Raw genomic sequence first — 70,986 nt, 5'->3', positions numbered from 1 at the left:
AGATTCAATCGCTTATAGAAAGACACATCGAAAGCCACAATGATTGCATTTCTTTAACAATTGCACGTGATTTATAGTGTCCAAACCCTTCGAGTAACCTCCGAAGATACCTAATATGTCTAGTTCACCTTCAAAAGCATCCAGTATAAATTCCTTTTGCTCTAAGAAGGCAGACCGTACTGCAAGCCGGAGATGCCGCCCGAGTTAAAGGACATCGAGCCACCACCTGAGGCCAGAACAACAAAAACCGCCGGATGATTTTTTTCATTAGAGTTTATTTTCTTCTTCTTTTAAGAGAGCATTGTCAGTTGAGCGACTTTTCAAGAACTGTAATGGCGAAGTGATGAGAAAGGGAGCCATGGCTTTGTGAACCAGTTTTCTGATCCTTTCATTATTACGGGTAATTAGATATATGCCTGTTAAGGGTATTTTTCTCTCTTCCCCCCTTTTTCTGCGCAACAGTAGTATTTGCGCAAATTTCAGTTCTTGTGGGAAGATTCCAACCAAAAAAAAAGTACGGTTAAAGCATATTTCAGAACATCAGCAATAATGTTGACCACATCTTTATTGGTTCTAATCTGCAGGGCATATGCGTCGCAACAGGTGGTGTTTTTTAAGGACGAGAAAGAATTGACAACTTCACTTGCAGTTTTCAGCACCAAAATGCTTTTCTCATTTTCCTAGACAACAGTTCCATGCGAAAAGTGAACAATGATGCGGTAAACCTGCGTTCATCACTGATAGAAATGTGCGCTTTGCCGTTGTCCTATGGTAAGTACTTTACAATGACGTCTCGAAAAAAGAAGAAAGGTATGATTAGGAGCGCTGCCAAGGGCTCGGAAAAAGCCTTTTTTAAAAGAACTTGTTTTTTTTATTCGCTCATCAAAGGTCAGGCAAAATATGACAAAATAATAATTGCAGCAAAAGTATAGGACCCCGCTACCTCTCTAATCTTTGAAGCAACGTTGCTTAGCACGTCTAAGGGCTGAATGATTTACGATACCGCACACGTTGCCGCAGTAATCCCAAAAACATGCCGGTTAGACTGGCGCACTATACTCTTCTAACGCACTGCATCGTACATTTCGTTTATCCGCAGGCCACCAATGGCGCTGTTTCGGCTTTCTTCGTTCTGGAGCTGCCTCATCAGTACTTGTGCTACAGTTATATTGGGTGTTGTGATAAGTGTGACAACAGGTAAAGACAATATTGGAGGTTCTTCATGTGTGATATTATTAGTGTGGTTACGAACTCGCCCTTACAAAATATTCTATTCAACATGTTGCGCGCATTTTTAAAACTATGCTGCTCGTGCCTTGATGAAGTACCCTGCAACGTATTCATAATTTTGACTCGTATTCCTGAATCGGGAGCGTCGAGTGCAGGTGTCGATACAGTCGGCTTTGATCAAGCTAGGTTACGACAGCAGCGCAAACTTCAAAACGCAGAAGAAAATGAGTAAACATTCCGAAAGAAAGAAATTGCCCCGGGAATTAACTACCAGGAATTTGTGAAATTTACTCGCTGAACTGAAAGTTACCTCCAGTGAAGCGTGCTTCACTGTTTACAAACGTAGGCCCTGAGTGGCTCTCGGCTTTCCTCATTGAGACGTCCCGCTGTATTTAGCGGTGGAGAAAGACATCAGCGAGTAGCAGGAGTGCGTTAAAACAGAATACCGCATATCTTTTACTTTCAACAGTCTGTCTTTGCGTGACCTTCAGTGACCGGCCCTACCGTGTGTGATCTGTACTGGATGTTCTATTTTATTCTTTAGATTTGCGCTGTTGCTTTTCCTTTTCTCTTTCGTGCCCTCCTTCCTATTTTCCATTTCTGTGTTGCTGTCATTTCCTTTCTCTACAGTAAGCAGGCGTTGTGCCCCTTCAGGTGGCAGTTGCCAGCCTGCTCCTCCCTTTCCCTTTTCTGCTAAGTGTATATATGTGTTCAACCAAGATATTATTATTCTCCTTTTTAATTTAATTTATTACTCCTTCTTATTAAAGTAGGTGCTTTTTCTAACTGTCAAAGAAAAGATGTACACTGACAACGTTCAAGCTGCAAGATGGAATCCTCTCGTGATGAACAAAACAAAAGTTTTGGGTCAGCTGAACTACGTTAAATTGACTACGAATAGGACTTTATATGTCCTATTCGTAGTCGCTCCAATAGTTACATTATTTGAATTTTTGCTCGCTGTCCGATCACTGACGACAGTAAGTTATGCTTAATTTTAAGGATGCCATTTTGATGAATGTTCGCAGAAGCCTACTGTGTAAAACTATGAAAACCTTATGTTGGCGCTCATGCTTACAATTATTGCTCTGCCGTAGTTTATGTGTGGTACCGAAAGCAAATCTACGAGCCCAAAACCACGCGTGCGAAAGGAAAGCGGTCACACAGAGCCATGCACACCAGGACGTAATGCACACGAGGAAGCAATGAGCCATTGAAATGGCAGGTAGTAGATGTCACCTCAACGCCTTGTTACGGAAAACCATAGAAAATCTTGCGTCACTAAGAAGCTAAAATCAAGCTATACTGTCACAGAACAGAAGACTTAACCTGCCATGCGATTGACGCAGAAGTGACACATGGAAAAGAGGCAAATTCAAAACTTTCACAATAAGACCGTGCTGTTAAAAGGGTATGTGGAGTCTAAGCTTTTCAGACCTTTCACTTGAGTTGCCGAGGGCCTAGATCTCCTCCAGTTTTGGTTTTATTTCTTTTTTTTGTGTATGTTCTTGCTAGAGATGTAATGAAGTCCGTAATTGTTGTTTCTCGAAATTTAACCCATGAATAATTTAAAGCCGTCATGTAGTGGTTGATTTTTCGTGTTCATTCATGGTCTTCTGAAACGAAGCTTTTTCAGGCACCTCAAGAACCAACGCAGAAAATAAGAGCTCACGGTAATGCAATAGCGTTAGAGGGCCCAACCCCCTTTGTGGGTATCTTTCTCACAGAGAATAAGGTCCGATCCCCGCAGTAATGTAGTCTAACACACCGTCCCGAAGCGCTGGCTGACACGAGGGCACAATGCGCTAGCACGTGACTCACGCGCCAGACATTTCAAAGAGCTACTTGGGCACGAGAGTAACATGTGGGCAATTGTGGCCTTTTGGCGACAGCACTGGGATGGTGGAGTGGAAGACCGAGTTTAGATCACGTATTTCACGCATCGGTTAGGCATCCCTTTATTCCACCCATAAGTGAGCTTGCACTTTGGATTTGGCGTGCAAAAAACTTTAGGTGTGTCGTTGGTACGCGAGTGCGTTACATTATGCAGAAAATCATAAATTTGTAACAGGAAGGACGAATAGAAAAGTCACTGTGATCGATGAGAATGTTCAAGGGGCCCCGTCAAGTGCGCTGCTGTTGATACTTCACAATCATGACATTCTAAGTACACTGTCCCATAGTTATGACATCAGCATATTGTCACGAGAGGAAAAGCCAGTAAGTCAGTCCTAAGCGAATGTCCGTTTGCAGCTCGTTTTTGCAGCAGCTACCACGCACACACTTCTTCCTCCTCGACTTCCAGCGTAACTAGTGCGTGCCATTACCCCTCCCTCCAAAAAAAATTAAATAAATAAATAAATAAAGTTGGGGAGATGTTAAATGCCACAAGGAAAAAATAGAAGAAATGAGAAAGACAACGGACGTGACGACAGGGGCCGCATCACAAAGCGTGTGGATGAGAGTCAGCGCGAATGGTAGGGCTTCATCCTGGTAACGTGAACAATGTCAGAGGAACGTGGTCTACGGGAGTGGTGCGAAGTGTCGGCTGGAATAACTTCGTAGTTGACAGGACTTAGACGACGCAAAACTATGTAGGGTCCAAAGTATCGGCGCAATAATTTTTCTGACCGGCCTCGTTGACGTATAGGGGTCCAAACCCATACAAGATCTCCCGGGTTGTATGTGACGTCTCGATGGCATCTGTTATATCGACGAGCATCTTGACTTTGTCGGGATAGAATTCGTTGCCGCGCAAGGTGCCGCGCTGCTTCGGCACGCTGAACAAAGGCGTCTGTATCTGGCGCGGTACGTTGAGACGAAGTTGGTAGGAGCATCACGTCGAGCATAGTGGTGACGTTGCGTCCGTAAACCAGACTAAAAGGAGGAAACCCGGTGGTTTCTTCTAGGGCAGTGTTGTACGCGAATGTCACATACGGGAGCAGTTCGTCCCAATTTTTATGATCCGTGGCAACATACATGGAAAGCATATCCGCAATCGTTTTGTTGAGACGCTCAGTTAAACCGTTAGTCTGCGGGTGATACGCAGTTGCCGTACGGTGCGTTGTTCCGCTCAGCTGCAGAATATCTCGGACCAACTGGGCAGTGAAGGCCGTACCACGGTCTGTGATGACGACAGCGGGAGCACCATGTCGAAGGACGACATTTTTGATAAAGAAGTTAGCAACATCTGAAGCAGTAGCTCGCTGAACGGCTTGTGTTTCGCAGTATCGAGTAAGGTAATCGGTGGCGACAACGATCCAGCGGTTATCAGCCGAAGACTTGGGAAATGGGCCGAGTAAATCCATCCCGACTTGTTCAAAAGGTGAACAAGCAGGTCGGACAGGCTGAAGCAGACCGGCTGGTTTCAGTGGTGGAACTTTGCGACGCTGGCAATCTCGACAACTTCGGACGTACTGCTTCACGGTTTTTGTGAGTTTTCGCCAATAGTACTTCTGCTTGATCCTCGCGAGAGTACGCGTGAAACCGAGATGCCCGGACGTTGGTTCGTCGTGGCATGCACGTAGAACGTCGTCGCGGAGAGTAGCGGGAACAACGAGCAGGAAAACGGCTGCCGTAGGGTGAAAGTTCCGCTTGTATAGGATGTCGCCACGTAGGCAGAAAGAGGACAAGTGACGCGCGAACTGCCGTGGGGGTTGTGGTCGGCTTCCTTCAAGGTATTCAATCAAGGGCTGGAGCTCGGAATCTTGGCGTTGCTGTTGAGCAAGGTTTAAAGACGGAAGAGTACAAAGAAAACCAGAATCGTCGTCAGTATCTAGTGGTGCGGGTTCGACGGGGGCGCGGGAGAGACAGTCGGCGTCCGTGTGTTTCTGGCCAGACCTATAAACGATGGTCACATCAAATTCCTGTAACCGAAGGCTCCATCTTGCGAGACGGCCTGAAGGATCTTTGAGATTCGCCAGCCAGTAGAGAGAGTGGTGGTCGCTGACGACACGGAAGGGGCGTCCGTACAGGTATGGGCGGAACTTCTGGATAGCCCATATGACTGCCAGACATTCCTTTTCAGTTGCTGAGTAGTTTTTTTCAGCAGCAGACAAGGTTCGGCTGGCATACGCAATAACGCGCTCAACACCAGCTTGAAACTGTACGAGTGTGGCTCCGAGACCAACGTTACTAGCATCAGTATGCACTTCTGTGTCAGCCTCGGTGTCAAAGTGACCAAGGATCGGTGGTGTCTGTAGACGTCGCTGAAGGTCGTAGAAGGCGTCGGATTGTGCCGGGCCCCAAACAAATGTGACGTCGTTCTTGATGAGTCGTTGCAATGGTTCGGCAATTTGACAAAAATTGGGTACAAAACGGCGGTAATACGCGCAAAGCCCTAAAAATCGGCGGACATCGTGTTTTGTCTTCGGTATCGGAAACAGAGCAACTGCCATGGCTTTGTCAGGGTCAGGGCGCACACCGGTGCTGCTGACAATATGACCTAGAAATTTGAGGTCCTCGTAGCCAAAGTGACATTTTTCGGGCTTCAGGGAGAGGCCGGCGGTGCGGATAGCTTGAAGAACCGCCTCAAGCCGCTGGATGTGTTGTTCAAACGTGGTGGAAAAAACAACTACATCGTCTAAGTAGACTAAAGACGAGTTCCACTTGAGGTCAGATAAAACTGTGTCCATCATGCGTTGAAATGTGGCCGGAGCGGAACACAATCCAAAAGGGAGGACCTTAAATTGATAGAGACCGTCGGGTGTTATAAACGCCGTTTTTTCCTGGTCCCGTTCGTCAACTTCAATTTGCCAGTACCCACTACGCAGATCCATTGAAGAAAAGTAACGGGCATGTCGCAGGCGATCCAAGGAGTCATCAATTCGAGGAAGTGGGTAAACGTCTTTTTTCGTGACCTTGTTCAGTTTGCGATAATCGACACAGAATCGTAGTGAACCGTCTTTCTTTTTAACTAATACAACAGGTGAAGCCCAAGGACTTGTCGATGGTTGAATGACATCATCGTCGAGCATTTGTTTAACTTGATGACGAATAGCATCCTGTTCTCTCTGCGACACGCGATATGCGTGTTGGCGAACAGGTTGGACGGCCGGTTCAGTGATGATTCTGTGTTTGATTAAAGGAGTCTGTTTGACCTTCGACGTGGTGGCGAAACAGTCGCTAAATGTCGATAGCAGAGTGAGGAGCCTCTCCTTCTCGTTTTGGTCCAGCTGAGGGTTGACGTTGATGTGCCTAGTCAAGTCCACATCGCTGGGTTCCGGAATCGAGATTGTCGTTACCGAAGCACAGGCGTTGGACTCGGGCACCGTTTCGAAGTAGGCCAAGGTGGTATGCCTCGCAAAGTGCTTGTATTCGCCACTGAAGTTGGTGACTAGAATCGTGGTTTGCCTATGTTGGAGCTCTACGAGACCTCGTGCGACGCCGACTCCACGATCCAGCAATATGGTGAGGTTACCTTCGGCGATGCCTATTCCTAGTTGGTCTTGGGGGCATTCAACGAGGACGAAGATGCTACTTCGAGGCGGTAACGTCACGCAGTCATCAACCACGCGTAAATCCGCGCGGTGATGTTCATCGTCCACACTCGAATCCGAAGAAACATGGTTAGAAAAAGTCACGGACAAGTCACGAAGGTTAATGAGCGCCCCATATTCCTGGAGAAAATCCATGCCCAGTATAACTAGCCGAGAACACTTGGGCAGCACAAGAAAAGACGCTACGAAAGTCGAAGTAGAAATGGCAAGTCTGGCGGTGCATCGTCCAATGGGTGACACGAGGTGTCCTCCGGCTGTAATCAGATGTGGGCCGTCCCACGCTGTCAGCACTTTGCGTAGCCGAGTGGCCAGTGAGGCACTCATAACCGAGTAGTCAGCTCCCGTATCTATAAGTGCAGTTACCGGATAACCGTCGATTGAAGCAGTAATAGCAGCAGAAGTTCTTTTTGCAGTTTCGAATGAAGGCGTCAGCGGTACGTCGCGAGGGGATGGCGTCGGCGGAGGATATTTGACGGTTCGCATGACAGCGGCCTCACCCCCGGAGGTCGCCGTTTTCAGTTTCCCCGGCGCGGGCTTCCACCGTTGACTCCAGCGGAATCAAAGGCAGGTCGAGCACGGTTTGGTGACGCGTACCGACGAGGTGAAGGCGACCGTGACTGTCTTCGCTGTTGGGCAAGAGGAAGCCGGTTACTTTCTAAGTATTGCTCGATCTCGTGCGGGCGTTCGCCATAGCGCGGGCAACGGGCGTCCGGATGGTATCCCCGCAGACCAATCCGTCGGTACTGGCAGCCGCGATACATGTGACCAGCCTCCCCGCAGTGATAGCACAACGGACTGTTGTCGGGGGCGCGCCATACTGCAGATTTGCGCGGACCAGGATGAAAGGGTGCTGGCGGATTCATGCGGTGGATTGGACTTTGGGAGCGTCGGGAAAGCCCAGCAGGCGGCTGCGAAAAACGGCCCGTCGACGGCGCGCAAGCCCGAAGAGCATCCGCGTACGAGAACGTGGGAGGTTCGAGTCGTGTTGGTGGCGAGGGATGAACCACTTTGCCGATTTCTTCCCGAATGACATCCGTAAGAACCGCGGCACTGGGAGGTGCCGGAGCCGATGCATAGGACTTCTGCAGTTCTCGAACAATTTGTCGTATTAGCTCGGTAAGGGACTCCCTGTCATCATTTGCAGGTACGAGAGAGCATGCAGCAGTCATGGTGGTCTGGCGTTCATACTGCGAGAGCCGCTGCCGAAGCATACGTTCCATGACTGTTGCCTCACGAACGAACTGAGAGACTGTTGTAGGAGGATTGCGCACGAGGCCCGCGAAAAGCTGTTCCTTTACGCCTCGCATTAACAGACGCACCTTCTTGTCTTCTGGCATTAGCGGATCGGCCCGACGGAACAATCGCGTCATGTCTTCGACGAACATGGCGACGGTTTCGTTTGGCATTTGGAACCTCGAAGACAGTGCTTGTTCAGCTCTTTCTTTCCTCTCGGGAGTGCAGAAGGCTTCGCAAAGCAGTCGGTAAAACTCCTGCCAGCTGGTAAATGAGGCTTCGTGGTTCTCATACCATACTCTCGCCGCGTCTAAAAGGGAAAAGTAGACGTTCTTCAACTTACGGCGATCGTCCCAGTCGTTAAAGGCGGCGACCCGGTCGAAATGGTCCAACCAGTCTTCGACGTCCTCAAAGGCGTCGCCATGGAACGAATTAGGCGTGCGAGGCGCGTTGAGAATGCATGGTACGGCAGCATTTGGGATCTCCTCGGTTTGGCTTGCGGTAGTTGTTGACATTTTCCTCACGGAGCTTGCCAGGGGACTGTATTGCGGTGGAAGACCTTGGAGGCGACGGCCGCTTCGATAGATTTCTGCCGTCCCCGAGGTACTGGCGCCGGTAGCTTCTGTTTCAGGACCCGTAGGCATACGATGGATGCGTACCCAGCACTTCCACCAGTTTGTCACGAGAGGAAAAGCCAGTAAGTCAGTCCTAAGCGAATGTCCGTTTGCAGCTCGTTTTTGCAGCAGCTACCACGCACACACTTCTTCCTCCTCGACTTCCAGCGTAACTAGTGCGTGCCAATATGGTTGTTTTCGAACGCTGTAAAGTGTTCTCAGAAAACCGATCTTGTTCTCATGGTCGAAAAGGCGAGCTCTGGCTACATTCGCGTGCTTCTCTCCGATCACCCGAACCCAGGCCAGAGCGCCAATACACGCTCCCCTTGTTGCGCTCGGAGCTTTTGAGAAATGTCTGGTCGCTTTCAGTTCGCATGACTTCACCTCCTACCGTGGTTACGCTGGCGAATAGGGACTCTGACTATGTTCGTATAGCGATCAGTATTGGCATCGGTGACGGTTATTACCGGTAACAACGCTGTCAGCGTTACCAAAATTTTCCTTCCGCTTTCCCTTCCTTCCCATTCACTGCTGCGTAATGTAGTTGGCTGCTAGGGTGTACCTAGATAGATTTTACTTAGATACAGAGCTACTCCGGAATGGTGCTGCTGGGACTTGGAGGATCAGAGCGACCATGTCAATATGCCATTACCGAGTTCAGTGCTATATTCTGGCCTAGGCGTTTTTTTTAGTCGTGTACACGTTGTAAAAGCCTACGCTGTCGAAATTAATCCTATGCCCCCCACTACTACGATACTCATAGCCGGTGTGCCTGGGGGCGCGCTAAAGACCGTAACCTAATTGGGTTTCAATTCCTTTTGAAAAGGAAGCTATGGTTCTCGGATAAGACCAAAGATGGTCGCGCTTACACACAAGACATTCAGGAATTAGCTGTCCCCTCTTCCTGTTAAACGCAAAGGTTTCGATAATAATGTCGGATGAGTTCTGTATGACTACATGCTTAATAAAGTCAAGAAAACTTCCCTTTTAAATTTGCTGGCTTGATGCTGCTCTCTCTCTTTAAATAGACTTCATTATTTCTTCTTCCTGATTACCACAAATGATTATTTCACGGTGTGTACGATTTGCAGGAGAACACAGGAAGCGGAGCGCTGACGCGAAGCACTTGAACCAGTGGTTTCTTCACTTTTGGCAAAGGCTAGGTCTTGCTGCACAGGACAACTTGATTGTGGTAAGTTTACAGTACATTATTGCGCTTTTACATGGTGAAATACTTGACTGTCCTCCGTTGAAGTAACGATATTCGGTTTTTCGGTTATCAATATGTCAGATAAATTCAGCTTGGATAGCGGGCCAGACATAATTGCGCCACATCGTTTAGGGAATTAGCTAAAAAACGATGGCGCGGTAATTCATGATGTTACATGTGTAACACATTCATGTAATATTCACGATGCATGGCTTGCTTGTGTGATATATACATATATATATATATATATATATATATATATATATATATATATATATATATATATATATATATATATATATATATATATATATATATATACAGCGACACGTATACGTATTTATTTAGCGTTTCCCGTGGAGAGTCTGCACTGTTGTTATCATTAATATGAATTTCCACGAGGGCTTGGCGTCTTTCGTGGTGCCAGCTGCTCCACGTCGCAGGTACAGCAAAAATGAAAGCAAGAAAAGCAGTGACAAATACTGAACACACTCAAACAGCACAAACAGAAACGAAGTTGCACACGTGAGTGAGGGAAAGCACAGGAGTGCATTCCCCCCAAAAGCTGGCATTGCCACCGTACTATAGTATAAAATAAACACGGCTGCGTACTATGCAATGTTGCGTTATCCGACACAGGTTCTCTTGTTAGCAGCTGAGTCAGTTCATTAATACAGAAATTAAAAAATAAATTTCGTTCCCAGGGCCTAATTGTTCTCTACCCGCTTCAGCGGTGACTCACTGGCAGTGCCACGCCGCTGCTGAACCTCGCATCGTATCGCGAACAAAATTGAAGTCACTACGTGGTTTGGAAAGTAAATATAATCAACTGTTTTATTATCACTTTGTCATGCGCGTGTTCAATCTCCTTCACTGCACCATATGGCACAAAATTTATGCCCGTGATCGACATCAAGCATTCGAGAAGAAACTGCCGCAAGGCCACGTCTCACGGGATCGCTACGGCTTATTTGCCGTGGTGAGACAATGGTCAAGGATACACACATACGCGTGGACTAATATAGGCAGAACACTGCGAAGGCTATGAAAGATACCACTGAAGCACCCGCGGAGTGAAACTGGTAGTGCTAAAGAAAACAGCCCAACAATCCATCTGGACCAACCGCAAGTTGTGTTGTAATCTCTAGCCACTCTGCAAATTGTTAAGTGCAACGCGGCAAAGCCTAACCAACGCCTTGCTCATTTTCATTGTCACCTAGTTTGAACGGTTATTTCGTAAAAGCTTTTTGCGAAAGACAAAGATTGTCATCCACCAGACAATTGCCGGTGCTACTTAAAACGGAAAACCATTAGGGTTTTCTTGTCAGCTAGATGACAAATTTTTCATTTCAATATGCTTTCTCCTCATTGTGGGCTTCTGAAGAACTGATGTGCGGTAATGCAAATATTAGATAGAGTACAAGATGGCGCATGTTGGACACTCTATTTATGCTCTTGCTTTAATGACCTTTCTTTCCAGAATGCAGACATGCAAAACAACGCCGACGAGACTTCCTCAGGCCTTCTGGACAGCAAAGGCACTTCTAAGCATGAAACATCAATATGAAAAATTGTTATTGAATGCGACTGAAGAAAATGAATTTATACACCCAGCAAGCGGCAAATTATTGAGTGTCTTGAACATGCCAGCCTGTGCTTCGTTGACGCTATGCTTTTGTCTCTCTACGACGGCTGTCTGATGCTTTCCCAAATCTTACTGCTACTATCGGGGGATGTAGAACTAAATCCAGGGCCCATGAATACAGTTGAACGTGACCAAATGACAAACATTGAAAGGATTCTCTTAGAAATGAAAACAGGCCAGGAAACTGTACTTGCAAAGTTAACGAAAATTACAACAAGACACTGTGAATTAGAATCCAAAATTACGGGCTTAATAGAGAAAACAAACAATGTAGAAAGTCGTATTGCTAGGGTGCAAAAAATGGAAGATAAATTTATGGCTAAACTAGACGACTTGGAAAATAGAAGCCGCTGACAAAATCTGGTCTTTTTCAGTTTGCCTGACAGGGAGCATAACGAGACGTGGGAGGCGTCTGAAAAACTAATTAGTGGAATATGCAAAGATGTGATGAAACTTGATGATATTTCGATTGAACGGGCTCATCGCGTAGGCGTTTTCAGAGAAGGCAAAAACCGGCCCATAGTAGCATGCTTTTCAAGGTGGAAGGCTAGAGTATATGTCTTTAAAAACGCTTACAGACTAAAAGGCACTTCGTACAGCATCTCTGAAGATTTCAGCCGAGCCGTGCAAGAAAAAAGACGTCAGCTTTGGAATTACGCGAAAGGAAAAAGAGAAAACAAAGAAAATCGTGTTCGCTTGAGTTATGATAAATTGATCATCAATGGGCAAACGTTTGTCTGGGATAGCGATATCCGGATGCCAGTTCCACCTCAGGCGCATGCGCGACTGGACAGAGGCAAATGACGCATTCCGAATTCCGTTCCTCTGAAAAATAACTCAGCACGCTGCTCGCGGCCTGAATGGCTCTCTGTCCTGCTTGTAAATTGTCGCAGCATAAAGAACAAAGTCGATGACTTCATGTCTTTAGTAGCCACTGTTAAACCTCAGATTGTGGTGGGAATGGAATCATGGTTAGACAAGACTTTACCTAATGTAGAAATCTTTTCGCCTGGTTTTACTGTCTATCGGAAAGATAGGCATGGACATGGCGGGGGAGTATTCATTTTGATATCAAATGCATTGTCAAGTACACAAATTTTATTTGAAAACAATTCTGAGTCTGTCTGGTGCCTTGTGAAATTCCCTAACGGAAACAATGTAGTGTACGGGACATTCTACCGCCCACCCGGCACCAGCGACTCATTCGGATTGCTGTCTCAGATGCTATCTCTTCTGCCTAATAGCGTATTTCTAGGGGGGGATTTCAATTTGTCAGACTTCAACTGGAATGCCGAATGTGTGGCTGGTAATAGGTCCCGTATTTACACAGAGTTCGAAGAACTGCTCGGGTTAAATGGATTGCAGCAGTACGTACTGGAACCTACGCGAGAAAATGCAATTCTAGACTTAGTACTTTGCAGTGAGCCGAACATAATATCAAAAGTTGCTGTTTACCCAGGTATTAGTGACCACAGGGCAGTTGTCATAGAACTTAACATACAGCGAGTACGGATGGCGCAAATTCCGCAAAGAAAAGTGTGCAGCTACGACAGAGGAGACTATGCTGCTATCAGGACCGAACTTGAAAATTTCTTTCCTACTTTCCAATATATGTCAAACACACGCTGTCCGTTAACTTTGTGGTCAGCATTTCGGGACAAAATACTTGAGCTAGTCCAAATTCATGTTCCATGCAGGTACCTGCGGCAACGAAAAAAACAAAAACCTTGGTTTAACGTAGAAATACGTAAACTTATAAGGAAATCAAGACAAACGTATAAAACGTTTTCTGCCGACAACAGTCTGGCAAATCAGAAGCGCTTGCAAGAGATAGATAAGCTATTGAAAGCAACAATTAAATCTGCCAAAGATACCTTCTTGGTAAATTAAGCAAGGACTTGAGAAAAACCCAAAATCTTTTTGGAAATATGTAAAACAAAATCGGAAAGAAGACATATCAATACCATCTTTAACTGTTGACGGCAAAACCGTGACGGCGGACTATCAGAGGGCGGAATGCTTCAACCAGTACTTCCAATCTGTGTTTTCGCTATTACCTGCTGGGGAGACTTCGCTTTTGAACAACGCCAATCAAGGAGATATCATGCCAGACATTGAATTTGATGTTAGTGGCTTCGACTCTTTATTATGGCATTTAGATGATACAAAAGCAATTGGACCTGATGGAATATCCCCAGTGGTCTTTAAAGAGTGTCATAGCATCATTTCTCATTTCCGTATTTAACGATCATTTATAAGCTTTCCCTTGAAACAGGCCTCATTCCCCAAGATTGGAAAACGGCAAGCGTGACACCCGTTTTTAAATCGGGCGATAGAAAACTCAGAGAAAACTATAGGCCGATTTCACTAACGTCAATATGTTGCAAAATATCCGAACACATTTTATATAGTAACTTATCCGCATTCCTTGACTCAAATGCTTTCTTTACACCTTCCCAGCACGGATTCCGAAAAGGTTATTCCTGCAACACACAACTAATAGAATTCCAGCACTTCTTATCTAAAACCATTGATAACAATAGTCTGGTAGACGATGGTTTTTATTGATTTTCAAAAAGCTTCCGATATTGTGTCCCATAAGTTCCTAGATGTAAAGCTTGCTGCATTAAATATAAACGAAAACGTTCAAAATTGGATACGAAACTACCTAAACGGAAGAACCCAGTCTGTCGTCCTAAACAACGCTACAACTTCACCAATAATTGTTTCTTCGGGCATTCCTCAGGGAAGCGTACTGGGCTCCTTGTTATTTTTAATCTACATAAATGACATTGTCGAACTAATTACATCACCCATAAAACTATTTGCTGATGACTGTGTTATTCACAGAGAAATTACCACTGAAGATGACATAGATACATTGCAAACAGATTTATATAAGGTAGCGATCTGGTGTAAAAATGCAACATGAATTTAAATATAAAAAAGTGCAGTAGCGTAAGTTCTTACAGAAAATTATCCAAATTTCAGCACCGATATAACATCAATGGCACACTTATCGACATACAGTCGGAATATAAGTATCTAGGAGTCTATTTTACCGAATCAAACACTTGGCATAAACAGATTGACACTGTCATAGCAAAAGCTAGTAGGATGTTACATTTTATTCGCAGGAATTTTAAACAGGCAACACGAGAAGTTAAAGAAACTTTATACTTCTTACATGTTAGAAGAATACTTGATTATGCTTGTGTAATATGGGATCCCTATCAAGATTACCTCGTTAATAGACTGCAAAAACTACAGAACCAAGCAGTAAGGTTTGTTTGCAATAATTACAGCCCGTACTCTAGCGTTTCCGAAATGAGGGCCACCTTAAGATGGGATCTACTACATATGCGCAGGAAGAAGTTAAGACTTAAAGTATTGCACCGAATATATAATAATGAGACAGGTATTAATCGCTATAACTATCTTCTCGAACCAGATTATATATCGACTCGCTGTGATAACAACAAAAAGATCTCACCCTATACCTGCAGAACAAACACTTTTACTACTCTTTTTTCCCCAAATCAATTAGACAATGGAACAGATTATCAAATGATATAGTAAATGTGTCAAATAACGAACTATTCTATTTAATGCTGTGACGGCGCTCTTGTAAAACAAATGTATGTGTTATATGTCTTGGAACCTGTTTGTTTAACATTACTTGTATGCCTTTCTCTAACAGCTATTGTAGTGCTTCTGTTCGTGAGTATATCTGTCCAAAAGCTTTTCTGTATTACTGGTTATATTTTGTCCCCCCCCCCCCCTACGTTAAGCATTTATGACGATGTAGGTACTCTGTAAATGAATAAAGAAATAATTGTTTTATCGTCTTTCATAGACTAAAGAAAAAATGCTGAATTGTCAAGTACCGCAAACCACCGTCACCTCTCCTCTTCGCCCTCCCCAGAAAAACAGAACCTATTGTGACGTGCAATCTACAGCGTCCGTAAAGTGCACCATACTAACCGATATTGAGTCTACGTATGCGCTTGCAGGTATGCGAGTACTTCCCCAAAAAGTTGTGTGAGACGCCTTTCTTTACCATTCTTGCTAATTAACTGTGACAGTGCGGGAAGTTTGGATAATGGAAAGCCCGCCCTCCCAGAATCCTAGATCGATATCTATAGAACTATAGAAAAATCAGTCAAAATAGAAGAAGCGATATCAATAGAAGAAATTTGAAATAATCAAAACCTTTCACAACCTCTTAGAGTGAAAGAAACACGCTACATACTAAGAACATGCCATGAAGACGCAAATGTGCACCAGAAAACACGTCGACAAACCCCACGCCCTGTGGGAATCGATGTCATGCGAAGCAGTGTGCGGGGAGTCCACCAAGTCAACAAAACGACCACGAGAGCACCAAGACCTTGCCGGCTGCTTCATGACCTACACGATCATGACATTCATGTAATAACTTATCATTTATCTTCATCTGATAACCTTGTCACAGTATGCGAATTTCGGTACATACTAAGTTAACGAAACGACCATAACAGCACCAAGACGTAGGCGGCTGTTTCATGACCTACATTACACGTATGTCATGACGTTCATGTGACGACCTATAATTGATGTTTGTCATACATTTTAGAGCGCAGCTCTTTGGCGTCCGTTCCTGGGTTTCGCGTCGTCGTCGGCCTCGTAACCAGCTCCGCCCCCCTTTCATCCCCCCAGCGCTAGCAGCGACCGGCTGATACCGCTGGATGCCGCTGACGCCGCTAGAGAGTCAAGATAACGTGACTGCATAGAACACCGCCGCCGCCATGCAGAAAGAGGAGGAAAGGGTCCCCCCCCCTGTATCGGCGTCAGCGGCATCAGTCAGTCGCTGCTATCTCTTCCCTCCTCCCTTTATCGTGTTGTCCGCTTGCTGCGCGCGCTTCTGCCCCCATCGTTTGCCGCTGGGTGTACACGCCGCCCCCCCCCCTCTTCCTGCGAGTCTCCGGTTGTCAAAGCGCCGGCTCGAACTTAATTCCTTTCTTCGCTCCTCCTCCAATGCAACCCCTGTGCGGTGGCAATCAGAGAGCCAGATCGGTGGCGGCGGATCTGTATATGTGCACCGCCCGAGCCGAAATTGCCCCTGCCGTTCGCCCTGTGCGGTGGCAATCAGAGAGCCAGATCGGTGGCGGCGGATCTGTATATGTGCACCGCCCGAGCCGAAATTGCCGCTGCCGTTCGCCACTGCGAAATTATCTGCCAGTTCTTTCTGAGCCATGAGCGAGACGACCGATGGAAGTCCTCCGTCTGCTGCTGCTGCTGCTGCTGCTAAACGAGCTGCCAGAGCAGAGGCCCAGCGCCGTCGCCGTCAGAATCCAGAGGTGCGTGCCGCCGAAGCAGAAGCTTACCGTCGCCGCCGTCGAGATGATCCAGGAGTACGGGAAATATAAAAAAAAAATTCTGTGATAGCGCATACATGTGTTGCTCAATTTCTTTGCCTCAATCTATCGAAAAGGTGAAACAGCTTATTTGCTGCGCTCAAATTTCGCATTAGGAAGTAACGTAATCGTCGGTAATTTTTTTGTCATACAATGGCTGTTTTTGGTACATACCAAGTTAACGAAACGACCATGAGAGAACCAAGACGTAGGCAGCTGTTTCATGACCTACATGACACACATGTCTTTATAGTCATATCTTGGCCCATCATTTATGTTCGTCATACCCTCTTGTCATACTATGCCAAGTTTGGTACATACCAAGACGTAGGCGGCTGTTACATGACCTACTTGACACGCATATCATGACATTCATGTCACGACCTATCATTTATGTTCTTGATCCATTCTTGTCATGCTGTGCCAATTGTGGTAGATACCAAGTTAAAGAAACGGCCATTAGAGCACCAAAACATAAGCGGCTATTTCATGGCGTCCATAACACACACGTCACAATGTTCATGTCATGATGGATCATTTCTGTTCGTCATACCCTCTTGTCATACTATGTCAATGTTATACCAAGACATCGGCGGCTGTTTCATAACCTACATGATACACATGCCATGATATTCATGTCATGACCGATCATTTAAGTTCGTCATACACTGTTGTCATACTATGCCGATTTATACATACCAAGTTTACGAAACGACCATGAGAGGACCAAGACGTAGCCGGCTAGATAGGTAGATAGATACTGTCAAAGTGGGAAATGTTTGCAAAAAATGCTTCGCATTTAGAACTTCGGCAGAATCCATCTCACGACGAATGTCAACATTATTGCGATTATGATTGAAGCAATGTAGTAACATCGTATCGTAAAATATTACAATGATGTGTACCCCATTTCTTTCATTACTGACATAACCTTCATTTTTCTGTACCTCAAACCTCGTCGCTGATGCAAGCCCTGGTCTAATTCTGTTCATTTAATATTTTTGCTCACAATAGGCTGATTTGGTGCCAGCTTTTAATACGGTCAGCCTTGTTATGGTTCTTCACACGATTTCAGGAGGCTGCCTGTGTGATGATGTCTCTGACTATTTTCCAGCTAACTTCGGTTCCTGTGCAGTCGATGGTCTAGTGGTTAGAACATCGTGCTGCTATGAAGAGGCAACCGAGTTAAAAACCAATCACAGGCACAACTGTGGCGACGAGTATGTGACACTGCATATGTGCTGATTACCACTTAAGCCGTCTTACGCCAACGTGTCCCTGGGTGTGGATAACCCATGGTCTAATGGGTAGCACATTGACAGCCGTGGTTAACAAACAGGGTTCTAAACCGACTGACGGAACAAATTCGTTAACAAGGTACGAGGCAGTGGGTACGTTGGGCCACGTCATACCCAGTGACCCACATTTGCGTGAAAGGGGTTAGATACGGGTGGACATATCGAAAAGCGCGTGAAGCTTCCCAAGAATGCTGATCGCAGTTTTGTGTTATGCAAATTCAACGCAGCACATTTGACAAGCGTAAATACCCTCTAATCATGCTGGAACAGTTGAGTTCACTGCAAAGCATGTAAAAAGTCATAAACAGAGAAAAGCCACCATAAGAGCAAATGTATATAAAAAAGAACTTAAGGTGCACAAAAAGGCAGTGACATAAGACATAGGACTTGAGTATGTGTTAAAATCACGTCAAACAGCTTCATGCACAAGGAGCTAATATTTCACTGCGTGCGCGGAAATTGCACAAGGCTATTACAACTACTCTTGATTTTTAGCAGTAGGGCCACGGTCCTAGCAAAATCCCTGCAATCAGGTACGCCAGCCTAAGACATCAAGACAATCGCCATCTGTTTCCCAATGTTGGGCAAATTGTGGGAATGTTCTACTAAAACACACAGGCTGCCACAATGCATTGTTCGGATTTACCGTTTACCCCGCGGCAATCGCCGGTCACAGATAACGCTATAATGGGGAACCGGCTGACGGCCTCATTTAAGCTTCGTCCTACTACGATGATTAATGGCCTATAGTTTGGGCAAATAGCGAGGCGACAGTCCTTCACCTGTCCTCTACTCAAACTGACATGTCCATGCCGTAGACGGAGTCAGTGTGCTATCCCCCCTCCCTTGTTTCTTGCAGAGTGATCTGCGTGTGTTTTGGACAAACCTGCCTTCAGAGAGAAAGGGCAGCATACCACCGGATTGGTGGAACCTGATGTCATCTGTCCCCTGACGCCAGATTGGGAGAAGGTGACTGCACAACCAGAACGAAGGCGCTAAAACTATGCAGATACCACGCACTGTGGGAATTGATGTAAGCGAAGCTTTCCGTGCTGGATGTTTTGATTGACGATATTTAGCGGTGATGTTGATGGCTGAAGCTTAAATTCTTCAATGTTTAGGCTAACACGAGAGTTCCGAGCCGATGTTAAACGTTTCTTTGAGTGCACGACTGCTGTGTGTCTGCTTAGTACACAGAACACACAGGGAGAGGTGTTTGCTTGAGTTGTTATCACGCGCCATATTTTACAACCTATGAGACGGCTGACCATTGTCATTTCCTCACAAGGCACACCGCATTGCGGCAGAAGTATTAAACGTGAATTGGATGAAGGGGCTGTATGTTCCAAAACCACACTTGTTTAAGAGGCAAGCTGTAGTGGCGGACTCAGGATTCATTTTGATACCGTGATGTTCTTTAACGTGTCCGAAAATCTAAGTGCACGTGCGTTTTCTCTTTCACCCCCGTCGAAATGCGGCTGCCGCGATTGGAATCAAATCCGCGACCTCTAGCAATGCTATAGCCACAAAGCTAACGCGGCAGGCATAGAAGTGTTGATTTGACGGTCGACCGCTTCCGTAGCACCTCCCGGAGCCTGCAGTGCGTTTTAATTAATGCAGCTCTGCTTCTGCACGCCCTGCGTAAGTTGCCCGCTTGGCATATTTGCATGGCGCCTATTTTTCTGAAGCAACGTACGGTACCGTACCTTGAACTTAAGGTTATCCTGTTTCCCCGCAGTCTCTGTCTTTTAGTAGTGGGGTTTCCTTGCCTTGTCATGTCACCTCCCCCCCCTCTATTGTATGGGAACTGCCTCTTCTCCACCCTCTCCTTTTCCTCTCTACAGTTCTATCTGCGTCCACTCTGGCTTCGCGCGTTAGTAAAGAGGGCAGCGCTGCAGTTTCTGCAATGCTTCTGAGGGGAGTCACGGAGAATTACAGCTGTCAAGCGGCTAATGTGACGACGGCCATGGAGCTCCAGGGGGCATTGTGCACATTCCACGCAGTGGGGTGAAAATGAGTTTCTCCCGTCGCCTTTCCTCATTTACTCGCGCCTCTCATCTATATACACGCTCTGAACCACCGCCCGACATGGTGTGCGCGACCGCAGCAGCCACAGCAGCCCACAGCAGCAGCAGTGGGAAAGTCGAAGGAAGAGGCAAATAAAGCGACGAACGCCTGGAACCATCGGCTACTACAGCCTCTTCAAGAACTTACTTTGTTCTACTTCTTTGAAAGTTTTTTTTAAATATGTAATATAAGCTTGTGTGTAAAACGTCTTGGATATGGGGCCCAGCCCCACTTTTTCTTACTCCTCCACTATGAAAGGATATACCCCATTTTCCAAACTCGAGTCACAACAGTATGCAGTATGCCCAGGGTATTTTGCACGTCCGATATAGAAAGCAGTCTATGTTCGCCTCTTCAAGACCTAGGCGATGTAAGTCTGTATAAAGACCGTTATATATTGAAATTTGGTGAGAAGCGCAGCAAAGGGACTAATTCCTTAACAAAAACATTTTTGACCGTTCATCAAACCACATTGTCAATGATAATTGGCGCCTCGCTTCCTGAACTGCCGCAGCAATTCTGTCCGTTATTTTGTTACCCGTTATTACAGTCTAGCTTCGAATTGACTGCGGATGGATCTGATAACAGGAGAGATCGGCGAGGGTACATATTTCTTTGGCGCTCAGTTTATCTATATGCATGCAATTTGCCAGTGACCGTAAATGCATACTTCCAAGTGTCATGCGTCAGGTGAATCTGATCATTTGCGATGCCGTAGACATCCATGTCGTTCTTGTTACGAGCCTGTCATGAAAAGCCGACAGACACCAAGGAAAACATAGGGTCTTTGTTGGCTTATCAAGACATGATTAATAAAAATCGGGCCCCTCAGTTAATGCCATTCCTTCTCGTTGTTACAAGCTTGTGCTCCAAGTGATTTGCTCTCTCTGTACACTGTCTCATTGGTGTTTCTACAACTGTAAAGGGCGTTAAAGCGTCTACAGCATTTTCCGAGGATTTTGGCTGATATTCAAATTCGTAGCGCTTCGAAATGTTTTTCTAAAGCGTTAGCAATCTTGGGGTATATCTTGAGCTTTACGGAGCCTATATGTATGTATGTATGTATGTATGTATGTATGTATGTATGTATGTATGTATGTATGTATGTATGTATGTATGTATGTATGTATGTATGTATGTATGTATGTATGTATGTATGTATGTATGTATGTATGTATGTATGTATGTATGTATGTATGTATGTATGTATGTATGTATGTATGTATGTATGTGTTAGAGTTATTCACTCACGCCAGTTTCAAAACTCCGTTGTGAAACCAGGGCATGTTGATAGGAAACTCGGCGTCACCTATGAGCAGCAATACGAAGCCGCATCGTTGCAGCCTCCTCTGTCATTGGACCATCGCGCGTTCGCAGCTCCCTAGGTGACGGCTGAACCGCTGTCGTATGCCAGCCACGCGTGTACCACGCTGACACTGCCTCCGTGGCGCAAACGACGCCACTGTTACGTTCCATAACATGGCAGACAGAACATGTGAAACATGACTGCGTCAGGCAGTGTTGTCTTAAAGCGAAGTTTTTAACTACAAATCCCGTGGTTTCGACTGGGTTGGATAATTAGTCTGGCTTTCGCCAAGTAGATTCCGTATCACTTAAAATCAAAAGAAATAAAGCGCCCCCATCGACGGCGTTCAAACCTCGTCGCCCCAAGGGCCGCAGCCCGATCTTGTGGCCATTGGACCACAACGTATTTTACAAAGTATTTATTCCGCCATGTATTATAATAAATGCAAGAGCCGCATATGTCACACCTACATTGCTGTCGTGCCAACATCAGCTAGCTCTTTCACATGGTTGCCGCGTATTCATTGTGATGATGATCTGTGTACCATGGCACATATCCACAGCTGAGGATTGGTCAAGAAGTGGTGGTTAGGTATCGTGTTAATGCCAACAAGTCCTTTGAAATGATCGCCGCATAATGATGATTATAATTTTCATAGAACCCAACATACCCTCAACGGGACATCGCCAAGGAAGCGCGTCCTCGTGTTGATTATGGTGATGACTGATTTCCACGCAGCCACATCATGGGGTCGGCCAAGAAGCCGATGGCACAATGGCCCGAGCCCGTTACGCAGCATTCGCGAAAAGCGGGTGGTACATACATCGTGCCAACGTCAACTAGCTTATTTAGATTTTCGCCAGTGCTGGTGATGAGTATGAATTCCATGCTATGACAAAAAGCCACATTGGGGGATCAGCGAAGAAGATGCCGGTACATTTAACACATGTAAAAAGAAAGGAATAAAGGCAAGCCGTTATAATAGTTGCAAGCTCTGTAGCATGGGCGCGCGAGAGCACAAGCACACCCCAGTTTTCATAACACCAAGAACTTGGGAGTGTAGTGCGCTAATTTATTGCATTTTCTTAGTTTCTTCACGAACGCTTCGTTTCACATAGATTCCGAGCTGTGCATTTGATCTGCATGATGTTTTATATACTTGTATCTAGGTGCGTATGTGGTAGAGTGCAAAACGAAGCACATCGCGACATGCAACAACGACATGCAACAACGCGTCTGTTGGTCCCTAGCAGTACCGTGAAGCACAGACCGTAGACACAGCTTCTACAGCAGGGATCAGGACTGTGTTAATATCCTCAATACAAGGCTCCAACTGTTCGAACAAGCGTTGTACATTGCAGTCATCCAGCAGGTAATGTCCAACTGATTTCGCAAGCACTGTTGTCTTCTTTTGTCCTACTATGTCGTAGAATTTCCCTGCAGACACTAGCGCATTTCACTTGCCGACGTTAGAGCCTGACGCTCTGCGCTGAAAACGTTCTGCTGCGTTGGCAGACTGAGATGCATACGTCATATTCATTCTGCAAAAAAATTTTAAACTTTCAGTGCACACATCCTAGTGCTGAAGTTAAACATTTACAACCAAATAAAGTGAAGTTCAAGTGTAGTAGAGAACGGGAAGGATGCCAACATTATACTAGTCCACAAGGATGGAGACTGTAAAAAATTAAAAAATTATAGGCCCATTGGCAAGCTTTCATTATCGTATAAAATATACACCAAGGTAACTTACAATAAGATTAGGGCAAAGCTTGACTTGAATCGAACCAGCGGCGGTCTTCAGCAATGAATATTCCACTATGGGTCACATAAATGTCATCACTGAGGCAGTCGAGAAATTTGCGGAGTGCAATGAACCTCTCTACATGGCTTTTATAGATTATAAGAAGGCATTTGATTCAGTAGAAATAACTGCACTGATAGAGACGTTACGCAATCAATGAGTGCAGGAGGAATACGTGAATATCTTGAGAAATATCTACAAAGATTGGACAGCTACCTTGGTTCTCCACAAGAAAAGTAGAACGTTACCTACCAAGAAAGTGGTCATGAAAGGAGACACAATCTCTCCACTGCTATTCACTGCTTGCTTGGACGAAGTATTCAAGCTAATAAACTGGGAAAGCTTAGGAGTAAGCATCAACGGGGAATATCTGTGCAACCTTCGGCTTGCAGGTGACATGGTCCTATTCAGCAACACTGAGGACGAATTACAACAAATGATTGAGGACCTTAACAAACGAAATGTAGGAGGGAGGTCGAAGATTGTTATGCAGAAGACAGTGTCCAATAGCCTTGCCTGGGAACAAGAGTTCAGGATCACCAGCCAGCTTCTAGAGTCTGTAAATGAGTACGTCTATCTAGGTCAGTTACTCACAGGGGACGCTTATCATGAGAAGGAAATTAACAGAACAATAAGCATGGGTTGGAGTGCATACGGCAGGCATTCTCAGATCTTGACAAGGAGCTTACCACTATCATTGAAAAAAAAGGTGTACAATCACTGCATTCTACCGGTGCTAACATATGGGGCAGAAACTTGGAGCTTGACAAAGAAGCATGAGAACAAGTTGAGGACCCCGCAAAGTGCGATGGAACAAAACATGTAAGGCGTAATCTTAAGAGACAAGAAGAGATCGGTGTGGATCAGAAAGGAAACGGGTATAGCCGATATTCTGATTGGCATTAAGAGGAAAAAATATGGAGCTTGGCAGGCCACGTAATGTGTGGGATGGATAACCGGCGGACCATTAAAGTTACAGAATGGGCACCAAGAGAAGGAAAGTGCGGTCGAGGACGGTCGTAAACTAGGTGGGGTGATGAAATTAGGAAATTTGCAGGCGGAAGTAGTAACCAGGGGCACTATAACGTAAATCTATTCCAATATGTTTTTATACCAATCTCCTGACGTCAAATTTGCGTAACCGCCGACGGAAGCACCGGGCGGTCACCCGCAGGGCTGTCTGAGCAGACCAATCAAACGCTCTCCTCGTTCATAGGAGGTCACTTTCGTTTGCTTAAAAAACGAATAACATTGCCTACACTGAGTGGCTTGTCTTATCTAATTGGCTGACAAGAAGTGATGAGCACGCTCAAGTGGACAGGGATTCGATGGGGCCGAGCCACTGCACTTAAAATCGATAACCGTATGGAGACGGGAGTGCCGCCGTCTGTGATTGGTCCGCTCTTCCTTACTAGCTTGCGGTGGCTGGTCAAAAATTGCGGCGGCATGGAACGGAAGTTTAAGAATGACGCCAAAACGGATCATCAGCAAAGAAGAGTAGGCGGAATGAGGTCGTAAACCTGCCGAAAGTGCTCGAAAACGTTACACGGCCTCAGAAAAAGTTTCATAATAGGCAAATAAATCCTTGGCTCTCCGGCAGGTGCGAGTAACCAGCGCCTGAGCGATCGGCGACAGCCTTCTTTTATTCCTTTCGGAACGGGGCAGCCTGCGGCTATTCAGAAGAAAATTCAGTTTTGTTCGGCATATTAATGCATCTTTAATGTGTACACGTCACTTTGACGCGGTGAGCTTTTGCGGTTTTGTGACGTCGCGTGACAGGCAGCTGAAGTTGCTGCAGCCCGAAAACTTTTGAAAAATGGGCGGGGACTAATGGTGAAAAGGCGTCAATCAAAAATGAGTATTTTTCTTTTGTTCGGTCAAATCATGCATAATCAGTGTGTACACGTCATATGAGATGGGTAACTATCGCGGTTTTCGTGACGTCGCGTGACAGACAGGTGAAGTGGGGGTGGTCCAAAAAAATTTTTGGCCAATCGCGGAGGGCTGATTACGGAAATGGAATAGAAAAGTTTGGAATAGCTTTACGTTATCGCGCCCCAGTTGGGGCTGGACAGGGATAAGTTGCCTTCGTCCTGCAGCGGACATAAAAATAGGCTGGTGATGATGAAAGTGAAATTCTTATTAGTCAGTGTACATCGTCTGCATTTCGAGTGTTTTTTTTTTCACTGGTAACCTCTACATTTGAGCAAACTCCCTGCCATTTCTTCACATTTCACACGCATCAACCATGAGTAAGTATGGCCGGAAAGTGTAGTTTGGTTGTATGTCCCGCAGCGAAAAACGCAACGACGAGACAAGATGAGCGCATTTCATTTAATTGTCAAAGACGCCAGAACTGCAGCGAGAAGAGGAACCACTCATTTTGAGAACATAATCAGTGTTGCATGGCCACAACATGCTCTATGAAATGTAAACGCGATACTTCTTCCTCAGTTCCGCAACTACAGGGCTACATTGCGACAAGCATTACACTATGCACTCGACAACTTTCAGCAGAGATTTAGAGCCGGGACGGCTGCTACACCACGAAAAACCTTTAGCCCACCGACATCTTTGGTGGGAAAACTGCGGTGGTGCTTACGGCCCTGCGCAATAGAAAACAAAGACAAAAGGCCGATAAGTAGTTTATTTTTTCGCCAGCAGGTAATGCTACAAAGAACAGACCTTAACAATATTGGCCCACGAGGACGTGGCCTTCGGAAACATGCGGCCTATGGGAAGTTTCGCAACTGAAATGATTGAAGAAATATATGTATGTATGTATGTATGTACGTACGTACGTACGTACGTACGTATGTATGTATGTATGTATGTATGTATGTATGTATGTATGTATGTATGTATGTATGTATGTATGTATGTATGTATGTATGTATGTATGTATGTGTGCATGTATGTATGTATGTATGTATGTATGTATGTATGTATGTATGAAGCGAAAAATACATTCTGGGGTATTGCTTGTTCGAACCACAATTGCTTATGAGGCACGCCGTATGGCGATCTATGGATTAATTTCGACCACTTGGGGTTGTCACTGGCGGAAATCCTGCAGTAAATAGAAACTATGCACGTTCGCAGAGTCACTGCCTTCTGCATTTAGAAAAGCACAAATTGCATTGAAAGTTAGGCCAATAAATGCAGATGAAGAGTTAAGTCTACAATAAAGTCTGAAGCTGCAAGCATGAAGATCAGACAAATTTATGTACTAACCATCATTCTCACGGTGGCCGAACGATCGCAAGCGTCAACGTTCCCTCCAAGTGGCCTTGAAAAAAAAAGTTCAGTTGTCAAAACGTTGACTCCTGCTTTCATGTTCTAGTTTAACCCCTCAACGTTCCCTCTAGTAATTTCTCTAGGAAACTCCATGGCTGAAACAATCAAAGACTCGTTCGCACAACAAAAAGACTCGTTTCGTTTCACGTTGCACAATAGCAGCTCGCCGCCGAAACTTGAGTACAAAAAGTGTCACATGCTTTAGCGCATAATGTTCATTCTTTTCCAAAGAGAAAAAGAAAACAGAACTCAGAATAGAGCTCTCACCTGCCCTTCTCGCACCTGCAAAGTTCATACTTCAATTCACGATCGCTGTGATCTCTGAAGTTTAAGGAACGATACAGCGGTGATGGATCACATATGTAACCAAGGTAAGCTACCGTAGCGTGCGAGACTTGCATACTTCTGGCTAGTAGTGATAGATGGTACTTATACACTTTTAATCAGCTGGGCGTCGATAACGTCCTTCTATCTTCGAGCCACCAAGATAAACGCTTACTTCCAAGCTTTTCCATGAGCTTAGCCACACCCGACGTCAGTGATAGAGGACGATACGAGGCTAAGTCTGTCACTTCTTTACCGGGCTTTCGCACGGTCAGAGCACGGGTTTCCCACTGATTCCTTATGTCTTAGCTCCCCACGCTCGGTGCACAATCTCCATATCAAAGGCTTGTCCATACGTTTCGAGTGCCCTCGCACATAGGTATCATAGGCAACGACATGGCAGAAAGCCTCGCCCATAGAGCGCTGTCAGGGAAACCATGGAGAAAAGTGCCTCAAGAGGACAAGAGACTCTTCAGAGAAGGGGTGTTGTGACCCTTTAGTTCTTTGTGGAGCTCACCTCACAAGCCACGTGTGACCAAGGGTCTCAAAAAAACCAAGCCACTTTAATGCTCCGCATTCGCACGGTCTCTGCTCGTACCCCGGCGTGGATGTATAAGACTGGCCTGCCGTTGTCTCCATTATGTTCAACGTGTGGTGTGTGCGCTGATATAGAACATTACCTTATGTGCTGTACTCTGTATAACGCGGAAAGGAGTGTGTTATTCAGGTCATGGTTTTCCCGCGCGGGAACCAGTTGTGTAGGAAGGAGGTTTCTCGCCTTCTTTTAAATTACATGCAGGACACGGATTTGGACTGTACATGGTGACCTTAGGAGTGACTATGTGTAGTTGTGAGGTCTGTGTCTGATTTATGTTATTTATATATCTTAAGTGTCGCTACGGTGGAGCAATTGCCGGCAGCAACTGCAGAGCTAATCCCACCAGCAGCCTACAACCACTCAACAACTGAACTCGATAACGTCCGAAAGACGGAGTTTGGCTTGGAAGGAGACTGTAAAGAAGGGATTATCCTTTTAACGCGGCACTTTAAGGTCCATTGCTGGTCGGCCCATGTGGTTTAACGACGTAAAGCAAACCTGTGGCAATGAGACACTACGTAGTGGAGGGCTCCGAGTTATTTTGGACTACCAGGGGTTCTTTAACGCGCCCCTAAATTTAAATGCACATGTGTTTCTGCCTTTTATGCTCATACGAATACATTCGCCATGGCCGCGTAGCGAACCTGGGTTCCCGTGCTTAGTCCCAGAATGTCCCATTACTGCAGTGAAATTTTACTACGACGGCTGTTTTCCATTCACCCTCCACCCCAATGAGAACAACCCAACGACATATAAAACCACTGGCTTAATTCTGGCTCGTATTCAAGTATTTTGGACTTTGACTTTTCGGTCAACCACTGCCGCACATCCGCCCTTTCGCTTTGCTAGGGAACATGGTTCACCTCCACAATTAACATGCCCACAGCAAATTGTGGTAGTGAGAGCTGCCGAAACAATACAGCCTGCCGTGATGACGGTGCCCTTTAACCGGGCTACTCGGTTAAGCTCAATTTCAATTGTTTCGCTCAAGTGATATTGCTCACAGGTAATTATTAGGTTCGCGGCTTTAGGATCAGCTGCGCCGTTGCACACTAATTTCTTTCGAAGAAGGCTGCAAAAATAAATGACAGCTTAATTTTTGTTCACGGTTTTTTTTTCTCTATGATGCCTAGGACGAAAACTTCGAGTCACTCCAAAGTGTGCCTTCCTCCTGGAAAGCACTTAAATTAGTCCTGGTGGTATTCGCCAACACTTGCATGCTAGCGTGAGAATCAGTTACGATCCTTCTGGCATAGTGCGCGGTGTTCAACGCCTTGATGACGCTCCACCCGGAACTGGGCCTATACTTTTCTCCGCCATGAAAGTAAGCAAGCAGTGCGAACAACCAGGCCGGGGTTTTTCTGCAGAGTCGAAACCTTCGCGTCCTCCCTCTGGCAGCGCCCGTGGCGTCCATCCTCGTCTCTTCCACGAGCACGGTGGACCTGAGAGAGCACATTTATGGTTACGGTTCTCGCTTGATGCGGACCTCGCTCACCACTATGTCAGTCGCGCCAGCGGCTGGCGCGCTCTTCTTGCGTGTCCTTCATGAACTGCGTGTCACGTCCACCGTCATAGTGAGACAGACAGGTTCTGTTTGTTTTTATTGCAACCACTGCCTCTCCATGAATCATCCACCAAAAGAGTGGTGATACCAGAACTAAAGAGACGGAGATGGTAAACGCCACGCGAACGCAGAATCATGTCGCGACGGCTCCCTGAGGCCGGCTCCAACATTCCTGCAGGACGTCATTTAATACCAAGACATTAAAAAAACAGGGTTCTGCTGTACTTTGCCGTGGCCCTCAACAACGCTCATTTATTCTCTTTTTATTATCCTTTGTTTGCTCTACAGGAACACCATTCACATATCTGAAGCAGTGTAACTAAATCGCAAAGTTTCCACATGTGAATTGAATTTGTGGTGTCTTCAGCTCACACAGAAAATCGTGATTTCCCGGGCATTTCTTTGTGGCTACGGGAAGCAAAATTGCTGGGATATGACGGATTCTTATTCGCTTACTCGCACTGGAAAGCTAGCATGAATATGTCAACCGATGAACCGGGCTCGTTCCCCACAAGTTGTCCCGATAAACCGTGCCACACGCTTTGTGAGCTGCGAAACGGAGGCAATATATCGCAATGCGCTATTCTGTAAGAAACGCTACATTGGCAAAATGGGAAAGATAGCTACGACCGCTTCAGCGTGCTTCGTACAATAGTACAGACGCAGGTAGAAGGCGGACCTTTCGCTAATCACTCCAAGAGGTGTGTACGTTCTTCGGCTTTTGCTGACGCACGCATACTTCATACCTTTAAGAGGAAGTAGCTGTGCAAATTCTGCGAGGCCAATTCAATGGAAAAAGAAGGTTTATCCTTTTCAGCTATTAGTTGTGAGCAGGGGTGTAGCCAGAGGGGGGGGGGGCTTATGGAGCTTTAGCTCCCCCCCCCCCGAACTTTTTTCATGCTGTCCATGTACCGCTGACCAAAGCAACCCGCGGCGCTGGCAATCATTCTGGATTTTGTCTAAAATGTCTTTTTTCACGCTCGAAAAAACCTTTGACCGCGAACATTGCGAACTCGGGCTGGATTTCACGGCAACGCCCATGCACCGGGAGTCACATAACGCAAGCAGCCCCATCCGAGCACAATGTTTCAAGGGCGTTTTCATGGCTAACTGGGTCGCCGCGGCATCTCGCGGAGTCCGCGGAACTACGGAGCGCATGGATGTCAATTCTGAAACTTTATGGTTATAAAGTTCTGATAAATTTTTGATGTGAAAGGTGCATTGGCATTTCCAAAGTTGTGCTTTAGATTTTTAATTCCGGAACTTTGGGGGTTTATTGTTGTTATAAACATTTTACGCCAAAGGTGATTGACTTTTCTAATGTCGTACATGGGAACATATGAGGCAAGCCAAGTCAACACACTATCAGACAAGTTGCCAAAGCACGGAGCGAGGTCACTTTATTCTATGGCGAGGTCCGATGAGACGAAGCGTTACGGTGGTTCATTTGCGCCGTGATGTCACACAAAAAATTATCAACATTTTTTTTTACCTACGCCAGAGCATCCATGTAAATACAATAAAGCCAGCATGGGTAATTATGCTCTTGTTTATTTTTTCTACGTTCACTTTTAATCGCAAGGACACATTGAGCCTCTTCATTTTTTGTCTTTTTTCTACTTTTTTTTTGTTCTCGCTACCCTACCCACGGGCTGCCAGAGCCAACCAGAGTACATGCGTTTTTCTCGTGTTGCGCCGACCACCGCACGGCGTACTTTGGTGAGCGTTCGGTTTTCTCTGGCAGAGTGGATTTTCGCCTGGCAGAGTTTCGGATGCTTTCTGACTAGCAGACGAGAAAAAGAAACAATGGTCGCTCACCGCCATCACTGTCGGGACTCGAGGGATTGCACCGTGTTCGCTGGAGCGCAACCTCTCCGGAAAGTCTTGTCTTGCCGGTGCAGGATACTGAGCAGTATGCGTAAGGTTTTCGGTGTACCAAGCGCCTCACGTTTTCTTCGATATACCCATGGAATTATCATGCACCGGATACACCCCACTAAATTATAATACCCATGCCGATATTGTGATGTACCAGACCCCCTCCAACACATGGTGTTCGTGTGCCCACACCGTGAGAAAAAATGTCAACATGATGCCTCATAACCACTACAAGCGATCGAAGAAACGTGGGAGGCAATGTTAAAGGCACAGAGCCTGGAAAATCAGCGAAGTCTGGTGGTACGGGCCCGGGCAGCGGCATTAGCCAACGGGTTTCTCGACTAAGAGAGCCGCTCCCCTAGAGGGCGAAGAAAGTACACTTTCTCTCTGTTTCTCACAATAAACGTTCATTCCTCCTCATTCCTCCTTCCGTAGCCACATTAGGTGCGCAAAGTTGGCAATCGATTGTGGCCAAGATACTTCCCTTTGCGTTTTTTTTTTTATTTCTGTGCCCCCGCTCCACAAAAGTAAATAAAAAGCATGTTGCGGCGCAGCGAATTGTCGCATGGTGAAAGTTCGATTTTGTTACTCCTTTTGCGGAAAGTAGTAGGCCACGGGACACTTCAGTTGCCGGATACTCTTATTATATTATTGCCATAGCAACTATAAGGACACTCCAGGCGCACTCCTGTCGTCGCGCTCATGTTCTGTATAAAGTCCGAGGGCGATAACGTCGTGACCGCGCGCTGAATGCTGTATGTGCGGCTGTCGACAATGGTGGCTCAGTCTTGTTTGCGCAAAGGAGAGAAGCGGGAAGAAAATGCGCCGCCTTCCGTCGCACGCGATAGATCGGGGGGAGTCGATGGAATGGGGGCTAGATTCTGTGAATTTGGGATAGAGCACCATGCTTATTTACCTTGTTTGGCGCATCATATACAGTGACTTTTTCTTAGATACGTAGATTTATTGGCTACTTATACGTATATTTAAATATCTTCTTGCGAGGTTTTGTGTATACGTGCAGTGAACTTTGTTTCCAGTGACAATGTTTTGCCCTTTATCAAGCTGTATCTTCGCAATTGTATATTTCATTGTATCTTCGCATTTATAATGTACGAGGACGAGTCAAATGAAAGTTAGCCTACGCACCCCGCGCAATAATGGTTCGGTTCATTATATGCGAGACATGCGCGTAGCACACAGGCATCTTTCATTTAAAAAGTGACGCGAAGGTGTGAGGATAAATGTTCTTTAATGCTCTCATACACTGGGTTTAGCATTATTGCGTCATGTAATGCACGACCCAAAAGTTGAGCAGCGTGATGCGGTGAAGTTTTTGACAGCTGAAGGTGTTTTCTAAAAAGAAATTACTCGCCGTATGGCTGCCACGTACGTTGAACATTGCATTTCATTGGCCACTGTGAAGCGTTGTAGCAAACGATTCGAAGAAGGACGTGAAAGTTGCAAAGGCGGTGTCTAAGACCGGGCCAAAGCCGCCGGCCAATCACACTCAACAAAATTGCAAATGTTGATGAGCTGATGAGATGAGACAAGAACGGAGGATAAGAATTGATGAACTGGCAGAGCGTGTGAACATCAGTCACGGTTCGATTCACCCCATAATTTACGAACATCTTGGTTATCGACTCTCACGTGCGCAATGGATTCCCAAGATTTTGAACCACTGCCAGAAGAATGAGAAGTTCGCCGCTGCCTTGACTCATCCGATCCAATTTGAGAATGAGGGCGACGATTTGTTGTCCCCAATTGTGGTCGGAGACGAACCATGGTGCCACTTTTACGAGCCTGAAACACGACGGCAAAGCTTACAGTGGAAACATTCGAATTCACCACCCCCAAGAAAGCAAAGGCCGTCATTGCCGCAGGAAAGGTGTTGTTGGCTTTTTTTTCGATCGTCAGGGGCCATTACTGATAGAATTTGTTAAATCTTGAGAGACTATCAATTGTTTCCGATATTGTGAAACGCCGGATCGGCTGCGTGTCGCAATCAAGAACAAAAGCCGTGGAAAATTTACGAAGAGTGTCACCTTGCTCCACTACAATGCTCGTCCCCGTATCGCTGATGTGGGTAATACAAAACTGGCAAAGTTTAAGTGGGAAACGCTGAAACATCCGCCTTACACCTCAGACCTGTCTCCTTGCGGCTTCCACATTTTGGGGCACCTGAAGAAACAGCTCAAGGGATCCAGATTCGCGCCACACGATGGCGTGAAAGAGTCAGTGGGAGACTTTTTAAAGCAGCAACCCAAGCAGTTTTGTGAGATTGGAATCACGGGACTCGTTACTCAGTGGGACAAATGTTCAAATGCTCATGAAGACTACTTTTAAATAAAATACCCCGTTCGTATTATCTCCGCATTGGCTCACTTTCATTTGACTCTCCCTCCTATATAATGCAGAACTCATGCTTTTTATATGTGCTCTCTGTTTCTACTATAATTTCGGTTAAACGGAACCTCGCGATACTCACGATACGCGACTGGTGACAGCTGCTCCTGCGTAATACATTGCAACAAATGACAGCGTCATTGAGATTTTTCACTGGCCGTTGCATGTGTACAGAAATGTAAACAACGTTCTTCAATGACAGTTTCATTAACATATTTGTCCTCAACTGGGCTTTACATTTTTCGTATCAGCGGCATGCACTGCTTAGCTGGTTTCAAACTGATATAGTTCTAAAGTTCGTGTGATATTTTCTTTAGATATTAAATAGAGAAAACCATCGAAACATTGATATCAGTTATTTTGGACACAATTATCGGCACATGCGGGTATATTCTTATATGAAAAAAATGCATATCTTACTTGCTTTGACAGTGCCTAGCGTTCAACAATTCGGTTGCAGCATCTTTGGCAATGGCAATGCAGTTATTATTCATGTATTTGGTCCCTCGACGAATTGCTTATGAGGAAGCTTTAGCTCGGGCCCAACTCCGACGCGGCCTATTCAAGTACATGTAAAACGCAGAAACGCTGTTCTGAGATAACCTCTAGATCACTTTTAATAAAATTTGTTGCATTTGAGAGAGAAACTTGAATTATAGTGTCTGTTGAAAGCGTAATTTTTATTAAGGGCCTGAATTTTGAATATTTTGAAAAATTCGAAAGTTCAGAAAATATGGAACCACGGCATTTACAAACTAAAAGCTCTGCACCAAGAACACATATCGTGCTTCTGTAAACGCCATCTACTATAACAGTCAAAGCGCACAAATTTAGGGTGTCAATTTGCGTCTTACGGGAATTGGTTACGTTGTGAGCAAGGGTTCTGCAAACGCCGTATTTCCATTATACTAATTCTTTTTAGATTCAGGTGTAACATATCATTTTTTTTCCGCTTGAGATGTACTATTACATACAGTTCGCAGAATTGTGATATCGTCTTTCCTTGCTGAGCTACGATGTTTCAAACTTGATAGTATCGTTTGCTGAAAATTGGTGATTTTTGACATATTTTAATAAATAATTGACAACCTAAATAAAATATTCCAAGCAAATAGCCCCTAGAATTTAAGTTTTTTTTTTAAATGCAACGAACTTTGTCAAATTTCGTGCAGTGGTTGCCAACAAAAACGAATTCTCCTTCTACATGTATTTAGATAGGAGCACCCGAGCTAAAGTTTCCCCTTTAGGAGGAGGCCGAGCTGCAACATCAGCCCCCCCCCCCACCCCCCGAACGAAGTTTCTGGCTACGCCACTGGTTGTGAGGGACTAATGGCTGTGTCCAGATTACACGCTATTATTCCGAGGCTCTGTAGACTCCCTTCAAAAGGTCTTCATGAATTAGTGTGAAGCTTTGTTCATTTTCTAATGAGTCCTTGTTATTACACGAACAAGTATATCTGCTACGCTGAATAAATAAGAATACAGGGCTATCTTAAGGTCAGACAGGTTCCGTCTACCTTTATTATAAGTAATTTGAATAAACAAATAAACACAGATGCATATGTAATCATTGGCTGCAAGCTATACCAAGAAGGAAAAACAATTTTTTTCATCATTAACGAACGCAAGCCGCCCTAGACCATACCGTCAGACACAGTAACGCCTTCCGAAAAGTGGCCGAATCTAGCATTACTAGTTACATTGAATACGAATTACATAGGTCGTATTTTTCTTCAACTGCGAGGCTTCTCTTTTTAGGAAGCAGCATGGGTTTCCTTTGTAGCAATTGCTAGGATTGGGTGGATGTCCTATTGTCCCTTAATTAATATTCCTCCGGCAGACCTCTGTGCCTTTTTCTCAATAAAATTTTCTGCACCGCTTACAGTAGAGGGTTTGTCAAATCACCCTGTCTATAGCGTTGACATAAATCGAAGAGATCTACTTAAAGCAATCGGCGCCTCGTTTACATGAGCATAAGCTTTAGTCATGTTTGACGATGGCTCAACTCAGATGTGTAGGTTTTTTGTGCTCTCCACACGGTGACTGTGTTTATGTATGCTATTAGCAAAATTTAAAATGAGATCTCGAGTTTTGTGTACCAAAGCTGCTGTCCGATTATGATGCACATGGTAGGAGGTCATATACATCATCATCATCATCAGCCTGGTTGCGGCCCACTGCGGGGTAATGGCCTCTCCCATACTTCTCCAACTACCCGGTGTCGTAGTAATTGTGGCCATGTTGTCCCTGCGAACTTCTTAATTTCATCCGCCCACCTAAGGTTAGGCCACCTCCTGCTACGCTTCCCTTCCCTACATCCCTTCCCTTCCCTACGCTGCCCTACACCAAGCGCAATGTGCGCTTGGTGCGTCGTCTTCTCTCACGTCCGTATAGTTTTCTTGTCCCGCAATATCATTTCAGTAATGGATTACCAACTTGCCCGGAATGCTGCTCTCCTTAATGACCATCGGTTATCTTCCCTCCTCATTAAATGTCCTGCCCATGCCCAATTCTTTCTATTGATTTCAACTAAGATGTCATTAACTCGCGTTTGTTCCCTCACTCAATGGGCTCTTTTCTTATCCCTTAACGTTACACCCATCATTCTTCTTTCCATAGCTCGTTGCGTCGTCCTCAATTTAAGCAGAACCTTTTTCGTAAGCCTCCAGGTTTCTGCCCCATACGTGAGTACTGGTAAGACACAGCTGTTATACACTTTTCTCTTGAGGGATAGTGGCAACCTGCTGTTCATGATTTGAGAATGCCTGCCAAACGCACCCCAGCCCATTCTTATTCTTCTGATTATTTCCGTCTTACGATCCGGATCCGCCGTCACTACCTGCCCTAAGTAGATGTATTCCCTTGCCACTTCCAGTGCCTTGGTACCTATTGTAAATTGCTGTTCTCTTCCGAGATTGTTAAACATTGCTTTAGTTTTCTGCAGATTAACTTTTAGACCCAGCCTTCTGCTTTGCCTCTCTAGGTCAGTGAGCATGCATTGCAGTTGGCCTCCTGAGTTAGTAGGCAAGGCAATATCATCAGCGAATCGCAAGATACTAAGGTATTCTCCATTAACTCTTATCCCCAATTCTTCCCACTCCAGGGCTCTGAATACTCCCTGTAAACACGCTGTGAATAGCGTTGGAGAGTTTGTATCTCCCTGTCTGACGCCTTTCTTTATTGGGATTTTGTTGCTTTCTTTATGGAGGAATGCGGTGGCTGTTGAGCCGCTATAGATATATTTCAGTATTTTTACATATGGCTCATCTACACCCTGATTCCGTAATGTCTCCATGACTGCTGAGGTTTCGACTGAGTGAAACGCTTTCTCGTAGTCACTGAAAGCTATATATAAGGGTTGGTTATATTCTGCACATTTCTCTATCACTTGATTGATAGTGTGAATATGGTCTATTGTTGAGTAGCCTTTACGGAATCCTGCCTGGTCCTTTGGTTGACAGAAGTCTAAGGTGTTCCTGATTCTATTTGCGATTACCTTAGTAAATACTTTGTAGGCAACGGACAGTAAGCTGATCGGTCTATAATTTTTCAAGTCTTTGGCGTCCCCTTTCTTATGGATTAGGATTATGTTAGCGTTCTTCCAAGATTCCGGTACGCTCGAGGTTATGAGGCATTGCGTATACAGGGTGGCCAGTTTCTCTAGAACAATCTGACCACCATCCTTCAACAAATCTGCTGTTACCTGATCCTCCCCAGCTGCCTTCCCCCTTTGCATAGCTCCTAAGGCTTTCTTTACTTCTTCTGGCGTTACCTGTGGGATTTCGAATTCGTCTAGGCTATTCTCTCTTCTACTATTGTCGTGGGTGCCACTGGTACTGTATAAATCTCTATAGAACTCCTCAGCCACTTGAACTATCTCATCCATATTAGTAACGATATTGCCGGCTTTGTCTCTTAACGCACACATCTGATTCTTGCCTATTCCTAGTTTCTTCTTCACTGTTTTTAGGCTTCCTCCGTTCCTGAGAGCCTGTTCAATTCTATCCATATTATAGTTCCTGATGTCCGCTGTCTTACGCTTGTTGATTACCTTAGAAAGTTCTGCCAGTTCTATTCTAGCTGTAGAGTTACAGGCCTCCATAGATTGGCGTTTCTTGATCAGATCTTTCGTCTCCTGTGGTAGCTTACTGGTTTCCTGTCTAACGGCGTTACCACCGATTTCTATTGCGCACTCCTTAATGATGCCCATGAGATTGTCGTTCATTGCTTCAACACTAACGTCCTCTTCCTGAGTTAAAGCCGAATACCTGTTCTGTAGCTTGATCCGGAATTCCTCCAGTTTCCCTCTTACCGCTAACTCATTGATTGGCTTCTTGTGTACCAGTTTCTTCCGTTCCCTCCTCAAGTGTAGCCTAATTCGAGTTCTTACCATCCTATGGTCACTGCAGCGTACCTTGCCGAGCACGTCTACATCTTGTATGATGCCAGGGTTCGCGCAGAGTATGAAGTCGATTTCATTTCTAGTCTCACCATTCGGACTCATCCACGTCCACTTTCGACTAACCCGCTTGCAGAAAAAGGTATTCATTATCCGCATATTATTCTGTTCTGCAAACTCTACTAATAACTCTCCTCTGCTATTCCTAGAGCCTATGCCATATTCCCCTACGGACTTGTCTCCAGCCTACTTCTTGCCTACCCTGGCATTGAAGTCACCCACCAGTATAGGTTATTTTGTTTTGACTTTACCCATCGCCGATTCCACGTCTTCATAAAAGCTTTCGACTTCCTGGTCATCATGACTGCATGTAGGGGCATAGACTTGTACCACCTTCAATTTGTACCCATTATTAAGTTTCACAACAAGACCTGCCACACTGTCGTTAATGCTATGGAATTCCTGTATGTTACCAGCTATTTCCTTATTAATCAGGAATCCGACTCCTAATTCTCGTCTCTCTGCAAGCCCCGGTAGCACAGTATGTGCCCTATTTTAGCCCTGTATATGCTTTTTTTGTCCTCCTAACCTCACTGAGCCGTATTATATCCCATTTACTACCCTCTAATTCCTCCAATAACACTGCTAGACTCGCCTCACTAGATAACGTTCTAACGTTAAACGTTGCCAGGTTCAGATTCCAATGGCGGCCTGCCCTCTCGTTAATGCTATAGAATTTCTGTATGTTACCAGCTATATCCTTGTTAATCAGGAATCCGACTCCTAGTTTTCGTCTCTCCGCTAAGCCCTGGTAGCACAGCAAGTGCCCGCTTTTTAGCACTGTATATGCTTCTGTTGTCCTCCTAACCTCACTGAGCCGTATTATATCCCATTTACTACCCTCTAGTTCCTCCAATAGCACTGCTAGACTCGCCACACTAGATATCGTTCTAGCGTTAAACGTTGCCAGGCTCAGATTACAATGGTGGCCTGTTCGACGCAGGTATTCTTAGCACACTCTGCTCCGTCACAGGTCTGACCGCCGCCGTGGTCAGTTGCTTCGCAGCTGCTGAGGGCTGAGGGCCGGGGTCTGCACCAGGGTGGCCAATCCTGCTCTGGGGAGGGTGTGCGTTACCGGTTCTTGTCACCCTGATCATAGTGCACTCCAGGCCTGTTTATGCAATTTTATGGACACGAGGATTTTTTTTCTTTTTGGTGCAGTGGTGGCGGTGGCGGTGGTGGCCTAGCATGGTGGTGCAGCGGTGGCGCAGAGTTAGAGTATCCGCCTCGCGTGCAAGGGGACCGTGGTTCGAATCCCAGTGTCACGCAATTTTCCACCGGTAGGAGGTACTTGGTCATAACTTTGATCCCCTAGGATCGAAACACGTGCACCCACTGCGGTACACAAATGTTTTCTGTTCTTCTCCCTCTGAAATGCAGTCGCAATGGCCAGGATCGCACACGTAACACGCTAAGAAGCGCAGGCCGCTCATCTACGGCGTGGCTAACGCTATAAGCAAAGTTTTAAATTCTAACCGGAACTCAACCACAATTTTCCCCGGACCGGGTCGAAACCCAAGCCAAAATGTGTGCGCCGTTTAAGAGCTGAACCTGAACAAAACTGCGGAAGCATTCCCAAACGAATTGACCCGGTGCTCATAACAGTTCGGCATGAAATGCTTAAGCTGTTCCGAAGTATTATGTTAAACAGCTCGGAACGGTTCCAGACAAAACGAAGCAGCCATACCAAAGCTGCTTAACTGCCTCTAGCTGCACTATCTTCTAACTTATGTAAATGTAATATTGAATTAGAGGTTACATCCAAAATACTTTTACTAAACAGCCTCATCAATACAAAGTGAAAACAGGAATAGCCTTTGAGCAAATGCGCATTGCCGACCTAGCACGCCTGTTAAAGAAAAGCTTGAAAGTAATCTTCATTTATGCTTGAGGTCTATAGGTTTAGTTAAGTAAGCTCTGACGCATATTTCAAAATAACGCTATAATATAACTCTATTTAAAGCTCGTTTGCTTAGCCTCTCGCCTTTGCACTATTTCCCATGTCCATGAAGAAGAAGTACAAGAAGCCCCGACATACTTATGCGATAATTAACAGGATCTGGAGAGCACGATTGCCTGCGGTGCAGTCGTACCTATGTACAGGCACTGCATTGTGACACAGTTGCGCTTCAGTGTACTTGCGACCTATGGTGTTGGCCTGCTAAGCACGAAGTCGCCTGATCGAATCCCGGCAAGGCGGTCGCATTTCGATGGGTCAAAGTGCTAAAACCACCGTGTACTTAGATTTAGGTGCCCGTTAAAGAACCTCAGATGGTTCAAATTTCCGGAGTTCGCCACTACGGCATGCTTCATAATGAGAAGGTGGTTTTGGCACGTAAAACATAATAATAAGAGGACAGCGGAAAATTGATTGTGCCCGTACAACGTGTAGGTGTCTGAGAGACGAGCCTATTGGCGATGACTACAACGGCAAGAAAAATAGCAAAGCTTACCTCCAGCCTCCCGCTACCGCTATCCTATTCAGTAATGGCGCCTTCGAATGGACGTTTATGAGTGCTCTAAAGTATAAGCCCCATGCAAGCGATCTTGCGCGTGACAGCGACAAGAGACACGATGGAGATGGCTGTCGCGTTCGTTCGTCGCCTACAAATCGTACCCCATGCGAGCGATGACTTCGAGCGACGTCTCCCCAGTGTTGCCGCTATGAGCCCCGCAATATAGGCGCCGAAACTCGCGTGACGCATGCTTTTTTAAGTATAAGTGTTTTACTGTAAAATGTGTAATGAAGCAGACGCGCCGCTCTGTGTGTGCCGACTGACGAGGAAGGCGAAATACCGTGCCTTGATCGCGAGTGAGCCCCGTGCTACGGACAGGCCTTGCCTTTACCTAGCGTTCCACAACGTTGTGAACGACAATACACCTCGTCGCATTTGGTGGAGGTTGCTGAGATCCTTCGCCTCGTCCTGGAGCTGTGCACTCGAACCCTGCCTACAAGATCGCATGCACTATGCCTGATCCCGCCACCTCGTTGCCTGCACTACCGGCTGCCACTGTCATCTGCGCTGGCGTTCCTCGTCAAGGCGACCCACCCATCTTCAGTGGGACCACCGAACACGACGTTGAAGACTGGCTGACATCGTACGAACCTGTAAGTGCCCATAACAAATGTAATGACCAGTCTAAGCTGACCCACGTGCCTTTCTACCTCGCCGACGCAGCCAAACTTTGGTTCTGCAACCACGAATCTGAATTTACAAGCTGGTCCGCGTTTAAAACTCTTTTTGCCGAAGTGTTTGATCACCCAGCTGTGCGTAAGCTATGCGCCGAACGGCGGCTACGCCAGCGCGCACAGCAGCCTGGAGAGACATTCCCCAGCTACATCGAGGATGTTCTCGATTTGTGCAAGCGGGTAAATCCCAGCATGTCAGAGGATAACAAGATCAAATATATCCTCAAGGGCATCGAGGACGGCGCATTCCAGTTATTGCTGACCAAAAGCCCAACATATCCGTCCTCATTAACTACACATACCGCACTACAGACAACTGGCCTATCTGCTTCGCCTGCGGCACAGCTGGCCATGTGGCGCGCTTTTGTCGCCGACGCACCTCAACTACGCGTACCACCTTGGACACGTCCAGCTGCGTGCCACAACATGCCGCCAAGCCTCCATTCTCACCGCGACGTCTTGATACTGATCGCCGGTCAGAAACTCGGCGTTCCCCTTCCCCTCGTCGCCGTTCGATTTCACACCTGCGTTGTCGAGCTCCCACTGAAGAGGAAAACTGACTGGTGCAGTTCCCGAGGCAAGAACTGCAAATACATTGACGTTTTCAAGACCTCATTCTTCGCCGCAATATGTTATTACCGTTTTTGTAGAGGGAGTACCCGCAGTGGCACTAGTCGATACTGGAGCAGCCGTTTCCGTCATTCACAAGAACCTTTGTCGTCTCAAATTACGAAAAGTGACTACAGTTCCCTCTCGCCTGGTGCTCGCCACGGCCAGCGTGCAGCGAATTCACCCTTCAGCTGTATACACGGCCCGTGTCGCCATCAACGACGTTCTCTACATTATCGAGTGTTTCGTGCTACCATCGTGCTCTCACGACCTCATCCTTGGTTGGTATATCCTGTGACGTCATCATGCTGTCAGTAACGGTTCGCGTGCAGAAGTGTCACTTCTACCACTATGTGAATCACTGCTGACCAGCTCTGATCACTTTGCCGACAAACTCATTGTTGATGCCGACACAACGGTACCCGCTGAGTCATTGATGGCTGTTGTCCTGTCTTCTGATGCCGCATCTGACGCCACTGTAGTGTTCACGCCGTCCGATTTGTTTGCTCAGCGCAAAGGCATTGTTCTTCCGTTTCCGTGATTTCTATAACATCTGGGTAACTGTGATTCTGGTCATCAACAACTACCAGCACCCGATCAGCCTACTGCGTGGAGAGACCGTAGGATACTTCCAGGTGGTAGACTACATTGACGACCTCGACGTCCCCACCGTGTCCCTCCGTCACGTTGACGCCATGGCATTGGTCTCAGACTTATCACCTTCAGTGAGTTTTGACAACACCATCAACCCTGCTCACAGATCCCAGATCAAGTGGACGATAGGCTCAAACGTAGAGTCATCCGTCCCTCTCAAAGCCCTTGGTCTTCACCTTCATATTCATAAGAAAAAAAGATGGCTCCATTCGCTTTTGTGTCGACTACAGACGCCTAAACAAGATAACGAGAAAAGACGTTTATCCACTGCCTCGGATTGATGACACTCTCGTCTGTTTACAAGGCGCTGAATATTTCAGTTCCTTAGATCTGCGCTCTGGGCAATGACAAGTTCCTATGGACGAACCTGACCTTCCGAAAACCGTATTCGTTACACCCGATGGCCTCTACGAGTTTAACGTCATGCCCTTCGGGCTGTGTAACACGCCTGCTGCTTTTGAGCGTATGATCGACACCATCCTTCGCTGACACAAATGGAAGACCAGTCTATGTTACCTCGACGACATCATCGTCTTCTCAACCGATTTTCCGACACACCTCGCTCGCCTGCATGACAATCTCACCTGTCTCGCGTCTGCCGGCCTACAGCTTAACCTCAAAAAGTGCCGCTTTGCTGCGAGCAAGCTAACCAACTTGGGTCACGTTATCTCAAAAGACGGCGCCCTCCCGGATCCAGACAAGCTCCGCGCTGTGGAAGACTTCCAAAACCCCCGTCTATCGAAACCCTGAGAATTTTTATTGGCTTATGTTCCTATTTTCGTCGCTTCGTACGCAATTTCGCATCCATCATGGCGCCCTTGACAAGTTTACTTTCCGCCAGTAACGGCATAGCAGCGTGATCACCTGAATGTGATGCCGCATTTCAGCAGTTGCGCCACTTGTTGGCCTCACCACCGATTCTTCGCCACTATGATCCTGATGCTTCCACGGAACTTCAAACTGACGCCAGCGGAGTTGGCCTTGTTCTTAAGCGTGGTTTTAGCGCAACGGAAAGCTGGCTATGATTAATACGTCGTCGCTTATGCGAGCCGTACTCTAAAGAAAGCAGAATTAAATTACTCCGTCACAGAAAAGGAGTGCCTAGCGATCATCTGGGCACTAAGCAAGTTTCGCCCATACCTTTACGGCCGTTCTTTCGCCGCAGTTACTGACCACCACGCCCTTTGTTGGCTTTCTTCCTTGAAAGACTCGTCGGGACGCTTGGGACGTTGGACGCTTCGCTTCCAAGAGTACGACATCCGCGTCGTGTACCGCTCCGGTCGCAAGCACTCCGACGCTGATGCGCTCTCTCGCTCCCCACTGACGCATGGTATGGCGTCTTTGTCATCTTCCTTGTCCACACTGTCACCGTTGGCCATCACTGACATGCTCACACAGCAGCGCAAAGACCCAACACTTGTAATCTTACTTGACTCCCTTGCCGCTCCGTCTGACGACCCTTCGACACGAGCACTGCGTAGCCAAGCAACCCACTTTTCCGTGCGGGACAACATTCTATATCGCCGCAACTACATGCCCGACGGTCGGAAATGGCTCCTTGTTATACCTCGTCATATGCGCTCTGACATCTGCGTGTATTTTCACGCTAATTCAATAAGCACTCATGCCGGCGTGCTCAAAACTTACACACGGCTGCGTCAGCGCTATTATTGGCGAGGCATGTACAAATTTGTGCAAAAGCACATTCAGTCTTATACTACATGCCAACAAGGCAAGACACCTACCCAGCGTTTAACAGGACCATTGCAGCCGCTACGGTGCCCATCTCGTCCGTTCGACCGCGTCAGCATCGACCTCTTCGGCCCACTAACATGTAGCAGGTGTGGAAATCGGTGGATTATTGTCGGCGTAGACCACCTTACTCGCTACCTACGCTGAGACTGTAGCTCTGCCAGCAGCGACCGCCCGTGATGTTGGTTTCTTTATCTTTTGCAATTTTGTTCTTCACCACGGTGCTCCCCGAGAACTGCTGAGTGATAGAGGCCGTGTCTTCCTGTCGGAGGGCGTCCAAGCCTTCTTCGCTGAGAGCAGCATAATTCACCGCAAATTGACCGCGTACCATCCCCAAACCAACGGTTTGACCCAGTGGTTCAATCGCACTCTTGGCGACATGTTCCGGATGTACATTTCATCCGATCGCTCCAACTGGGACACCGTACTCCCTTTTGTTACGTTCGCATACAACACGGCGACGCAAACGATCACCGGCTTCTCCCCCTTTTTCCTTGTGTATGGCCGTTAGCCTTCATGCCCCTTGGATACCATACTGCCGAGCAACCTGACGCTACAGAGTATAACTCCGCTTTCCGAAGTCACCAAATATGCTGAAGATTGCCGTCAGCTGGCGCGTGCCCTGACTAGTGAGGCACAAGCACGTCAAAAGACAAGACATGACCATGCTCATCAACCACCGCACAACTTTGCTCCTGGTTCGCTTGTTTGGCTTTGGATACCAGCCCACGTTCCTGGCCTTTCTTCTAAACTCCTGGCGCGTTATCACGGCCCGCACCGTATCATCCAGGCCACTTCACCGGTCAACTACATTGTCGAGCCGCTCACAGTGTCACCAGACCTACGTCGTAGTGGCCGAAAAACAGTGAATGTCAACCGCCTGAAACCCTATTACGACCCACTCATCTTCTCCACGCCCTGAGTCGCCAGGATGGCTACGCTTCGATCCAGAGGCCTTGTAATGAAGCAGACGCGCCCCTGTGTATGTTCCGACAGACGAGGAAAACGAAGGACCATGCCTTGATCGCGAGTGAGGCCCGCGCTACGGACAGCCCTTGCAGTGCCTTTACCTAGTGTTCCACAACGTTGTGAACGACAGTACACCTCGTCGCAAAGGTAGCATAAAATATTTCTGAAAGTCTTCCAGTAGGTTCTTATTCTTGCACTACAAAAATTCAATGGTTTGCTCGTTCCGTGCTTTAATCGGCAGTACTTGAGTGGTGTACATCCAGTTCCGGCTTCGCGCTATTGGCTAGTCGCTCATAGCATTTCCGGGCGATGAGCGACGAATTCTATATATTTACAGAACCGAGCAATCGCACGATAAGACCGAGCGATCTGTTCAAGCGTCGGCCCGATCCGTCGCTGAAGCCGTCGCTGGTCGCTGTCGAGCACAATATCGCGCTGATGCGGTATAGCCTTAGAGCTCTCCAAAAGGCCTACCATGTTCGAATGGTTCAACAGGAGCGCTCCAGACACTCGAGACACTTCAAACGCTCCGGGCACTTTTCTGTCCGCAGAATCGATTGTGCCGTTGGGCGTTGGCGGTGTGCGCCATTGGTGATGATGATAGTTCTTGCTTGCACTTTTCTGTCCGCAGAAACGACTGTGCCGTTGGGGGTAGCGGTAAACAGCTCAGCTTTTGAAAAACAGCAGAACGCATGTCACGATTACTGTCTACGCTAACGCGTTGGCACTGTCAAACAGAACTTATTGCCAGCATCCGAACGGGTTATGTATGACACGCGTAAGGAAGCAAGGCTCTTCTTTCACGCTTCGCTAAGAACACTCAGCGTCATTTAGCACCGCCGCCACGAAGCCTAGACTGGCAACTGAAATGCATGGCACACCGGTGCGTGCGAATAGTTAGAAACGGGCCACGTGGAAACCGGGATCATCACTCGTGCTTACTTCGGGGCATGCACCTTCATCTAGGGGCTTTGCCGAGAAGCCAGCGCATGGCAACTGAAACGTGAAGCGTGGCGCGCCGTTGCCTGCGAACGCTGAAAATTGTTTCCTCGCTTGCCCCACGCTCAGAGGCACATATTCAGTGACCCAAGCTGGCAAGACGTTGAATAAGGGCGGCTCATACTTCGTGCATTCATAGCGCAGCTCGCTAGAAGCTTGGCGTGAAACACATTCATTGAAAAGCGGCTCCAATCGAGGGCGTTTCTGGCACAGCCTCCTACCGAATTGCTGCTCCTTGAGGAATCTTTGTAACATTGGTTCGATTACGATTAGCAACGGATGCATTTAAGGGATCTCTTTCACCATTGCATAGCGGTGCGTTTCCAGTGGCAGGTACCTACCTACCGAAGTTGGCGTCAAGGATGCTCCTTGAAGACAAGCAGAGACCGAGTGGCACTACCTAATGTTTCAAGTTGCCGTCAAAGAGTTTCTGCGAACAACTGTGTCTGCCCAGTGCCGTAGATACATGGACCCATATCGGTGTGAAAGAGCTTTATTTGAAGAGCGGCCTGTATACGCACATGCCGGAGACTCGGGGACCCAAGTTGGTCCGTAGTTGGTTTGAACACTGTTGCCTCTGCAAAGCAGCACGATGCATTAACTATTCTTCCGCGGACTACCCAGTGTATCCCACCAACACGCCCAAGCTTCTTCCCTGCTACCCAGTGGCTCAGGCAGGCGGGAAACTGGTTACAAAAGATAGATAGATAGATAGATAGATAGATAGATAGATAGATAGATAGATAGATAGATAGATAGATAGATAGATAGATAGATAGATAGATAGATAGATAGATAGATAGATAGATAGATAGATAGATAGATAGATAGATAGATAGATAGATAGATAGATAGATAGATAGATAGATAGATAGATAGATAGATAGATAGATAGATAGATAGATAGATAGATAGATAGATAGATAGATAGATAGATAGCACGCGGAAAGTGCGCGAAGTACCCAAAAAATGCTCAAGCGCCGATGGTTAAGCACAATGGGCGGAATTAACCTTTCCTAGATAATTACTCGTTGCCATTGTCCATCCGTCTTCCCAACTATTTCCGACATCGCGAATGGCTGGCATCAGCTGTTGCAAGCAACTTTAGCCTAAGAACTTTCTGTGAATACGGTCCAAATGAGCAGCTACGTTGAAAGGCCTAGAAGTTCTTTTGAGTAACATAATAGAATGCAATGATCCGATTTGACGACTGGGAATGCGGTGGGACTATTGCGTATCTCTGTTGTGAATGTCCTCTCTTAGTGCGCCTAGCATGTTGCTGCTTCTTTCTTTTCATTTGTTGTCGTAAGCACATAGGCGCGTTTCCAATTTCCTCCACCTGTAAAATGCGATGTGTAGCCGATGTATCGAGCGACCTTAATTTCATCTGACGCGTGAGCATCACATGCAGCGAACGGCGTCAGGAACGCGACCTAGTTTTTTCCTCCCTTTGCTTTCAATGGAGCACTTTATTGAAAACAAAAGAAAAGTTAACGATTTTGTCCAAAGAGCGAAGCATTGGGAGTGATAGTGTGGTTTAATGTGGCGCTTGAACTCCTCAGATGATGTTTAAGCTATACACGGGTCGCCTGTGGATGGGACTGCTAACCGTTTGTTCTGCACACTCCAGGCGTAAGAACAACAATGATTGTCGCGTTCATTATATCTACGGTAACTGGAGGTAGAAAAGCAGACAACGCGCAGACGCACCACTGCCTGGGTTTCTGCACGTGCCGACTGTTTCACACCACGTGATACCGAACACAGAACCGGAGTGCAGGAGACGCCTATATCTTGTACATAAGCAAGCAAGTGCCGGCCTACAGCATTCACAGCGGATCCGACAGATGCCTTTGGACGCTTGCTAACCGTTTGTTCTGCGCACTACAGGTAAGAATTTTTACAGCCAAGCTGTTAGCCTCTAGTCGGTCGGCATTTTTTGTGCCCGCACAGGTCAACAAAAATGTGGGCTGATCCCGGCGGCAATGCCGCAGCAGTGGCTCGTACCCCCGAAAGGCAGAGGCTTCCAGCAGTCAGCAAATTGACGTGAATAGTGCATGCATTCTTTGGAATCACACATACAACATACAGAACATCATACGCTTCAAAACATAACAAGCAGAAAACAATCATACGAACCACATAATTGATGATAAGACACTCTTGATAACAATGGGAAGCACGTAGCGATCCCCGCATACGTTTTCTGGTGACGATTACTGTTGCGCATGCTGCCGCGCCAACGGCAGCTTGCGACGTGGAGAATGACGTCTCTAGCCTTTCGTATGTAAAAGAACCAACCTAATAACTGATTTCAATCTTGCTGCAGCACCACAATGGGCAGCAGCATGCTGTCAAAATTACCATTGCTCCCATTGCTACCAGGGACTGCCCGCTAGGGGGCTAAGCAGTATTGACGAGCCTAGCATGGGCTCCTGCATTTTTCGGTAATTTCCTGCACACCTGCTTTTATTCATTGAAAACTGTGTCGTCGACGGAATCGGCACGGAAGTGGCACCTGAGGGTATCAGGTTTATGAGCGGTACGTGGAATTACCGTCATTTTTGCCCATTGAAGGTTTCACGTCACGCTAACGTAGCTAGCCTTACAAGGCTAAGCCTCCAGCCGAACGCGCGTGACCCGCGACCCGCGGAGCGTGTCCCGTGGCTCGTGAGCGCTCGTGAGCGCTTGTGATCCACCGCTCGCTCTCTTCAAAAGCGACTCTCTTCGAGAGTACTCTCTGGTTCTCACTGGTACTCTCGAAGAGAGTACCAGTGAGAACCAGAGATCAGAGTCAGTCATTGGTACTCCAGAGTCAGTCATTGGTAACCAGAGTCAGTCATTGGTACTCTCTTCGAGAGTACCAATGACTGACGCATCCGATGCAGCAAGAACTGCACGAGAACTGAACCAAGAAAACAGCAGCATTGAAATGCAGATGGAGACGAAACAAGCGCAGCAACAACTGTAAGCGGAGTGGACGTATGACGAGAGCAGCGGAAAGGCGATAAACATCAAGGAAAAATGGCACACATGGGAGAGGAGAGGCAAGAAGACTCAGGGGCATACAAAACCCACAGCCGAGGAAGCAGACCAACTGCGAACGCAGCAAGCCGGAGGAACAATACCCATGGCGGGAAACATGCCACATTATAGAAAACCGAGACTTCCGCCTTTGCCAATGGACGACACGAAGATCATCTACAGAACTAAGGCGGGATTACAACTCTCATTTCAATACATTTCATTTTATTACCTTAAAGACCCTTTGCGGGGTATTACACAAGGCGCGGGTGGTACAAAAAATACAGTAGGTTGCCCACTATGTCATTTTACCGACAGAACACTCGTTACTTCTTCCACGAAGGCAGATGAGGTGGTGATGGCAGCGACGTGGTGGGGAATGCCGTTCCAGTCTTTAGCTTTACGATGAAAAAATGATGCCGAGTAGGTGACAGTGCGCGCGCTAGGGCAAGCAACATTTAGTGGATGGCCTGCGCGCAGCGATATGCGTGAAGGTGGTAAAATGTAGGGTGCGTGGCGAAGCGAGCTGGTGTAAAATTTATGGAGTAATGATGAACTCGCGATACGATGACGGTGTGCTAGTGTGTCCAAACCAGACTCTACTTTTAATGGTGATACGCTGATATCATATGAGTATGTCGAGTGAATGCATCTTACGGCGCGGTCCTGTGTGGATTCTAATGCGTTGCTGAGGTAAATCTGGTGAGGATGCCATATGGCTGATGCGTATTCGAGTTTTGGCCTAACCAGTGTTTTATGCTAGTAGTTATACCTGTTGAATAGCATTGCAGAGGTTGCGTTTAAGGAATGCCAAGGTTTTGTTAGCAGATTATATGATGTTAGTTATATGCGAGCACCAGCTTAAATCATGGGCGATCGTAAAACTTAGGTACTTAATAAAGTTTACAGTGTCGATTGGGATGTCAATTATTATGTAGAGAAAGTTATGCCGATTACGGCTGCGGGAAATTGACATAAGTATACATTTATTATTGTTTAGGACCAAGAACCAGTGATCACACTAGGCTGTAATGTTGTTCCGGTCATTTTGGAGATAAATGCGGTCATTGCTATTGTGATAGTTCGATACACAACGCAATCATCAGCAAACATACGAATCTTAGAGGAAACATGCAATGCAAGGTCGTTAATGTATTTTCATGTGGAGGGACGTATGAAGAACACAGTAGCAATACTGTGAAAGACGAAACTAACTTTTATTGGGCGAACCTGTGCCCACGAAAACAGGCTACACTTAAAGAATGGCGACAACGGCGAACACAGTCGGCGATCGTCAAAACCTGATCAGCGGGTCAAGCGCGTCGGCTTTTATACAGCAGTCGTCGGATGTTCCAGACTAATCGTTGGGATCCGTGTGTCTTCCACAAAGTTCTACACCATTCGCGTCATGCGATGAAATCCGATAACACAAGGTTCGGCGACAACAGAGAGCGGATAGAAGCATCGATAATATTCCAGAAACTTCGGATACATGCAGGCGCGTCCCGCGCTGTGTGATAACATTTGTTAGGCGGCGAAACGTGGTCGCCCGATAAAGATAGGCAAGTGCGCGTGTCAATGCCCCCCCCCCCCCTTTTAAGAAGCATCGACCCGATGCTGCAAATAAACGAAAGCAATACAGAAGCACTCGTAGAAAAGAAAACAACGAAATAAGGAGAGTTCGTCAGCGTCCGTAAAAGGGTTTAAGACGCACCAGGTGGACCACTTCAGATCGTGCGCGGCGCCGCTGTGAATGCTAAATGCCGTCTGGCACGGCCTCATAGTCCAGTGCGCCAATACGTCGGATGACCTTGTAGGGTCCGAAATGCCGTCGCAATAGTTTCTCACTCAGCCCTCGTCTGTGTATTGGGGTCCAAACCCAAACACGGTCACCGGGCTGGTAATCGACGAAGCGTCGTCGGAGGTTGTAGTGTCGGCTGTCGGTACGCTGCTGGTTCTTGATCTGTAGGCGGGCGAGCTGTCGGGCTTCTTCGGCGCGCTGGAGATAGCTAGCGACGTCAACATTCTCTTCGTCAGTGACGTGCGGCAGCATGGCGCCGAGAGCGGTCGTCGGGTTCCTGCCGTAAACCAGCTTGAACAGCGTGATCTGTGTTGTTTCTTGCAACGCCGTGTTGTAAGCGAAAGTTACGTACGGCAGGACGGCATCCCACGTCTTGTGCTCGACGTAGACGTATATTGCTAGCATGTGGGCGAGTGTCTTGCTCAGGTGCTCCGTGAGACCATTCGTCTGCGGGTGGTAGGCAATTGTCCTCCTGTGGCTTGTCTGGCTGTATTGCAGAATGGCTTGGGTGAGCTCTGCTGCAAAAGCAGTTCCCCTATCGGTGATGAGGACTTCTGGAGTACCATGTCGCAGCAGGATGTTCTCGACGAAAAATTTCGCCACTTCGGCTGCGCTGCCTTGAGGTAGAGCTTTAGTTTCAGCGAAGTGGGTGAGATAGTCTGTCGCCACGACGATCCACTTATTTCCGGACGTTGATGTCGGAAACGATCCCAGCAAGGCCATCCCGATCCGCCGAAAAGGCCGATAAGGAGTCTTGATCGGCTGTAGTAATCCCGCTGGCCTTGTCGGTGCTGTCTTGCGTCGCCAACAGTCTCGACATGTCTTGACGTAACGGGCGACATCGGCAGTTAGGCGCGGCCAGTAATACCTTTCTTGTATCCTCGATAGCGGCCGCGAGAATCGTAGGTGCCCAGCGGTCGGATCGTCATGTAGGGCGTGCAGTACTTCTGGACGCAGCGCCGACGGAACAACAAGAAGGTTTTTGGCGTGGACTGGTGAAAAGTTCTTCACTAGTAGGCTGCTTTGAAGCGTGAACGAAGACAATCCGCGCTTAAATGCCCTAGGGACAACGTCGGTGTGCCCTTCGAAATAATCGAAGAGGCCTTTTAGCTCCGGGTCTGCTCGTTGCTGCTCAGCGACGCCTTCCGCGCTCATTATTCCAAGGAAGGCGTCGTCATCCTCGTCATCTTGCGGCGGCGGGTCAATGGGGGCGCGTGATAGGGGTTTGGCATCTTAGTGTTTTTTCCGGACTTGTAGGTGACACGGAGGTCGTATTATTGTAGCCTGAGGCTCCACCGTGCCAGCCGTCCTGACGGGTCCTTTAGGTTAGCTAGTCAACACAAGGCGTGATGGTCGCTGAACCCTTCGTATGGCCTCCCATATAGGTAAGGGCGGAATTTTGCTGTAGCCCAAATGATCGCGAAGCATTCCTTCTCAGTCGTAGAATAATTGCATTCCGCTTTCGACAGCGACCGGCTAGCATAAGATATCACCCGTTGAAGTCCGTCTTTCCTCTGGACTAGGACGGCACCGAGGCCTAGGCTGCTGGCGTCAGTGTGGATTTCGGTATCGGCGGCCTTGTTGAAGTGCGCAAGTACCACCGACGAATACATGCGTCGTTTGAGTTCTTGAAATGCATCGGGATATGCCGTTTCCCACTTGAACTCGACAGCACATTTGGTTACATGTGTTAGCGGCTCCGCGATGCGTGAAAAGTCCTTGACAAAGCGCCTGTAGTAGGCACACATGCCAAGGAATCTACGCACTGCCTTCTTGTCGATGGGTTGCGGGAACTTTGTGATGGCAGCTGCCTTCTGCGGGTCGGGGCGGACTCCAGATTTGCTGATGACGTGGACTAGAACAGAAGTTCGTCGTAAGCGAAGCGGCACTTTTCCGGCTTCAGAGTAAGCCCTGATGACCTGATGGCCTCTAGTACTGTTGCAAGCCGCCTAGTGTGATCGTCGAAATTTCCGGCGAAGACGACGACGTTATCCAAGTATACGAGACAGGTCTGCCACTTTAATCCTGCTAAAGCCGTGTCCATCACGCGCTGGAACGTTGCAGGCACGGAGCACAGTCTGAATGGCATAACCTTGAACTCGCAGAGGCCGTCTGGAGTGATGAAGGTGGTCTTTTCGCGATCTCTTTCGTCGACTTCTATTTGCCAATAGCCATACTTGAGGTCCATCAACGAGAAGTATTTAGCGTTGCAGAGCCGATCCAACGCGTCGTCTATTCGTGGGAGGGGGTATACGTCCTTCTTCGGTGATCTTGTTCAGACGACGATAATCGACGCAGAAACGCAGGGTTCCGTCCTTTTTTTTTCACCAAGACTATAGGAGATGCCCACGGGGTTTTTGACGGCTAGCTGATGCCGTCGCGCGGCATTTCGTCGACTTGGTGCCTTATAGCCTCACGTTCTCGCGTAGAAACTCGATAAGGGCTCTGGCGGAGTGGTCGAGCACATTCTTCGGTTATTATGCGAGGCTTCGCGACTGGCGTTTGTCGAATCCTTGATGACGTCGAAAATCACTCCTTTTATCGCCGAAGTAAACTTCTGAGCTGTTGTTGCTTAATCATGGGGAGACTTGGATTCATGTCGAAGTCTGGTTCGGGAACTATGGTCGTCGGGGTAGATGCGGCAGAATCCTGAGGACAAACGCATTGCTGATGTCCAGAATTTCCTCGATGTATGCGATCGTCGTGCCCTTGTTGATGTGCTTGAACTCCTGGCTGAAGTTTGTCAGCAACACTTTCGTGTTTCCTTCGTGTAGTCGCGCAATTCCTCTTGCGACGCAAATTTCGCGATCGAGCAGTACACGTTGGTGGCCTTCGATGACGCCTTCTACGTCAGCAGGTGTTTCGGTGCCGGCCGAAATAACAATGCTGGAGCGAGGCAGGATGCTCACTTTATCTTCGAGCACATTCAAGGAGCGGTGACTAGGAAGGATCTCCGGCGGTATCGCTTGACCTTCCGAAAGCGTCATTGACTTCGACTTAAGGTAGATGATTGCGCCGTGTTGGTTCAGGAAGTCCATGCCGAGAATGACGTCTCGTGAACACTGTTGGAGGATAACGAAGGTGGCAGGGTAAGTGCGGCCGTGAATGGTAATTCTTGCCGTGCACATTCCAGTCCGCGTTATGAGGTGTCCTCCAGCGATCCGAATTTGAGGGCCTTCCCATGTTGTCTTAACTTTCTTCAACTGGGCGGCAATGTGTCCACTCATGACGGAGTAATCAGCCCCTGTGTCGACTAAGGCGGTGACTGCGTGGCCGTCGAGAAGCACGTCGAGGTCGGTGGTTGTTTGTCTTGCATTACAGCTCGGTCTTCGCGCCGGAACACGGCTGCGTCGTGCTGGCCTGCGGCTGGTATGTGACGTCGTCAGGTCGTCTTTCGTCGTCGTATTCTTTGCTTCCACACTTCGTCGGGGCAGTGGCGTGTCGTTATATCGTCGAGGTAGTTTCTTCGGCGTCTTCGTCTGCGGCGGAGGATCTTCGTCAGTTCGACGAACAGCAACCGTACCTCCATCGGTTCCTGCTTTTAGTTTTCCGGATATGGGCTCGCTGACCGCCCCAGGGTGGGCCAGTGTATGGTCGGCGCTGCGGCGACAGGTAGCGACCTGGTGACGGCGAACGGGACGGTCTTCGGGGGCTCAACTGAGTGGCGGCGAGGTAGTCGGCGATATCGCGAGGTCGTTCGCCAGTCTGTGGTCACGGTGCGTTAACGGCGAACCCTCGGAGTCCCATCTCCCGGTATGGGCATCGGCGGTAGATGTGCCCGGCTTCACCACAGTGATAGCAAAGCGGACGGTGGTCGGGGGCGCGCCAAACGTCAGTCTTCCTTGGAACTCCGCGTGAGGTGACGGGTTGGCGCGCTGGCGGCGGGTGTGGTGGTGGACGACGGAACGGTGTCGTCACTGGACCCTGCCATGGGCGCGGAGGGGGAACATGACGGCGGGCTATAGTGGCGTATGTCATCACTTGCGGCTAAGGCTGCGGTGATTCATGGGCTACTCCGAGTTGTTGTTGGAGCTCCTCACGGGCGGCGTCGGCCATTGAAGCCACTTGAGGCTGTGATGACGGGAACAGCTTTTGTAGCTCATCCGGCACGACCGCTCGGATAGTTTCGCGCAGGTCGTCGGTGGCCAGTGACTGAACTCTGGCGTAGTTTGTCGAGTTAGTGCGGCGGTTGAACTGCCATTTTCGCATTTCCAGTGTCTCCTCGATGCTGGTGGCCTCGCGGAGAAACTCCTCGACGGTCTTCGGTGGGCTCCGTACCATTTCGGCGAGAAGTTCCGCCATTACACCACGCATCAGCAGGCGGACTTTCTTTTCCTCTGACATTTCCGGTTCGGCGTGGCGCAATAGGCGGCTCATTTCTTCTGTAAAAATCGCCGTGGTCCCATTAGGCAGCTGCACTCAAGTTTCCAGTAGTGCTTGGGCTCGTTCTCGGCGTACGACGCTTGTGAACGTCTGTAGAAAGCCGCTTCGGAAAAGGTCCCAAGTCGTTAAGGTGGCTTCTCGGTACTCTAACCACGTCCTGGTAGCGTCGTCCAATGCGAAGAAGACATGTCTCAGTTTCTCGTTGCTGTTCCAGCTGTTAAATGCAGCGACCCTCTCATAAGTCTCAAGCCAGGTTTCCAGGTCCTCGAATGTTGAACCACGGAACGTCGGAGGCTCCCTGGGCTGCTGCAGCACGATGGGGGACGCTGGGGCTGCCACTGGGGTTGCCTTGGCCATAATCTTCTTGGTCTTCTCAGGTAGAAGTCGAAAAGTAGAAAAGGAGTAGAAAAAGGCTTTTATGACAAAATCAGGATTCAAGTGCAACATGCCGAGAATATAATAATTGCAAGTGCATCAAACAAGGACATAGCGTACGACATGCTCCTCAAGATCACGAACATCCAGCTTGGAGGGTCCATTTACGAAGTTAAAGCACATATCAGGACACCAGAGGGTATCAGCCACGACGTAATATACAACATCCCGCCAGGCACGAGTGAATACGAACTACTACAAGGGTTACGAGTAACTGCAAGATACACAGTCCTTCCAGCACACATGCTGTGTAGATCGTCAACAGCACTCATCTACTTCGACGGACCGCCCGTCCCATATAACATGATATATAAAGGCTGTGACTACCGCTGCAAACCATACAGGAATTCCATGCAATACTGCAGAACCTGCGTTGAACAAGGGCACCGGCAAGATATCTGTCCGAAACCCCTTAGCAACTTCTGCTACATATGCGGGATGAAAAATCAACCGGAAGACCATGACTGCCAACCCAGTTGTAAAATCTGTCAACAACCCCATGAGATAGCAGGAAAGGAGTGCCGACACAAACTGAAACCAAATGCACCCCCGTACAAGATCAGACTGCAATGGGAAAACAAGATCCAAGAGCAGCAACGCAGACGGAACTCAAATTCAGACTCAAACTTCCCGCACTATCCGTATCAAGCAGTACCTCACTACACAGTCCACGCAGATCCAGAAGTGAGTCCAAATCAACAGGCGGTCAAGCAAACGATGGAGCCCGGTCAAGATCACGGTCTGGATCCCCTACGCCCTACTCACAAAAGCGAGTCATGTATGCAGACGCTGCAGGAGGAAACACACGAGCACAAGAACCCACGGAAACCGAACGAGACCTTCGAGCACAACTCCAAAATTAGCAAGCCCTCAATGACAAGGTCATGCAAAGATGCAAAGAACAAAATAGCGCCAATCAAGCCTCGAAACCTTAAGGCATGCCAAACATCCCACCGCCCCTTACGGAAGAAAGAATCAAGGAAATTGTAACAATGGAGGTGCAGAAGCAGATACAGGATGCCGTGAGCACTTTTGCAAAGGAGATAACACAACAGCTCCAGCAACACATCACCGCTCAGCTGGCCCCTATCCATGCTACCCTCGAAGACCTCAGCAACTTCATGTCCTATGCCAAGCAGAACCACGTAACGAAAGCCACAGTAGAAAAGCTACTCAACAACACCGACACGGCTCGCAAGAAAGCATGTAAAGACGTCCACAATGCAGCTAGACCGGAATCCATGGCCCAGGGCGAAAACAACGATATCGAACAAGATGGCCAGTAATACCAGTATGAGATTATCACAGCTACCAATGGAAGCTGTGGCAGTGGAACTGTCGCTCTATCCAAACAAAAAGAACAAACCTCCAAGGACTGACCAAACTGGAACAATCAGATATCATCGCTATCCAAGAAACTTATCGCACCAATCTGCGCATACAGGGATATGATACACACCGTATCTCATAGAACAGCCATCCTGACGAAGAAAAATCTCATCACGCAAGATCACGCAGTCCAGGGAACAACCGAAGAACACACCCTAGTGGAAGTGTTACCTGAGAAGACAAACCAAAGAATATGCGTACTATGCTTATATAGTCCACCCAGGGATCCGTTATCCCACTTTGCAAACTTCATCACGCAAGCCAAAAGACTATCTAAAGGCCTGAAACTCGTAATAATGGGGGATTTTATTGCCCCCCACACAGCATGGGGTTACCAGCACACGACCAGGAAAGGAGCGCCAGTGCACGATTCGGCGCAACCGAATCACCTCCCCCTCTGCAATGATCCGAAACTAACGACTAGAATAAGCAACAGTGTGTCCAGGAATATAAATCCCGACCTCACCTTCACAATAGGAATAACCAACGCGGAATGGACCCGACTGGAAGAAAATCTCGGCAGCGACCACCACATCCTTCAGCTTTAAATCCTGCACCATAAGAAGACGAGCAGAACCAGAACGGCAAGGCTGACGTACTGGAAGGCTTTCCGAGAACATGACATAGAAGAAAACTTCGAAAATATTGAAGAGTGGCTCACCGAAGTGGTCAAGACGACGTAGAAGCACACGAAAGTCATCCAAACTAGGCGGAAGCTGAAAAGAATGAAACGAAAAAACATAAAGAAAACAAGGAGTTCGCACGTCACACAATTGGAAATTGAATTACTGGGGAAAGTTGAAGCTTTGCGAGAAATATTCTTCAGTCATAGTCTTGCTGATTTAATTTCAATTGCTGCACAAAAGTTTGGGCGTGATTTAAGTCAATCAAAAGAGGCAGAATATAAAAGACGCATTAATGATAAAAGTATTGAAGGCGCCTACATTATTGCTGAACATTTTAATGATTACTTTGGTAGTGTATTCTCTGACCTAGATGATTTCGAACGGTCCAATACAAATAGGTCTGTCCTACGTGATATAACGATTTCCCGAGAAGGTTTCTTGGAAATGCTCCTTAATATCAACGCTAGGAAATCTGCAGGCCTGACAAGCTTCCGAATGCGTTTTCACGAAGGTATGCGGAACAGATATGTGTATTCTTAACAGATTTTTTTCAAGTTATACTTACATTTCGCAGAGATACCATCAGATTGGCGTAAGGCAAGAGTTGTCCCAATTCATTAAAAGGGCGGTCACCTCACAGAGTGAAATTATCGTCCTGTTTATATTACAAGCACATGCAGCAAATTATTGGAGCACATTGTCGCAGCCTTTATTCGTCAGTATTTTACAGATCACAATGCCCTATCCCCACTGCAGCATGGGTTCAGAAAGGGATTATCGACTTCAACTCAGTTTGGGTCGGTCGTTCAAAAAACCTCTGAAGTACTTGACTCGTCCGGGCAAGTTGGCAGGCTCTTTTTAGATATTAGCAAAGCGTTTGATGAGGTACCCCGCGGCAAATTAACCTACAAGCTCGAGTACGTTGGTCTTCGATTAAATATTATATCATGGATCCAAGCCTATCTCCGAATCAGGCAGCAGTTCGTAGAAATTAATAAATGTTCCTCAAGTGTCCGTCAGGTAACTTCGGGCGTACCGCAAGGCAGCCTATTAGGACAGCTTTCATTTTGATCTATATTAATAATAAAACAGACGAAATCCCCGATGATGTGCATGTTAATTTATTTTCGGATGACTGTGTCATATATTTAAAAAAAATTGCTTCACGAAACGCTCACGCATGCTTGCAGGAGTCTGTTATTGCAATTTCCTATTTGTGTAAACTTTGGGGCATTCAATTAAACGTACATAAAACAGTCTTGCTGCGATTGACAAGAAAGAAGGAACCTAGTATATTTTCTTAAGTTCTAAACGACACAAAAATAACTGATGTTGAACAATACAAATACATAGGTGTCGCATTCACTAACAGATTCTGCTGGTCAGACCATATTTCCCTTACATGTTCAGCAGCATTGCGCAAATTATGGTTCTTGAAAAGGAAACTAAAAAAGGCACCGCTAAACACAAGAATTTTAACATATAAAACATTCGTGTGATCGGAACTTCAATATGCAGTGGTTGTATGGGATCCTCATACCAAAAAGGGCTTCATGAATTTTGAGCGTGTACAAAGGAAGGCCTTTAGATTTATCTTTGAAAAATATAAAAGAGGATTCCCCGTCCTTACTAATGCTTAGGAATAAACTCACTTCACTAGCACACAGGCGTAAAGTTAGTCGTCTCCAGTTTTTACATAACATCATAAAAGGAAAATTGGGCTTCAAGTCCCTCAATACGTAACGCCTCTTAATGCATGAAAAACAAGACATAGACGCAACTTTTCCCTTACGCCATTATTTGCTAAAACAAAATATCACATGAATAGTTTTTATCCGCGTACTATAAACGAATGGAATTCTCTCCCCGTTGATGTACTTCAATCGGGGACCTTCACAAATCCTTTTGAAAACCATTTTTCACATAATATAACACAACCATAAACAGTACTTTTCAATATTTTTCTCGTTTTCTTATGTGAAATTTCCCGTATTTTGTTTTGTTTAGTGCCCGATTGTTATTTGGCAGAGCGTTTTTATCCACATGTAAATGCAAATGTGCGATTCTTTTTGTTGTAGTTACAGTGCTAAGGGAAGCATTGTAATTTATGTAACGTGGCTATGGCCTGCATCATTTTATCTTTGTTGCATTGTTATTACCTTGTCAACTCTATTACCCCTCCTGCATGGGCCAGTATGTTGGCCTGCAGTATGAATAATTAAAATAAATATAAAAACTCACAATGGACACGCCAGCCGTTGAGTCTCACCTCCTACATCTTCGGAATGCCAGAAGAGGACTACTGAAGCGGTGGAAAAAGATGAAGCTTAACCGCAAACTGCCGAAACGGATCGCTCACATAACAAAGCAAGCATAAGAATACGGAGATGAACTGAGCTGTCAGAACTGGCGTAGGCTGTGCGACCAACTTCAAGGCACACTCAGCACGAAGAAGACCTGGCATATATTGCGAGCCCTTCTAGCTACCACCAAAACCAAGACCCAACAAGGACATGACCTCAAGAAAATCATTAACTCCCATCCAGGAACTGAGAAACAAATTCTGGAAGAACTGAAACGAAAATTGTCGGAGACAATGCCCCCAAGGTTACCGATCCCCGGCCGTACAAAGGCGAACTAAACCTCACCCTCGACAGCCCTTTCACGCTTCCTGAACTCCATGCCGCCCTTGCCAAATTGACCCGCAACACATCGCCAGGAAATGACAAGGTGCAGAACGAGATCCTACGAAACCTCCCAGACAAGGCCCTAAATGGACTCCTCGACTGCATGAATGACTGCTGGGAAAACGGTGAGCTCTCGGCAGAATGGAAGCACGCAGAAGTCATTATGATCCCAAAATACAACAAGCCACTACAAATCAGCAACCTACGGCCCATCTCCTTTACTTCCTGCGCTGGAAATCTTCTCGAACAAATGGTTCACGATCCCCTCACCACATACCTCGAAGCCTCAGGACTCATGCCTGACACAATGTTTGGCTTTCGACAGCTCCTCTCAGCTCAAGATGTACTACTACAGCTGAAGGAAGGCCTCTTGGACTACCTACAACGCCACAAAAGTTCTCTATTTTAACAACAGATGTAAAAGGAACCTTTGATAATGTGAAACATGAAGCAATTCTCCGGAACCTCTAAGACGCCAACTGTGGAACCCGGACCTACCAATACGTACACGACTTCCTCAAAGGTCGCGCGGCTACTGTGGGTATCGGCAACATCCGAAGCGACAGGTTCGAAATGCCCAGCAAAGGAACTCCACAAGGGTTTGTAATTTCACCTTTGCTGTTTAATCTCGCCATGATTAGGCTCCCGCAACAACTCGACGGCATCGAAGGTTTAGGATATGAAATATACGCCGATGACATAACGGTATGGACAAAAACGCCCACAACCGGCCAGCAGCAAACTACCCTCCAAGAGGCAATCCATCCCATAGAACAGTACCTCTCAAGATGCGGTCTCCAGTGCGCCCCCAAAAATCAGAGCTACTTATCCTCGAGGCAAGGACCCGGCGAAGACCACCAGCCTACGTCGCCCGAGGTCCCAAGGTGAGACTCAATGGAATTGACATCCCTCAAGTTGGCTCTCTCCGCGTCCTTGGCCTCATAATACATAAAGATTGTTCTGGGGCAGCTATACTTCCAAAGCTTCAGAAGACCCTAACACAAGTAGCCCATCTCATTCGGCGTGTAACCACTCAAAGAAGAGGACTTAAAGAGCCAGAAACCGTCCAATTAATCCAAGCACTCCCTATAAGCCGGATCACATATGGCATCCGTAACTACACCTCAAGACAGCTGAAATTGAAAAACTCAACATCATCATCAAGAAAGCAATCAAGAGCGCACTAGGACTTCCCAGTACGAGTTCAACCACGACAGTCCTCAAACTTGGCCTCCATAACACCTGGGAAGAAATTAGTGAAGCGCACAAAGGCCAGCCAGCTGGAACGCCTTAAGCTGACTCAAACAGGCAGAGCAGTACTTCACAAACTCGCATACAGCGAAAACTTAATAGCAGACTCAGACGCGAAAGCCCGATTGCCGCCACTTCTTCGTGACTCTATCTCAGTCACTCGAATACCTCGCAACATGCATGCAACTACCACAAAGACAGAAGACAAGCAAGAGTTAGAGCGCTCAGCAATAAGTGCTCAATGAATCCCAACACTAGATATACTGAGGCGGCAAAACACCCAGGTAGAAGAGCATACGCAATTGCCGTGACCAACAACCAAGGGAATGAGCTAGTAGTCGCTGCCACCATACCGGCCAGAAATCCAGAAACGGCGGAGGAAGTGGCCGTCGTCCTCGGCATCGCCACATGCAAACACACAGCAATCATATTGAGCGAATCGCAAACGGCATGCAGAAAGCTACGAAAAGGCCGAATTTATGCCGCAGCAGTGAAGATTCTAAAAGAAATTACAAGGCGCCGAGAACTTCCCGAAACCTACGTCGCATGGACCACAGGCCACGAACACCTGGCAGGAAACGAAGCAGCACATGCTGCCCGAGAGCACACCAGCCGGGATTTGCTGCCGCACGGTCTCCGAAAAGCGACGAGTGTGGAGGACGTTCCCATCAACTACGCCGCAATATTGCAACATTACCGACTGGAAAGAACAAAATATCCTCTACCACAGCCAAAATTAGGCAAGGGAGAAGCCACCGCGCTCCGCAGACTACAAACGAATACGTATGTCCATGGAATTATCATGCCCCGGATGCACCCTACGAAATTGTCATACCTAGGCCGATATTGTGAGGTACCAGACACCCTCCAACACATGGTGTTGGTGTGCTCACCCCACGAGTACAACAATCAAGACGATGCCTCAGAACCGCGACAAGCGGTCGAAAAACGCGGGAGGCAATGTTAAAGGCACAGAGCCTGGAAGATTAGCGAACTCTGGTGGATTGGGCCCGGGCTGCGGCAATAGCCAACGGCTTTCTGGACTAAAAGAGCCGCCCACCTAGGGCGAAGAAAGAACACTTTCTCGCTGTTTCTCACAATAAACGTTCGTTCCTCCTCCTTCCATTACTACCATCAATCGAAAGCATTAAAGCACTCTATACTCCTCTCAGCAGTTGTTTCGGTAGCTTTCAACAGCTTCGCGAGAAATCCACTTTTCCTGGGCTGGGATGGCGAGTCAATTCTTTACTTTCGTGCAATCCAGGAGAACTCTGACATTTCTTGCTGCGTAACTGCTCTGAACCCAACTTGTTCATTGAATCTTGGTGTCTTTTTTTGTTGTTGTTATAGAACAATTCAAATACAAAAAGAGTGTCCTAGGTGACAAAATAGAACATAAATAGCTAGATGCCCAGACAGATCTTGTCCGCGTTTCGAGCAAAAGAGCACGAGTACTTTTTCCATGTTAAGGACATGGAAAAAGTACTGCTTCAGACGACTACTAAGTTCTTAGATGCCCTATCTAATATCGAAGCTGATATCTCTCAAGGCATATGTAAGCTTCCCAAAGCACAGCTATTGTGAAGTAATGAATGAAATAAAATCCCTACGCCAAGATATAAATGATGCAAATAGTCCCAGCTCGTAGTGCCAACAAGAGAACATGAAAATAAATAAAAAATTAGGTGACACACGAAAACAGCTGGAAGACTTGCGGGAATACTCGAGACGGAACAACATTCAATTAAATCCTAGAGAAAGTAGTAGCAAAAATTACCAGCTGATTACGCGTCGATAGAGATTTCCTATCAAGACTTCAACGCTATGAGCAGAGCGCCGGCAAAGGCAAACAATTCCTCAAACGTCGCAGTAAAATTTCTCTCGTGGTCCGTGCGTGAGAATGTATTGAAATCAGCAAAAAAATAACATGTTTAACACAAGAATGCTTGATTTTGAAACAAATGCACCCGTGTTCATGAACGAACGCTTGTGCCTCGAGAATAAGGTTTGGCTGAGTTAGGCCATACAGAGGAAAAAAAAGGAAAACCTGGAAATTTTTCTGGGTGTGAGAAGGAAAAGTCTTGGCCAGAAAATCGGTGAACTCGAAGGTCACTCAAATCACATGTGAGGATAACCTCGCGAGGCTAGCGTAGGCACTTCTGGGACTTAAAGTCCGCCTTTCATCATAACCATGCCGTTCACATTAACTGAAGCCGATCAACGTCCATGCAATAGGCGGGAAACTGCTTTTAGTGCAACATTAGCAGCGTAAGAAAAAAATTTAACTTGCTCCTTGCATTTTTAACAAAGTGTTGACACAGATTCGACATGCTACCAACCCCGGATACTTGGTTAAAAAAAGGAAAGAATGTGGCCATTCCTGGTTACGAATCTGTCGCATCCGCGAAACTCTTATTCACGTGGTGGCAGGGTGCGATTTATTGCGAAGAATGGCTACGCATTCACTGAACAATTATCGCTGAATTGCAGTTCCCCAGATATAGAAGCCCTCTTTCTTAGGTTACACTTTTTTACAATCGCCGTTGTTTATCGGCCGCCAAATTCTAGTGCTGTTTATATTTCCGACAAAATGGAACAAAAATACTTTAATCTTTCGAGGAAGTATAACAACCCGGTGGTAATTGTTGCAGACGTGAAGACCGACACACACTGCACTAGTCGTCGTAATTATGCACAACTACTTAATTCATTCAATTTTCGCAATCTGGTGAACAGCCCCTCAAGACTAATACGTCGGCCGCAACAATTTACCATATATCGACGAACATGGAATTGAAAATGAATGCTGTTATTTACAGTAAACCAATATCAGATCACCCTCTTGTTGTGTTTATATTAGTGAAGTAAGGAGATAGAGTGCAATGGGTGTTTGACAACGGTCAGCAAAGTAGGTTACAACTTACTGCGGAATAACTGTCTGGCCATTGACTTTGTTAATGTATACGATACCGACGTCACTAAATTTCAGAAAGTAATAAATGTTCTTTCCTGTGCCGTGGATGGTAGCCGTTTGAACGTTCCTGCACGTTCGTAGACATGTCCTTTCAAACTCTGGATGACGAACGATATCCCTGCATTGCTGAAGCGAAAAAAATTCTGATACCACAAGTGGAGGCAACATAAACATAATGACTATTATTTAGGCCAGTTTAATATTTTAAGAAGAATGACTGTTTCTCTCATGAGGGCACGGAAGAGGGAATATTATTCCTGTCTTATTGAACAACCTCAACGTAACCGTAAAAGAACATAGGAGATTGTACCGGAAGCTGTTGGCAATCCACCCAACAACGCCTCTTACCTGGCGCTATCAGTGCAGACACCGTCGATAACTTTAATCAATATTTCGCTGGAATTGGTCCAGCATTAGCAGCGGAGTTCTCTTCTGACAAATACCAGTTTCTTTCGCACTATTTAGTGAATATATTTGCTGTTCACAACGCAACTTTACAGAAAATTCAATATAGTGTTGCTAATATGAGCACCAGTAAAGTTTGCGGGTAAAATGGCTTTACAGCGCCGTTAATGAAAGATAATATTGATATCCTGGGCCCCGTCTTATGCCATGCATTTGACCCTTCGTTGAGGTCATCAAAGTATCCCGCTTGTTTAAGAAAAGCTAAGGTCGTACCTATATAAAGAGACGATGATCAGTCTAATCCCCTGAAGTGATAAACTTATATTTGTTTTCAGCATTATGAATAATCGTTTCGAAAAAGTTCTTGCAAAACATGTACGCATCCTCTTAAAACATACCGTGCAATTCGCCTCGAGGCACATGGATTTAGGTGATATCACTCCACTTCAACAGCTGTGCTAAAATTGACACAAAAAGCTGAAACGGCTTCACACGTTAGGCGGTTTGCACCTGTAGTTTTCGATCTAAAGGAAGCTTTCGATACAGTAGACTACGGTATTTATGTAATGAAATGAAAACGCAATGGTTTCTGCCACAAATTTTCGGGTCGTTTTGTAGTTAGATAAGCGAACGCCAACAAATGGTCATAATGCGGTTTCCGTTCACCTTCCCTACTAAGCATAATAACAGAGGTACCACAGGGATTCGTTCTCGGACACTTACCGTATTCGCTGTACGTGAATTATCTGCCAAACATAATAAATTGCGTGGAAATGCTAATCTACGCTGATAATACAGCGATCCCAGTTACTGCTAACAACTTATGCGAATTAGAACATAAAAGTAACGCCAAACCAAAAAGCATTTGTAAATCGTGTTAAGTGAATAAATTAACAATTATTCTAAAGAAAACTAAATACAAACTTTCCCACTCCTGTTGCAGACCTTTACAATTGAATCACTTCACCTAACAACAAACAACTGCCTGCTTGAGCAGACGTCCAATTCCGAATATATGGTGTCATCTTCTGAGCCACATAAACTTACAAGTCATATAAACTCAGAATAAGCTGTGAGGGCACATGCGCTTCACGTCACGCATCCTAGATAAATAACTAAGCAATGGCTTGTTACAGAGGATAAAGAGTGATGGGCTATATGGGTCTCATCACGGCTGATAGCGGTTCGCCGCGGACGGATAGGGTGCTACAGAGGAGAAAGGGCTTAGAACAGTCGTATCAGTTCTGTTAATGTTAATAAGCACTCACAACGATTGATCAGGATCGCATCATGTCCAATAAGGTTGATACGGACTCGCAAGGGTTGATAAGGATCGGGTCGATTGCGTTAAATCTTATACCGACCAATAAGGGTTGATAAGGGTCCAATCGAGTCCGATAAGGTTGATAGCCGATAAGGGTTTATAATGGTCGGATCTAGTATGATAAGGTTGATAACGACTGATAAGGCTTGATAAACTTTAATTGGCCGGATCAAACTTCATAGCATTGATAATGACACTGGGCAGCATGGAGATGAGCTAGTGGGACAATGATTACGTATACTTATGCAATTCCCTGAGGAGGTTAAACGTGAAATATTTTTATTGTTGCCTGTGTAAAATTTATTGCTTATACGTGCATATTTTAGTTTAGACACCCTACTATGCTGTGGCTATGACTCTAACCCATTTTGCTATTTATTATATATTGTATTCATGAACGTGTAATAAAAGAAAGAACGAAAAGAAAGAAATGTTGGCGTGACGCTTCACGCAAGGCAACTCCTGCTGGGTAGAACGAACGATCGCATCCGGCGGCTACCAGGCGCTTCAAAATATCGTTTTTATGAGCGCCAGCCAGTGAGGTTAGCGCACGATAGTGCGCGAGACGAGAACAACAGGACACCATCTCTCGAAGTCAGCACACAGTGAAACATTAAAGAACGTTAACATCACGTTCACTGCTCAGACTAGATCATAAACTGCGCCGCTCAGCAGGAGCGCTAGTGTGCTTGTAGTGTGCGAGCGAGCAACGCTGGTGCCAGTAGCAGAAGCCATAACGCTACCATTGCATCGCCCCTGAGATGATTGAGCGCAGCATTGACGGTACGTTCATTTCGCTTGCATATTTGCCACTCCACGTTTCTAAAGCCCCCTGTGCTATCAGCGGAACAGTGCGACAACAGCTGTGGTGGCTGCACAGACGACGTGAACGCACCTGAAGCATCAGTTTTATTTCCGCACAAAAACAGAGGATCCACTGTTGCTGAACATGCGAATAATTTCGCTCAACCTGGATGGCGCCATTCCTTTTTGGCAAATGTAGATTGCTCAAAGCCAGGCCTTTGCTTGGACTTAATAAAGAAATCACCTACCGTCGTCAGAAAGGCGAAGCAATTAAACAAAGTAAGGTTAGTAGCTTCAGTGACCGTATAAACTTGTAAACATTCGCTTACAAACGAAAACGATGTATAGTGTCACGCACGCAGAGGCAAACATGAACATATTTCCGTCTATGACTGCGGACACTCACTGTCAATGATCAAGCGCGAGGAAGGCAGCCGCAGCTGCGAGCGAATTACTCTTCGGGCTGCCTCTCGCGTCAACGCGTAGTAAGCGACAAAGACACAGCGCACACGAAGCCTTCAGCTCTCGGCGCGCCAGGCTCCTTACTCACAACAAGTAGCTTTCAAGATATATACAGGACCCACGCATCCGCGCTCCGCCGTGCCCGAATCACTCTTAGCATGCCAACACGAACGGATGCCTGCAACGTCGGCTCCGGCAAAGGCTACGCTACTACCCAATCTCTCCTACAGCCACTAATCTCATCGAAAAGCGACATCAGTGCCTAGTGAAGACAGGGAGAAAGCCCGTTTCGGGCAAAATCCGACCTCTTTTGAGATAGGAACCATTATCGGAGCGATGATGAAAACATTTTTTTATTCACAGGTAAGGGGAATGCGGAAGGGACCCTTAGTCTTAAGCCCCAATAACGTCTTTCTGCGATGGTCCCCCGGCAGACCTTAGAGGTGTACCGCACCGCTGCTCTGTGGTGCGGTATGCAGGAAGGATACTGGGAAGGGACAGGTAGCAAGGAGCGGTGCATTTTACCGTAAGGTGCAAGGTCGCGGGGCAAACGACACATCCTGGACAAGCGTCGGGGTAGCGCGTGGGGTATTGGCAAGGAAGTGGAGATTGGGAAATGTGCGGGTCTGCAGTTGGCGAAGTGCGACCGCCTGCTCCCGAGTGATAGACGGAGGTGGAGGTTGCGTGCAGCTGGCGCTGGCGCGTGTAGCGCTCAGTAACCTCGCGACATATGTGTACGGGGGAACTGGGGTCTGTGTTGACCGCCTCCATGCGGCGGGGCTGCTCGCAGGGGGCGTTCTCGAGCGGCCGTATGAATGGTTTCATTACCCGGCAGTGAGACATGGTCAGGCGTCCAGAACAGAAGAATGTTCTGTATCCTGTGTACTGTTATTTCGAACGAACGTGACAGAATGCAGTGCACGGTTTTTGGAATATCACGACCTGCCTAGATAGCCCTATATACCACTTGCGAATCGGTGAATATGTAAAATGTTTTTCCTGGGAGGCTTAAGATGTGTTGGATAGCAACAGTAACCGCCAGGATCTCTCCCGAGTCGGTAGATGAAGGGGGAAAGGGGATATAGGCAGCGCTCACGATCTCGTGGGTGCCGTCGACCACCACCGCACTGCGTGCTTCTGCCACGCAAGCCGAGTCCTTGTAAAGGACTTTGTTTTCCTCAAGTTGGCTAAGAGTGCGCGCAAGGTATTTCACTTGTGCCCACCCGGAAGGTGCTGTCTATCGCTTCAACGCATACACAGCGGCGAGAACATAGACTATACAGCTATATATATTGTGAGCATTATTCACTCGCTTCATATTCTCATGTGTACATAGTCACCATCACGGTTTTGTGGCTGGTAGTGGGCCTCTCACTCGGGAAAATAAAGAATAGTCTGACTGCCTAAACACCTCGGAACCAACGTTCACGCAACTTTATTTAAAGTTCTGCACTTTAAATATCCTTTCTCTAGGAGCCCCCTCTCTTGGCAACTACCACAAGAATGTCTGCTCAGCCGTGCAGGGATTCATAGTTGTTTCAAGACGTTTCCTTTAAGTTCCTCAAAAATAATTTTTATCCGTTTCCACATGACACTTTAACCAGTTTTTGTACCACCATAATCTTTTCAATACCATCCAAATTTTGGCCAATCCCCCGCAGTGGGTATGCGTCACTGAAGAAGGCAATGCAAACGAATCCGATCCAATCCTAAACCTTGTCTCACAAGTGGTGGAGCGTGCTGTCCAGTTCACGCGGCCTCTCGCTCCCGGTATCTCTCCAGCTTCACCTACGCTACATCTACATCTACATATACATTTACGCTACATCTGTGGAGCTCCGCTTGGGTCGCCGCCTCTACAAACTGCACTCGACCATGTCCCAAGACCAGCAGGCCAATACTGCGACATCCACCTTGCCTGCTCCTGCGGGAACTCCTCCTTGGACGGTCGCCACCCCTGAAAAGGATCCACCGGTGTGTGCTGGATTTCCAGGTGACGTTGTTGAAGACTGCTGGAGCTATACGAGCGCGTGAGAGACTTTAACCACTGGAACGAATCTGCAAAACTTCCTCACGTCGCCTTCTACCTAACCAGCGTCGCAAAAACTCGGTTTTATAATCATAAGCTCGCTTTCGTCAACTGGAGCACCTTTAAACACCCCCTACGTCATGTTTTCGCGAACTCGTCTGTCCGCTCCAATATCGCCAAGAAAAAGCTTGCTCAGCGTGTTCAGCACTCGGGCGAGTCGTAGACTTCGTACATAGAGGACGTCCTCTCCCGCTGCCACCGCTTGAACACCTCGATGGCCAAGAGTGACCGTGTACGCCACCTGCTCATCGGTATTGGGACTGTGGCATGTAATGCTCTTGTAGTGTTGAACCGCACTACCGTCGCAGACATCATCAGTACGTGTCAGCGCCTCGATGAGCTTCAAATGATCCGCTTACATTCTGACACATCTGGTTTCAAGGCGTCCAACGACACGAGATACAGGCCTTGCTTCGCACCTTCATCCGTGAAGAACTGCATGCCCAAGCTTCGTCAAGCCCTCCTTAGGTCCATATGACTCCTACTGGTGGCGGTCTACGCCATATCGTGTGGGAAGAGATAGCGGCCGTGACCTGCCCGCAAGTCCCGAACCCGCACCCTATCCTTACACCAGCGTACGCTCAGGTTGTCTCTAAATTCCTGAACCCTATCACTGCAAGACCACCACCTCTTCCGTCTTACAACGCATGGAGCCCCCCTCGACCGGTCTGCTACTATTGCGGCATCTATGGCCACATTTCTGTGGGTGAGAAAGCTCATCGGGATGCCATTTCTGGCCCTATACCCCAACCTCGGTATTCTTACTGCTAAAATTATCCACGAAGTTCCCCATCTCCGAAGGAATTCAACGCTGCCGGTTCATTTTGTTTCCCGCATCGTCACTCTCCATCACTGATGCGGCACTCCTCTTCCCCTCTTCGACCGGCTACTTTGTCCTCCGATCACCGCGCGGAAAACTAAATGGTGCAGCTTCAGGCCGGAAAGCTGCATCCTTTGGACAACGTGAAGCTCTTAAGGGGCGCGCGTCAAATGTACTTTTGGTGTGTGTTTAAGGTGTCTGAACTGAAGCCTTGGTTGACACAGCTGCATCACTTTCCGTTATTAGTACTGACGCGTTCTCGATTTCGAAAAGTGAAAACACTGTATAATCGCCCTCCCCGTCGTTGTGCTAATGCAGTGCTTGTTCAGCCCTCCAGTGTTTGCACTGCGGGTGTTGTAATTGATGGCATCCTTCACCACATTCAGTTGGTCATGCTATCTTCGTGTACCTACGCGATGATTTTGGGATGGGACTTCCTGTACTCCGCGTCAGCTTTCATGTCTTGCCGTCAGCGAACTATTCATATGACGGACACTGAATCTGCGTCC

The 70,986-nt window shown here is 46.9% G+C and overlaps 1 pseudogene; it reads left to right on the top strand.

The window, feature by feature from the left end:
• Positions 1–11,454: 11,454 nt before the first annotated feature.
• On the top strand, positions 11,455–44,957 carry LOC142586247 (uncharacterized; annotated as a pseudogene).
• The last annotated feature ends 26,029 nt before the right edge of the window (positions 44,958–70,986 follow it).

The sequence above is a fragment of the Dermacentor variabilis genome, chromosome 6, assembly GCF_050947875.1.
Source record: "Dermacentor variabilis isolate Ectoservices chromosome 6, ASM5094787v1, whole genome shotgun sequence".
NCBI classification, from domain to species: Eukaryota; Metazoa; Arthropoda; class Arachnida; order Ixodida; family Ixodidae; genus Dermacentor; species Dermacentor variabilis.
This window is presented reverse-complemented; position numbering and strand designations above follow the sequence as displayed.